Raw genomic sequence first — 58,524 nt, 5'->3', positions numbered from 1 at the left:
TCAAGACTTTAACTATCTCGCTGAAGGTGGGTGAAGTCAGATGGTCTCCCTGCAGGAGAAGAGGATGCTGCTGGCAAATGGGTCAATGTCAGAGGCATCCCATCAGCAGCCATTTCCTACAGTAAATGTGCACAAGCAACACTCCTGTGGTGGAGCACCCAGCTTCTTACTGCTTTGGTTATGGCTCTTGACCTGGCTGGGACACAACATCCTCCTACATGGAAAGAGTGGAGGAATGAAGGATGTGGGTGCAGAGTATGCCTCATGGATTGCTACTGCCTGCATACACCCAGGGCAGCCCCAGCTGGGTGCAAGGGGCGAGCAGAGGGCAGACCTGCTTCAGTGCAGGCAGCCTGCAGAGAAAAGATCTTAAATAGCTCCTCGTTCACCTTTCTGTGGGTGGCCTGGTCCTTCCTGCTTAAGTTCTTGCTGCAGGTCATGTCTAGTGAGAGAGAAAGGAATCTTTCTTTGCAGAAAGCCCTGGTTTCAACCCGGGGCAGAGCAGGGGCCACCCAAAGATGAGTTTTTCCTTGTCTGTACCAGCTTTTCACCTTGCTTTTCCATTGACTGGGGCGAGGTCCTGCACTAGGGCACTTTGATCAGGACCTCAGTGCTGGGAGCTGCTTTCTACATCAAAGGCAAAGCTTCCCTTTGAAAGCTTGGGTGCTGAAATATGGGAGTGCAGGAGCTGCAGCACCTCAGAGCAAGGGGTGGGACAGTGACCCTCCCTGGGTTGGGCCAGGCAGCAGCAGGCTCAGAGTGAGCTGGAGCAGCTGGCAGTCACTGTGGTGTGAGCCAAGGCCAGGACATCCCACAGCTCCAGTGGCTCTGCCTGGGCAGGTGGCAGCCACTGGCAGAGGAAGCAGGCAAAGGGGTTTTCCTGGAAAGCTTTCTGTCCGTTTGCTCAGCTGCTGGGGCAGAAGCATCCTGGGTGAGTCTGGCCCAGCAGAATGGCAGGACACTGGTACAGGCTTCTGTCCCTGCCTGTGCTTGTCCCCTTATGCTTTGTCTCCTTCCCACCAAGTGGGTCCTGACACAAGCACTGAGCTGTAATCAGGGAGGTGATATGCAGGAATCAAAAAATTATTTGAGTCAAACTGTGCTCCTTGTCCATTCTGCAACTCCCTGGATATCTTGGGCCAAATGTTGTCATCTTTATAGAGGGATTACACCTCCAGGGCAACATTAATCCTCTGCAGCTGCTGTCTAGCATGGGATGGGCACTGCTGGAGGCAAGGGAAATATTTATTTTGAGTTTTACCACTGGCCACCACCCAGGAAAACTGAGTGACGGGGCTGGGGACTTTGGCCACTTCTGCATGCAGGGCAAGCTGATCATCCTGCCCTGCTGGCACCTGTGAGAGAGGGTAAGAGCTTCCCCTGGCAAACTGCAAAATGGGACCACCCAAGCAAGATTTCGTTTGTATGAGGGAGCGGTTGTGCGCCCCAATGAATACTCTGGGATGCAGTGGGGAAAGTCTCAGAGCCACTGGAGGTGAGAAGATGATGGACACCAAGTTGTGCTGACGCAGACCTGCAGCCTGTCTGCTTCACACCTGATGTGTTGCCCCTGCAGCGCCAGAAATGCCTTTCTTTGAGATGAAGGGTCCAGCTCCCCGGGAAGCTGGGCTGGGGGCTGCCCGGTGGGTGTGAGGGGAGGTGATGGACACAAGCAGTGCACATGTGCCAAGCTCAGTGTGGCTGGTGGGCACATTCCACCCGGAGCAGGGCTGTGCCTCCCCGTACAGCACCAGCAGCCTCAGTGCTGCCTGGAGTGAGCACAGACAGCAGGTTCAGCCCCTCCCAGGGCCCCGAGGCTCTTCCCTCCATCCCAAGCATTGTTTCCTCTGACCTTGAGCCAGCCGGTCACTCCTCACCGTATCCCAGCCCCAGTTCTTCCTCTGCACTGAGCCCGGTTTCCTCTCTGCTTTCCGGGTCCTCTCCTCAGCAGCGCAGAGGGGATCCTGCCCTGACTTGCAGAGGAAGAGGAGGATTCTCCTGAGATGGTGCCAATCAGGCAGAGAGAGCCCCTGCTACCCTGGTCACCCCCTCACCCACACCCCAGCAGCCACCCCGGCATGGCAGGGCCTGGAGGACACTGAGCTCCCAGGGTGGTTTCCAGGTCAGGCTTCTCCAACCTATTTCCAGGAAGCTGGGAGCTGCCTGGTAGGAGTGGATCCTGGCAGGGCTGTCCAGTGCCTGCCAGGGCCAAGCTCAGCCAGACTCACAGTCCTCCCTGCTACCAAAAGCCCTGTCCCTTATAGCAGGTGCCAGCCTGCCCTCCCTGGGGTCTTTTGTCCACAGGCAGCCAGAGGCGAGCTGACCCCGCTGTGGGTGTGCAGGGCAGTGTGGGAGCGTCCAGCACAGAGCCTGGGCGCTGCTGAAATGCTGGGCTTTGTCTCCAGCAGGGTCCCTTACTGCTGTCCATGAGTGTTTCCAGATGGCCCTGGGCTCCTGGCACCAGCTCCGCTGCAGCATCCGGGGAAAAGCAGGAGGGGGGTGGGAAGTGATGTCCCAGCTCACCAACCGTGGCAGCCTGGGCCTCTCTGCTCCCAGCATCCCTAATTCCCACTGGGGAATTGCTCCCAGCTCCTGTCCCACCCCAAATCAGCAAGGAGCCCCCTCCCCTGCCATGGCAGGGAAGGTATGCCTTGAGCATCTGGCCCTGGGCATCCTTGGCTGGCTCTGGCTTTCCCTGTGAGCCAGGCATCTTTCCAGGAGCCAGGCTTTGGGGTCCCCAGCCCTGCACCCCGCCAAGCCCTCAGCACCCCCAGGAGAGAGGGGAAACACAGCTGCCGTGGGAAATACATCTGTTATTGGAAATGCATCTGCCGTAGGAAGTGCATCCAGTGTGGGAAATGCAGCTGCCGTGGGAAATGCATCCGCGCCTGCCTCTGGAGCAGTGTTTGCGGGGGTGGGGAGCCGCAAATCCCTCCTGCCTCGCCTTTTGGCCAGGTTCACGGCTTTTGGCAGCTCCTGGTACCAGTCTGGCCCTGGTTCAGGGCAGGCTGGAGTGTCGGGCTGCCCCATGGCTCCTGGCCCAGCAGAGCTGTGGGTCCTCCCCCAGCTCTGGGGAAGACCCACACAAGATCTGGGCGAAACGGTCAAAACCGAACTGAAAGAAGTTAAAAGCCAAGGAATGTGACCCAGCACGGCCTGGCTGATGGAATACAACAGCCCAAAGCCACTTGGAGACCTTTTTCCACCCACCCCCTGATTCCTCAGGGTTTTTCTGTCCCTGATTTTGACTTCTCGCTTGGCTGCAGCGATGCGCTGAGTCTGAGCCAAGCGTGTTTTCCAGGGAATCGGCTAATGGCTGGGAATCACTGCCCAGGAGGCCAGGGCAGGGGATGAGTGACCCAGACCACAGGGTTCCCCCACCAGCACCAGGAAAGCAGGGCGAGAGCCAGTATCAGTCCTTCCCTTTTACAGTAATTAGAGTGGCCGGGCGGATCAGGGTAATTCACTGCCGGGAAGTGGCTGTAGCAGTCTTGGGCACTGAGCCAGCAGCTCTGGGCCCTGGGGAAGCATGAGGGAAGCACAAAGGCTCCATCACCCTCCATGAAGTGGGGGCTGGCAGGATGGGGATGGGGGCAGAGGAGCAGCTGAAGCACCAGGGCCAGGGGAGCAGGTCAGGGGTGGGGTTATTGCTCTCTGCACCAAGACAGAGGTGCCAGCCTCTGAGGAAAGATCCAGGGCACAGGTGCTGGCACATTGCTGGCCCTGTCCTGCTGCAGGGGAGGCTGGAAGAAGCAAGGATGCTGGATGCAGTCAAGTCCCACATTGATAGTCTCCCCAACTCTGTAGGGTCATCCTCACAGGGATGGGTCAGATTCACACCAGCCCCTTGCCCAGTGTGGCACAGCTGCCTCCCCCCCAGCGTAGCAACTGCACCAGGCCTCTGCTGCCCACCCAAAGGCTGCACCTGCAGCTCCAGAGCAAACCCAGCTCCAGCTCCCACCCCAGGGAGCATCACCTCACCCACCAGCAGAGGCAGGGACACCACTATCTCCATCCTGGCTTTTGCAGTTTGGCTTTTCTTCCCATCAAAGGCTGAGCAATATTTTTCCCCAGATAAAGCCAGTTTCCTACCCCTCAGGTCTAATCTTTCCCACTCCCATGATTATTTCCCCGATCTCTGCAGCAGTCCCGACTCCTCCTGCTTTCCTCTGCCGCAACAGCAGCAGTGAGACAGGATATGGCCACCCCTTCCCCCCAGGAAACTTGCTGGGGACACGTGGGGACAGGGAGTTGAAGGACCCGCTAAAGTGGCTCCAGGAGGGTCCCCCAGCTGCTGCCGGCCCTGCCCGGGGAAGGAGGCGGCCGCCCGGGGCCGAAGCACGGTGCTGGCTGGGGGAGAACAAGGCGCCCTGTGTTCCCAGCAAGGCCGTTGTCACTGTGGTGGGAGCTGCTGAAAGGCCGCTCTGTCCACTGGTGGGGGTGGGGGGCTGCTTTAGCTGACCCCCCCAGAATGCAGCCCCAGGGCAGGGGCTGCTGCAGGGACATCACTGGCCATGCTGGCCCCTTCCTCACATCCCCTGGCCCGGCACTCAGTTCCCTGGGGGTGCCAGGCAGGGTGGCTCCCAAAGAAGCCTCCCCTGTTACCATAAAATCTGCCAAATCTTGCACAGGATGCCCCCCCGACGCCCCCCACGGCAGGAAGGACGGCACCACAGCTCTCCACACACCCGACCTGTTTAATAGACATACAAGGCGGCCGTGCCCACTGCCCTTTGCCCCAGGGCTTTGCCCCATGGCAGCAGCAGGGCCCGGGCTAAGCTGAGCCCCAGAGGGGTTGCAAAGGTAGTGTATCCCAGCTCACACTGTCTTTAGGCACCACATCCCTGTATCCCCGCAGTTCAACAGGAAACACAGCCATGAGCTCAGCCCCCCCCTTCCCCACCACTGCAGGTGCCAGCGGCTGAGACCTGCCAGCTCGCAGCACTTGTGAGCAGCCCCAGCCCGCTCACCACCCCAGCCCCAGCGGGCTCACATGGAAGGAAGGGACCCTGCAGGGACCCCGAGGCAGAGGCAGGCACGTGATGGGTGGCAGCCTGAGGGTCACGGCTGGGGGGAGGTGCAGGCACTGGGGAGCAGGCAGGACCTGGATGCCCTCCAGCCCCCCCATGACTATCCCCGGTCCCAGCCCGGCTGCTCTGGAGGGGCTGGGGGGGGGTTGGGCATCCCCCCTTTTCTGAGGCTGGAGCCATCAAGCAACAATGGGGTAGAGGAGCCGAGGCCGTGGTGGGGGACAAGGGGAGGGGGGTGTCAGGTCCATCTTAGCACCATGGTGGCAGGGGCGGTTTGGGGAGGGAGCCAGGGTCAGACCCACTCCTGCAAGGAGCGCTTGCAGTACAAGAGCATTCGGGGCGCGCCCTTCCTCTGCATCTGCACGATGACGTAGATGAGGCCGAGGATGCAGAGCAGCAGCACCAGCAGCACCAGCACCATGACCACGCTCATGGTGCGCGTGTACTCGTCGATCTGCACCACCACGTCCACATCCCTGCCTGGCTGGCCATCCTCCTCCTCGTAATCCTCATCTTCCTCCTCCTCGTCCTCCTCCTCCTCACCTTCAGTCCGCCCGTCCCCATCGGGGTTGAAGGGGGGTCGGTCCACATCGGGCCAGCGGGGATTGGGATCTGGGACCAGCTCCGTGTGACAGCCCATGAAGTCCCGTAGGATGGATTTGGGATAACCTGGCTCTGTCTTGAGCCGCTCATTGTCGAATTTCCAGTACTTTGTGCCTCTGTAGAAGTAGGTGGAGGCTGGGGGAGAGACAGAGTCAAGGGGTAAGTGGGCAGGCACAGGGCACCCCTGCAGATGCCCAAGAGAGCAGGGTTTGCTCCGGGACAGGTGAAACCCTTCAGAAAGGGCTTCACCACTGACCCCCGGACACCCGCCCGAACTCCATCCCACATGGCCAGGCCATCAGAGGGGTGACCCCATACCCCAGTCCCCCCTGCCACCCACCCCTCTTCTCATCCTCTACTTACAGGCATCTGGGCTGAGGAAAGCCCCCTTGGGCGAGGGAGGGATCCCCACCCAGACAGAGATTGGCTTCGGGTACCCGGGGTCCACCGAGCGCGTGTCCTCGTTAAAGCGCCAGTATCTGGGGGAGGGAGGAGGGGAGCAGGTGAGGAGCAAGGGGGTCCCTGCTGCCCAACATTCCCTCCCCTGCCAGGGACCAGGAGGGAGCAGGGCAGGGATCCACACTCACCTATCCCCCTGGAAGAAGAAGGTGTGTCCTGTGGGTTCCCACCAGACGGCCGTGTCGATGCTGTCGTAGGGGATGCCCTGCCCATAGGTGACCAGGGGCTGTGGGTACCCGGGCTCCAGGTTGGCTTCTCGGAAGATCCAGTAGCGGTCACCTGGAGGGGGAGGAGATGGAGAAGGGGGATGAGATAGTACTGCCCAGCAGCTGTGGCAGGTGCACACGTGGACAGGGACAGGGGTAAACACCTGCAGCCACCATGGACCCTTGGGATCAGGCAGCAGCTCTGGCTGGGGAGGTGATCAGGATTGGGATGAAGCCAATCTGCACTCAGTAGCTTTGAGGGAGGAGGGCGCTGGGGCCTCCCCTCCATCTCAGCCCTCCCACCCAGCTTCCCTGCTCACCTTTAAAGAAGACGAATTTCCCGTCATGCCTCTCATAGGCGGCATCGATGTCCCCAGGGAGGCCCCGCCAGAAGTGTCCGATGGGCATGGGGTAGTTGTCCAGCACCCGGTTGTGCCGGACCCTCCAGAACCACCGGCCCTGGTGAGAAACAAGGTGTTGGCAGAGGATGGGGAGGACACAGAGACATGGTCCCAATGCCAGGCTCCGTGCTGGGGGGTCCTCCCACCCTCAGACCAACCAGTTCCCTAGGGCGAGGGCAGGAGGGGGTCCTGGCAGGCACCTTGAACACAAACATCTCCCCACGTAGCACCGCCACCGTGTCGAAGTCCCCGTCGCAAATGTCGGGGCCATACTGGTCAGGTCGGTCCGGGCTGCCAGGTTTGGGGGGTCGCTCTGGTTTCCCAGGAGGGGGAGGTTTAGGAGGTCTCTGGTCTGGCCTGCCAGGTCTCCGGGGTGTCACGGTGGGCAAAGGCTTGGTGGGCTGAGGGTGCCCATCCGCGGTACCTGGATCAGGCAGGCAAGAGAAAGGATGCGGTGATGCAAATCAGCATTACCTCAGTTTCCCCACACACATGCCCAGGATCCCACCTCTGGGCTGATCCCTCACCCATCTCCTCACCGTAGAGCTGCTGGATGCCCTTGAGGTCATCCTCGGGCAGCTGGAAGTTCTCTGTGTCCATCCACTGGTAGAAGGGGGCCATGATAGCGCTGGGGTTGCTGGAGTGCTCCAAACCCAACGAGTGCCCCAGCTCATGCACAGCCACCAGGAAAAGGTTGTTCCCTGCATGGAGAGGCACCATCAGCAGGAGGGAGTATGGGACATGATGCATGGGGTGAGTCCTTGGACCCAGCACCCTGCAAGAAGGGTGCTCCGGAGGGAGCTGCCTACATCACCCATGGTGGAGCCACTCTCCCTGACACTCCTGCCCACACCAGTGCAGCCCCCTTCCCTCAAGCCCAAGAGGCCACCAGTCTCCTCTGGTCACCCTCACCACCTCCTTGACCCTCAACTCACCAGACACATCCGCGTTCTCCAGCGTCCAAGGCTCATCCAAGTCGAAATGCGTGTCCCCCCCCATGCCAGGGCCGGGGAAATAGGCGTGAGCCAAAAATCCCCCGAGGCCATCAAAGGGGGAGCTGTCTCCATGGAAGCCAGAGGCAAAGAGCACCATGATGTCAGCCTCCTTCTTCCGCTTCTGCCGGATGTCCTCGTAGGCCACCTCCCGGAAAACCAGCGGCGTGGCTTGCTCCCACACCCGGAAAGCTCGTCGGACAGCCTCGTACGAGTTGTATCGACCCAGCTTCTCCGTGTAGTTTTGGATGCTGGGGATACAGAGCTCATGAGGGATGGCCCAGGGCAGTGCTCACTCCCCAGGGGGGTCCATGGCTCTCCATGGGCTGGGGAGTGGGAAGCCCTGGCAAGGTTGGGTACCTGAAGGTGAGGTGGCTCTGGCTCCAGCGCCGCCCCGTCAGCGCGTACCGCTTCCGCCGCATGTTGGACTTTGTCCGTGCCCCAAACTGGTCCGGGACCCCACAGCGGGGACGTTTCATCCACCTGCAGGGAGGACACCGAGCCAGGGCTCAGCCCATCGCAGACAAGGTCCCTGAGGGGTTACAGCAACCGCAGACAGCGAGGAAGGTGTCCTGGCTGCAGGGGTGCAGCCCCCAATAGGAGAGATGCAGATCCCACGGGAGACAGCACCCACGTTTCCAGGCACAGGCAGAGCTCCAGGGCTGGCAAGAAAAGCCAAAGAGCCCGGGAGCAGAGCTGCTGTGTGCGAGAGCAAGAGGACATGGACAAACTCACGCTATGGTCTCCTCGTCCAGGACGCCGGTGACGGTAATGCCGTAAAACTTCTGCATCTCGGCGAGGGCCGAGGAGAAGGTCTGAGCCGAGCGCATGGTGGACATCCGCCGGCTGGGCTGCGGCAGGTACCCATAGAGCCGCAGCCATGCCTGTGCCGGGAGAGCCGAGCGTGAGCCCGCGGCATGGAACAGCCCCACGGGACACCTGGAGCTCCGCGAGGCCCCAGCGGGGAAGGATCCATCCCCCTGCCCGATTCCACCCCAGCCCTGTGCCCCTTCACAGGGGTCTGTGCCAGCTGGCAGGGGCAAATGCCAGCCCCGGGCAGGCAGCCGCTGCCCTGCCCTGCACAGTGAGGGGAGCCGGTGCTCCCGGGGGGCTGCTGCCGGATGCCTTGACCCCAGGGAGAAAGCAGCTGGCAGGGAGCCAGTCGTCCTGCAGGCTGCTCGTCCCCCATGTCCCCTGGGAGCTGCAGACGGATGTGAGGTCAGGGCTCTCCCCGCAGCCCGGGACCCCCACCCCAGCCTGCACCCACAAAGGGGCTTCTGTCCTGCGGGGCCGCAGCCCCTGGGCGGGGGGCAGGGGGGTGCAGGGGCTGGGGCGCGCCGGGGCTCTTCCTTCCTGCCCCAGCCTCCGCCTCCTCTTGTCTGCCCTAATTGCATTTTATTTTTATCTTTATTATTAGTCTTTTGTAACTTCTTTTTTTCCTTTTCCCTTTTTTTATTTTCATTTTCTAAATTTTGGAGGGGGTTTCCTTTTAATTTTTGAAAGTTTTTTTTTCTAAATTCCTTCCAATTCTTATTCCCTTTCCGAGCCTTTTTCCTTTTCCAAGCCTTTTTCCTTTTCCAAGCCTTCTTTTCCAGGTTCTCCAATCCTTCTCCTATTCCAATTCTTTTCCTAACACTCCCCCTCCACTTTTTTTTTTCTTTCCAAAACCGGTTTAACGCTTTAACTTTCAAAAAAAAAAAAAAAAACCCACATTCAATCCATTAATCCCTTTTACCCCCGCAACCCACCTTCCCCCGGACAGGGTGGCGGAGAGCAGAGACTTTATCAAAAGCGCTTTCACACCCCCTCCCGCGCTGGGCACAAAGCGCTTCCTTCCCCCCTCATCCAAGCCTTGCGCCCGCTGGGGCAACCCGGACCCGCGCCCTTCCCCGCCCCGCCTGCACCTGCGCCCGCCGGCGCTGCCCCACCCGCCGCAGGTGCAGGAGCGCCGGGCAGCGCCGGGGGTCCCCCCGAGCCCCCCGCTCACCTCGGCGTTGATCTCCTCGCCCGCCGCCCCCACCAGCAGCACCAGCAGCACCACGAGCGCCGGGAGGCGCCCCCCCGCCCGCCAGGGGGCGCCGCCGCCTCCTGCCATTCCGCGCCGCCGCCGGTTCGCGGCTGCCCCCGGACGGGCCGGGCCGGGCCGGGCTGGGCCGCGCCGAGCGCGGCGGTGTCCGAGCTACGCCGCCCTCATGGCCCGCCGGGGCCGAGCCGCCGCGGGGGGCTGCGCGCGGTGCATGGGCGGCGCTGCCAGGCGCGGCCCGTCGCCTCCCGGCCCGCCTTTGTGCGTGAGGTCAGGACGGCGGCGCACGGCACATGGGCGGCCGGCGCGGCGGCGCTCGGCTCAACCGGGCTCGGCTCGGCTCGGCTCGGTTCTCCTGCCCTGCCCTGGCCGCCGCCGTGAGCACCGGAGCGGGTGGCGAAAGGCGGGCGCGGCGGCAGCGGCGCGGGAGCGGGCGGGGCGGGGCCGCGCCGGGGGCGGGGCCTGGGGAGGGGGCGGGGCCTTAGGGGCGGGGGCGGGGCCACGACGGCCTCACCCCCCCCTCCCGCGACCCCCGGTCCCGCGTGTGCGGGGGGAACCCCTTCCCGACCCCCCCAGCCCCACGGACGCTCCCACCCGGGTACGAGGCCCACGCAGGCGGCCAGCCCAGGCCCTGCCGCCCAGCCCCGCCCTTTCGGGCCCCACCGGCAGCCGCCCCATCCCCGGACTTTGCCCCCACTGCCCTTGTCCCCTGTCCCGAGGGTCCCTGACACCCACCGGTGTCACACAACTGGGTGCTGTGCCAGGCCGGGCCCTGCGGCAGGGGGGAGGGCGGGTTGAGCATTAACCCGGGAGAAACCGGTCATGCCAGAGCTGGTTTCACTGGAAGTCCCCAGGGGCTAAATTTATCTCTGTTTGTTTTTCCTTCCCCAAAAGAAAACTTGGGGTCTAATCACACGTCTTATCATGCAGATTCCCTATCCCGGAAACTAACTGGCTACAGACTTCACAGGTTTTTGTTAAGGATTTTGAAAGGCAGCTCTCCCAGGGGCACAAATTGTGGCTGTGCTGAGATGCTCCCACAGACACAAAGCCACTCTGAGTGCTGGGACGGGCTGCACTGAGTGCAGGCATTGCCTCAGCAGCCTGCAATAGGTGGGGATCTCTCGAAGGGAGATACACAGACAGACACAATTTTATGACACAAGGAGACAGATTTTTATTGCTCAGAAATCCTGGACAGACACTGGATAAAAGATTCAGGGCAGCACATCAACATCCTGCTGTGAACACCTGAGGTTGCAGTCGACCCCCCCCGCAGGAACAAAAGCATTAAAAAGGAGTTTCTCCCAAGGAACAATGTCCAGCCTGCAAGTTCCCTGGGTCATCGTGGCACCGGGGGTGCTGATCCCATGGGAAAAAACTTGGAGCCTGAGCAGGAGCCGCCACCCCCTTGAGTCACCTGTGGGCATTGCCCTCCCAGCTCAGGCAAACCCTGACACTGCCCGCTCTGGGGCTCACCCACACCTGGCTGCAAGCTCTTGTTGTTTGGCAAAAGGATCAGACAATGAAATGTCTCTACAGAGGCAGCAGCAGTGTGAGAGGGACACAGCATGACTCAGGAGCTTGTCCAAGCTGGCTTTCAGTAGGGAGATGCTCTGGTGAGGGAATCCAGCTCCGTGTCCTTGCCTCTTGTTACTAAAAGCTTGCTCAGAGCGTCCTGACAATCTGGTAGTGCTACTTCCCACCGTGTGAGACACTCTCCCTTTAGCAACAGCTTCCCACGCTACCTTCTTCCTCTTTCCCATAAGGCATCTATGGCTGTTACAGAGATTTTTTTTCTTTAAAAAAAAATAAATCAGCAAAATTAGCGACCGTGGGATGTCTGGAACCACCAGTGCTGACTGCAGCACATACAGCAGCAAGAATGAAATCTGCTACAGACACACATCTCTTCAGCCAGCAACTAGAACTTGGAAGTGGCCTGACTTGAGGCCACAAACAACCCAGAGACGCTGAGCAGGCAAGAAGAGCATGGGAGGTGCGTGACAACCCGTGCTACTCAGGGCTGTGTTGGAGAACAGTCCTTAGCTGAGCATCAGGCTCTTCGAGGCTCTGAAATGCACAGCCCCACCAGACCCTACCTCAAGGGGAAGGAGAAGTACTTGTTCCCCGATTTGCAGCGGATTTGCTCCCATTGGACACGCAGCAGGAGCGCCGAGTCCTCAAACTCATCCACAATGTCCTGGAAAACAGATGCAGGAGTCAGTACCAGGTCAGATCTGTCAGAGGATGGAGATAGCAGCTCCCTCTCTAAACCAAATCAGAGACAAGTCCATTTGCAGCTGGAAGCCTCTGACTTCCCTCTGAACAGTGATTTAACTCATGCTCCCCACAAAAGCTTTTCTTCTTTCAACCCACTGAAGTTTGTCTTGCTCTGTGAAGAGAATTTCCCACTTCCACCCTCAGCAGGGAGACGTGGCTGGACTCCAGTTCTGCCCTTCCCCTGCTCTCCACACCTGGGGTTTGGGGACACACCTGGAGCTCCCGCAGACACTGCCCCTCCAGCTTGCCAGACAGGTCTCCGACACACCAGGCCAAGCTGATGTGGAATGACGGATCCTGAAGATAAAACAAGGATCAGAATGTGAGGGATAAAGGAAGCTTTGACATATGGGGCCACAGTGGGAGATCTGGTGTGGTGCTGCCCAGTCTGGGATCGCAGAGGTTGGAGGATCCCAAAGCTGGGAGTCCTCTCGGACAACTCAACAGCTGCAGAGCTGATATGAACAGTGCTGGAGACGGGATGAGTCCTGGGCTCCCCACTCCAGCCTTTTTGGACAGCAGTGGGCAAGGCTGCCTGGTTCTCAGCCTCCCTGTGCTCAACTTTGCAGCAGCTTTTCCAGCTGCACAGAGAACCTCTCAGGCTTGTCCCAGGGCAGGTACATGGATCACTTCTACATAACCCACACGAGCTCCCTGCTCAGGTCTGGAGACAGACAAATCATGGTTTGGTCCTTCAAAATCCCAAACCTGTCCCCAAAGCTAGCACCAAACAAAAAGGCTGGACTGACACTCAAGAAAGCTGCCCAAGGCAAAGGCACAAACACCATCCTCAGTCCCCCACTGCCCATTCTATCCTAGGACAACCCTGCTTCCAAGCACAGTGGGGCAGCTACTGTGACTTACGCTCCGGCTCCTGTTTATTTGAGTGAACATCTTGCAGGGAACCAGTTGGCATGTCCAGACTGGCAGGGAGGTAAGAAGGAAACGCCTTACCTTGTAGAATGTGGGAAGGTCAAATTCCTCTAAAACTCTGTCCACCTCTGAGACCAGCTCCAGCAGCTGGAAATGCCCAGCGGAGACCTCCAAGCCAATAAAGGTCCTAGAGAAAGACAAGGAAAGACAGCAAGCACCTTTTCATACTGCAGAAAGCACAGCCATAAGCGTGCTTAGCCCTGCATTCCTACCAGGCAAATTCCCTACTCCCTAGAAGAAAATTTGAGGAATGCCAGGTTTAAGCATCCAGGGATGCTGACTGCATTTTGTAGAGAAACAGAAATAAAGTTGTGGTAGCAAGGAAAAGCAGGACTGGATGATAAACCATGTAGATTTATGAGATTAACCCAGCACCTTTTGGGACAAGAACACTCATTTTTCCAGGCAAAGGATGTACTGGATGGGAATTTCAGCAGAGTGCCGTGCCCATGCAGGAGCTGCATTCAAAAAGTGGAAGTTGCTGGAGAGGTTTTACAGTGGAAGAGGAAGCAGGGAATGGGAAGTACCAAGCTGGAGAGATGTGACAAAGAGGCACTTCCTCAAGGACTGTTGAGATGACACTTTCTAGAGTCATCTAGAGTCATCATTTCTTCCCCTCCAGGAGGGAATTGGAAAATCCAAGTTTCACTCAGGTTTCTATATCCACTTTGTCCCACTCACAACTATCCTGGACTGCACTTCCCACTATATTCAGCAACATTTCATGATTTTAATCACCTTTGCTTCAGCATTTAAACTACTTAATTGCATTCGACTGGAATCAGGCTTCTGAGCTGACGCCCAGGAGAATTAGCACCATCTCAGCTATTTCTCTCCAGCTCTTGCAAGACCTGCACTACAATTTCAAGACTGGCACTGCTGCCAAAAGAGGTGGTCCCAGCCCCGCTCGCCCCAGGCTGCGCACGCCGGCACAAGGGCTTGCAAAGCTGCCGAACAAACCAGCTGGGAGATGGCAGCGAACGCAGCTGCCTCCCTCAGCTGCTGGGAAACCATGGCACGAGGCTAACCACGGCAGAATGGGCTGCCTCAGGTCACGGTGTGATCAACTGCTCCCTTCAGAAGGCTGAAATCCTGCAGCCTGAGGTTCACCCACCGCTAATGAGACCAGAAGCTTGCAGGGAGTCAGCGCCAGAGCCAGAAATTTGTGCGCGTGGCTGGGGAAAGGTGTGAAACCTCTGGAGATGAGGTGAGCACACCCTGCACTGTCACGTGGCTCAGCCTGGTCACCGTGGGACTGGCAGGGTGACACTTCCCATCCACCCAGCACCTTGCCCAGCCTCCTCCTGGGGAAGGCAGGCAGGCTGCCCCGCCGTGCCCTCACCTGGTTTTGTTCTGGTTGGTGTAAACCTTCACTTGGTCAGCCACGCAGAAGAACCTGAAATAAGAAAGACCCTAGCTCAGCTGGTGGGGGTTAAAAAAAAAAAAAGAAAAAAGCAGAAGATGAGGAGGCGGGAGGATTTCTAGTGAGCTGTGGAAACATACAGGGAAATGTACACTGCAGTTGGCCTGAATCGGTGCAACCAGAACCTTTCTGGGCTCAAATTAATTCATTCCCCTCCTGTTTCCAGCCTTCAGAAGCCTGGACAGCGACAGAAGCCCTGAAGCAGCTGATGCTCAGCAGGCACCTAAGCCACATGTAAGCAACAAAACCATCCATGATTTAGAGGATGGCACAGCTCTGGCCTAAGCCTGAGGGTGTGGATGCTGGCGAAACGCGGAGCCCGAGGGCAGGGGAGGGGTGTGAGGAGCGCTCTCCGCCAAACCCACCTGTGGAAGGCGGCCAGGCGCTCCCTGAGGGAGCGGACGAAGGGGTCTATCCAGTGGTAGCGCAGCACCACGCACTGCGAGAGGCTGAGGTGGAACTCCTCCATGGCAGCCACCGAGGGCACGTAGGTGCGGGCGCGGGACACCAGGAGCTCCAGCAGCTCCAGGAATTCCTCCTGGGCAACGTCTGCGGGGCAGCGCCGTCAGAGGATCCCCCGGGGGCTCCATCCCGCCATCCCCTCCGGTCCCGCTCCCGTCCCGGTACCTACACGGCAGGTACACGTGCGTGGCCCAGTTGCCCCGCTCGTGGGGGAACCCGCGGACGCGGCCGCCGTGCCGGGCGCTGTCGTCGCTCACGGCCTCCTCCGGGTCCGGGTCTCCGGGCAGGCCGGCGGGGACGGGCAGGCGGGGTCGGCCGGAGCTGCGGGATCGGAGCGGGACGGTGAGAACGAGGAGGAGGAAGAAGAGGAGCAGGAAGGCCGCGCGCTCCCGTCGCCTCCGCGCGCTCCCGCCGTCTTCCCCCCCGCACCCACCTGGCCACGGGGGACCCCTGCGCGCCGCCGCCACGGCTTCCCCCTTCGTCCTCCTCGTCCTCCTCGGAGCTGCTGTACCCCACCAGCCCCCCGCTCATGGCCGCCGGGACCCGCCGGGACCCCCCCGCTCCCGGTGGGGCGGGGGCGCAGTTGCCGGCGCGGCCCGGCAGGGGGCAGCACCCGCCACCGCCGCCCCGCCTCCTCCGCCGCCGCCGCGGCCGCCCCGGCCCGGCCCGCTCCGCTCCCGCCCGCCGCTCCCTTCCCTCCCTCCCTCCCTCCCGGCTCCCGCCCCCACGCCAGCGCGGGGCTCAGGGCGCAGCGCGCAGGCCGCGGCCCCGCCGCCGGCGAGGCCTCCCTCCCGCCGCAGGTGAGCGGCCCGGCCGCCGCCGCCCTTTGTGTGCGCGCCTCGCCCGGGCGGGGGGGCGGCCCCGGGCGGGCAGGGACCCCCCCTTACCCCGGACCCGACCGCGGGGCCTCCCGGCGCGGCGGCGGCGAAGGCCTCGGGGCGCTGTCCCCGCGCTGCCGGCGGGGACGCCCGATGGGGAGCGGCGGGCGGCGGGCCGGGCCTGGCCGCGGGCTGCGGCGGCGGCGGTGGCTGGTGGCCTGCGAGCTCCTCGGCCGCCCCCGCGCCCCGCGGCCCTGAGGCGGCCCGGGCCCGGCGGGAGCGGGCCGGGCCATGCCGAGCAAGGCCGCCTCGCCAGTTTGAAAGTACCTCTGCGCTCCCGACCGCGCTCCCTAAATGGTTGTCGCTTCCCACCTCCCACGGAGGGATGAGTTAGGCTGGAGCTGGCGCCGACGCGGGTCCCCGCGCAGAGCCCTCGGTAAGCCAAGGTTGGTATCGCTCTGCCCCGCGGGGAGAACGCGCTTCCCCCCCGGCGGGCCGGGATGCGGCGCCGGTGGGTTCCTCCTGCCGCGGTTCGCGGTGCCGGGGGAAGGTGGGGCCTGGACTGTGCTGAAGTTTGGTGCCCCGCCGAGCTCGGGACGCTGCGAGCCTCCCTTCGTGCCGGCGGTCAAGGTGAGCTCTCTAGGAGAAGGAGGGGGTCCTGCGCGCCAGCAGGGCTGCGATGGGGCCTTTGAGCATTTTACTGGCGTAACTGTGCTGGAGGACAAAGTAGCGCAGTGTCCCCTTAGGCAGAGGCGGGTCCAGCACTGCCCAAGCTGTGGGGCGCGATCCAGCCTCAGCTGAGCGCCGGAGGAGGTGGGGATGCTGGGAATTGAGGTTCTCTGGTGCTCTTTATTGCTTAGTTTTAAACATAACCTGGAAGACCAAGGATTTCCTTACCCTGAGGGCACGTGGTTTGACACACACCTGGGTGTGCTCTTGTGGGGTTGGGGGCTCGAGGCCCAGGCGTGTTACCTGCTTGCCAGGGCCTGCACCTTCCTTCTCTCTTGAGCTGTGTTGACACTGCTGCTGTCTGCTGCTCGCTGGTGGGTTTTACTCTTCTCTAAGTTGATGCCAAGTTTTACTGGACATCTCTAGAAAGACTGGAACTTTTTAGTGTGCACAGTCCTGGTGATGCTGTGTAGCAAGGCCAGGCAGCAGCTCTGGCGTAGGTTGTTTGGCTTTAGGGTACTTTTATTCCGTGGTTTGGTAGGAGGTTCAGCCGAGCCATTGTTTTAACTCTTCTTTTATCTTCACAGAGTGATCCCTGTGGGTTCTGTGTTCTGTCTGTGGCTAAGATAACATTGAGGGCAAACCGTCTCTTGAGCTCTCCGGCTCTTCCCAGTCTACAAGCGCTGCCCAGAGAGGGGGAAATGTCTTGCGTACATCCCTTGGGTGATGAGCCTGATATCCAAGCTGCAGGAGGAGCAGAACTGCTTCACAAGGCAGTTTCAGCTGGGGTGGGATCAGGTTGGGATTTGCCTTGACACCTGTAAAATCTAACTCAGTAGCTTCTTAATTGCACAGCATTTGGTGCACAGCCTGTGCAGAGAGTTCTCAGGCAGTGCCCCAGCAGCACTGGGAGATTCAATGACCCACAGCCTACGGGGTAAGGCTGAGCTGACCAGGCCCTGGGCAGTTTTGCTGCCTCTCCTGAGGGCACAATACCCTGGCTGCAGCGAAGCAGAGGCCAGCCCTTTCCAGGCTGAGCACACCTTGTACCAGGCCCTTCGCAGAGCAGCGAAGGGGGCTCTGGTTCTGGTTAGCTCACTCACACTGCCTTCCTGGTAACTTTGCAGGGACACAGGAGAGTTTTCAAAGAGAGCCATGGGGAGAGGTTGATAGAGAAGTGCCCCTCTTTCCTCCAAGACCTGACATGAGCTGTCTTTTTTCTTACAGAGAAAGCTGCTCCCTGGGCTGCTTCCTGTGCCCTTCCCAAATGTGAGCACATCGCAGCCAGCACGGAGAAGGGCCTTCTCTTGTTTTCAAGGCACTTACCTCTGCCTCCCGTTCTTTTGTCCAAAAAAAGAAAAAGCCAAACCAAATCAGTCCACAAAGAACTTGTGCTGATCTAAGGAGGAGGCTCTGGAGTCACTTCTTTTCTTCCCAAGATCCTTGCTGTGTGCTGGAGTTTCTGCCCTCAACTTCAGGGGATCAGCTACGGGGAATCAGGATCTTGGAATCTTTTGATTTTGGTTTTACTTGAACCCTTTCAACCGGGAAGCTGAAGCTATCACTGCTAAAATCCCGTTTTTTTTTCCCAAGCATGTCAGAAAGCTGGCAGCAGCAGCAGCAGCAACCACAGCAGCCGCCGCCACCGCAGCAGCACCACGCTGGGGCAGCCGCCCTCCCAGAGCACTCCATCCCACCCAGCACTGCTGACAACCCCTTGGGCTGCGCCGTCTACGGCATCCTGCTCCAGCCAGACCCCGGACTGCAGCACCACCAGCACGCCCCCATCCAGGCTGGAGACCCATCCCACAAATGTGGTGTGTGTGGCCATGACCTCACTCACCTCTCCAACCCCCATGAGCACCAGTGCTTGCCAGGCCATGACCGCTCTTTCCAGTGTACCCAGTGCCTGAAGATCTTCCACCAGGCCACCGACCTCCTCGAACATCAGTGCATCCAGGTGGAGCAGAAGCCTTTTGTGTGTGGGGTCTGCAAGATGGGCTTCTCCCTCCTCACCTCGCTGGCGCAGCACCACAACGTCCACAACGGCAATGCCATGAAGTGCTCTATCTGTGAGAAGACCTACAAGCCTCCTGAGGTAGAGCATTCACAGCCTCTCGACCCCTCGGAGAAGCCCTACAGCTGCTCCATCTGCCAGAAAACCTTCAAGCACCTCTCGGAGCTGTCCCGGCACGAGCGCATCCACACGGGCGAGAAGCCGTACAAGTGCACGCTGTGCGACAAGAGCTTCAGCCAGTCGTCCCACCTGGTGCACCACAAACGGACGCACAGCTCGGAGCGGCCCTACAAGTGCACGGTGTGCGAGAAGAGCTTCAAGCACCGCTCCCACCTGGTGCGCCACATGTACGCTCACTCGGGGGAGCACCTCTTCAAGTGCAACGTCTGCGAGCTGCACTTCAAGGAGTCCTCGGAGCTGCTGCAGCACCCCTGCACGCCCAGCGGCGAGCGGCCCTTCCGCTGCGGGGAGTGCCAGAAGGCCTTCAAGCGCCCCTCGGACCTGCGGCAGCACGAGCGCACGCACAGCGAGGAGAGGCCCTTCAAGTGCGACCTCTGCCAGATGAGCTTCAAGCAGCAGTACGCGCTCATGCGCCACCGCCGCACGCACAAGGCCGAGGAGCCCTTCAAGTGCAACCTGTGCGAGAAGGGCTTTGTGCAGCCCTCGCACTTAGTGTACCACCAGCACGTGCACGGCATAGAAAACCTCTTCAAGTGCAACGTGTGCCAGAAGGGCTTCAACCAGTCCTCGGAACTGCTGCGGCACAAGTGCGTGCAGAACGCGGAGCGGCCCTTCAAGTGCGCGGTGTGCAACAAGTCCTACAAGCGGGCCTCGGCTCTGCAGAAGCACCAGCTGGCCCACTGCGCCGAGAAGCCCCTCAAGTGCACGCTCTGCGAGAGACGTTTCTTCTCCTCCTCGGAGTTCGTGCAGCACCGCTGCGACCCGGCCCGTGAGAAGCCCCTCAAGTGCCCCGACTGTGAAAAGCGGTTCAAGTACGCCTCGGACCTGCAGCGCCACCGGCGCGTGCACACGGGCGAGAAGCCCTACAAGTGCTCCTCCTGCGAGAAGGCCTTCAAGCAGCGCGAGCACCTCAACAAGCACCACAGCGTGCACGCCCGGGAGCAGCAGTACAAGTGCATGTGGTGCGGGGAACGGTTCCTGGACTTGGGCCTGCTGCAGGAGCACAGCGTGCAGCACACGGCCGAGGGCGCCTACCAGGTGGCTGCTTGCTTGCCATGAGCCTCCCGCCCCACAGCAGCTTTCAGCTTGCATGGGACGCTCCCGGGCCTCGGCCTCCCCTTCCCTCTCCTCGGTTGTGGACAACCTCCAGGGAGCGTGGGGGAAAGGGGAGGTACGGGGTGTGGGCAGGTAAACTTTCCTCTGTGGTTGATATGCCACCTGTATTGAATTGGCAACAGACGACGTGAACATCGTGAAGGGGTGGAAAGGAAAGGAGGGAGGTGGAGAGAGGAAACTGCCTATAGGTGCCTGGTGTTCCCTGGACTGTAGTTCATGCTGTACCTGCAGTTCCAATGCTGGGAACTCAGCTGCCTGCTACAGGCACCAGCCCCTTGTGTGCAGCCTTTTTCCCCTGCCCTGCCTGGCGAGGTTGGTGGGGAGGGCTGGGTGACTCTCCTCCTGGAGAGGGCTTAGGAGCAAGGCAGAGCCAGCCCTCCCTTCTCCTGAGGTATGCTGCTCGGCATGGAAATAGCAGGTTTCATCTGCTGGGATCTCCCACCTTCCTTGGTCCAAGCTCAGCTGAGGGCACCATTTCAGAGCGTTAGTGTTGATTGACTGCCCCAACCTCCCCTGCTCTCCCTCCTTCTAGAGTGTTGAAAGGGAAAAGCCATGGGGCTGCACAGCTCCAAAAAGCACTTTGGCATTGCTGCTTTTGCAGTCGCTGGCTGTCACACTCTGCAAGGGTTCTGAGGGAGCCTGTGGGTCCCCCCAGTCCCTGTCAGCTGCATGGGAAACCGTAGCAAGTGCTGCACTGCTACCAGAGAGCATGGCAAGGAGCACCGGAACAGGCTGCCCAGGGAGGTCGTGGATTCTCCCTCTCTGGAGGCATTCCTGTGTAACCTGGTTTAGGCGACCCTACCTTGGCAGGTGGGTTGGACTAGATGATCTCCAGAGGTCCCTTCCAACCCTAAAAATTTTATAATTCTGTGAGAGCATCCATGCCCTCCTCCTAACCAAGAGCCTGGCATTTAAGAGCTGCTTCCTGAGGGATCTAGCTCTCCTGCCCAGACTTGCCCCCAGGGCCCCTGAGCACCCCTTGGGCTGGTAGTGGTACCTCCAGGAGGGTCAGGCAAAGGGCTGTCCCAGCAGCTCCAACACTAATGGGTGAGATGAACACTACTAATAACCTACAGCTGCAGAGGTGTTACCATCACCGACAATAACCCACGGCATGTGCTGGGGCCTTGGTGTCTGATTTGCTGGGGGAACCAGAGCAAGGTAGGAGAATCCTTCCTGACCTGCAGGCCTGGCTCCACAGGGAGGGCAAGGTTACCAGTGGGTAAAAGAGGAGTGTATTTTTTCCCATCTCCCAGGAGTCCTGTTTTACCCCTTTACTCTTTCTTTACCTCTTCTGTATTTTTCAGGTTTTGCACACTTCTTGTAAACATCACTTAAAAATAAATCTCCCCTAGCAAGGTTGATGCAGCCTCAGGTGTTTTCCTCTGCAGGAATTTTCTGGCTTCTTGTGACTGAGGGATCCATTACATGCCAGTTAGATGCCTTGAAGGCTGAAGATGTGCTTACTAGGTTGCCCACCAGCCTTCCCCTCTCCATCTTTGGAGATACTAAGATGTTAAGTATCCATCTGTGGAGATACTCAAGCCCTGACTGGATGTGGTCCTGAACAACCTGCTGTAGCTGACCCTGTGCAAGCAGGGAGTTGGACCTGATGATCTTCAGAAGTCCCTGCCAGCCTCAGCTCTTCTGTGATCTTGGCTGGTGCTTGTGTAAGGTTGTGATGAGCTGCAAGTGAACAGCAGCCAGTAAGTTGCCCATGTGCTGCACGAGTGAGTAGGATGAGTTTAATAAATGCCCATGGCAAGTGTGGACAGGTTAACCTTGCAGAGGGTTGGACTGGACCTGCATCAGTGGTGGGGGACGCTCATATGAAAGGTGGAGAAAGGCTTTAGTTTCCATTTCCAGCGTGGTGAGGGGAAGGGGGTGCGTTTTCAGGGACTGGGACAGTGCAGTGACAGGTCAGACCCTGGGGCTGAGTCTTCTTCGTGTGCAGCTTTAAGGAGGTTAAAGCAGACTTTGCTCTCTGCTGCCCAAGGAAGAAAGACTGATGGTGGTTATTTTACTTCATGCTGCCTCAAAGATGTAGAACTTCTATCAAGTTTTCCATCTGTTTCTTTTTCCTCTTTTTTTTTTGTTTTGCCTTTTTTTTTTAAAGCAGTTTGTTAAAATTCATTAAAAATACTATGTAGTTTAACTTGACATCATACTGGATCTTTTTTTTTTTTTTAAAAAAAGATGTGATAACTTGGATTTTTAAAGAGCTCTTTGGTTTTAGGTAGCTGTTTTTTGCTGTTTAATATGTAGTAAGTTCAGTGTATGCTTTACTGTAGGAGTAAAAGGAAGTCCAAACCAAGGAAGGCTAGTCCTGTCTTTGCAGAAGGGTTTGGTGGTCAGGGAGGTTGTGAGTGTGGGACCAGATGGGGAGTGTGGCACCCACCTGAACCTGCTTCTTGGACAGAGGAGGATGGTGGTGGGCCCCAGACACAGCTCCACACCATGTGCTGGCCACAGAGCTGCCAGATCCTGTCCCCTTGGTATCAGCTGGGCATAGGGACTGTTGGGGAATGTTTCCCTTTGTAGTGAGCAACTGGGAAAGCCCTGGATGTCCCAGTGAGGAGCTCTGGCTCTGCTTAGGACATGGCAACAGTCAAGCAGTGTCCTGGCCAGAGAGACTGATCAGGACTGTGTGCCTAGGGCCCTGTGCCTCAGAAAAAGGGGATGCTGTGGAGAGCTTGGCAGAGACGAGCCCGGGTCCAGGTCTTCAGCCAGTACCTTTGAGTAGGTGCCTCCCGGTTCAAAAACATCTTAGTGTGGCATTAGAACATTATTAGGTCTGGCTGTGAGCCCATGGTGACTCAGTCTCTCTATCCTGTTTGCTGCCCTGCAACAACCCAAATCCAGTAGAAGCCCATGGAGGCTTCAGCTGCCAGACCTTAGTGCTGGGGGCTGGAGGATCTCTGTGGAGCAGGCGGCTGAGCGGCCAACCAGGAGCACTCGGGTGTATTTTTATAGGAGCATTTTCTAGTTGGAAGCAGCAGTGTTGTGTACAGGTGGGCTGGGGGAGCAGGTTGATCTCTGTTGCTGTGCCTTTAGGTCATGTTTTGTACCATGAGGTGAGAGGCGATGGAAGTAGCAGGAGGCACATGAGTGTCAGGAGCACAGTGCTTTGTGGGGAGGCAGGGGCTGGCCTGGGAGCCGATGTCCCTGGGGCATTACACTGCAAAGGACTCTCTGCTAACTGCTGGTGTTTCCTTTTCAAACCAAAGAGCAGTTGTGGCCAGAGCCTCTCGGGAGTAAAACATGTTTCTACTCTGTACCTGTGCTGCACTTCCTTTCTGACATTTATTTCAGGCGACTTTCAGGCTTCTTCGCACTGCCTCCGCTTGGCCTCTCACATCCCTCACACCCAGGAGGGCTGCTGTGCTGGAGCTGATGTTGCATCAGCCCTGTGGCAAGTGCTCGTGCTTGGCTTCAAGACCTGGTTGCCAGACCCCCTGAGGATGCTCTGTAGGGCTGGACAGTGGGTGGTCCCTCCTGAAGGGTGGTTCTCCTAGTAGGCAGCCTGAGCATAGGGTGCTGCTGAGGAGGCAGCAGGGAGGGTTAGGCTGGGCAGAGGTGATGTGGATGTTGTCCAGGACATAAATCCTTCTCTCTAGGGCTGCTGGCTTCCTGAGTCCAGGAAGAAGGTAGTCTGTGACCTGGGCTTTTTTTCTGATCTTCACTTCCCCTTACCCTACCTACAGTTTTTAGCCGTGTCTCAGCCCCATCTGCTCCACATCTATTTTGCTTATACTTTTAAAAGACCTTCTCAGCTCCTTTTCCCTTTGTTCAGTTCTTTAATTGTAAACAGTGTTTTGTTTTTCATCCCTTTTTACATTTTGCTTGTGAAGTCTCTTCCTTCATTCCCACCCCCCCTCAGCCCCAAATTCCTCTCTAAGGCTGAGGCTGGATCCAGGTGATACCAAACCACTGATGGTGAGGTCAGGTGTTTGGGACCTGAATCTTGATGGAATCCAGTGGGTGCCTCTGGTCCTCCTGCACACGAGGTCATCCATCTGGCTGGGCATGGGCAGTGCCTGTGGCCTGGCAGTTTGGCTCAGCCGGATCTTGTCCGTGGTACAGCTGGCTCTGGTGAGCAAGTCTAAGCCAGGACCAGGAGCCAGAACAGAGCTGTAGGAAATGGGCACTGGGAGTGAGAGCAGCCATTTCCCTGGTGGGTCCCTTTGCCAGCTCTTCAAGGCTGGTGATTCAGTCAGTGAAGGACTGTCAGACGTTCCAGGGCAGAAGTCATGGCAGTAGGGTGGGCTTGGACTCCTCAGTTCCCCTGGGAGTGCCTGTGGAGCATCTGTGTGCATCAAGCAGGTGGCTGAGCTGAGTTCACTGTGGCATGGACACCCCCGGGACCATGGGTATGCCCAGGTGGCCCTGCCAGTGCTCCATCAAGCAGACACCATCCCTGTGATCTGGATGGGGAGATCTGCACACTCTGGTCTTGGGGCCCACCTGCTGGAGTGGGGGACGAAGGGGAAGGTGTCCTCTGACAGAGTTTTGGGACCAGCTCTGGGTGCTCAAGCCAGCCCTTGCAGGGGGGAGAGCAGGGTGGAGAGCACTTTCTACACTTCCCTTGGGTATTTGCCATTAAGTCCAGGCTGCAGCTGAAGCCTGGCTATTAATAACAGGCAAAACCCCTTGTTATTCTTCAGAGTCTGACTCTCTCTGTTGGGTGGTGAGTTCACCTGCGGGAAGGTTCCTGCACACACAGGTGAGATGCCAAGATGCAATAAGGGCAGGCCAAGGTTTGGGGCTGGCAGCTCCCCCCGGGCCAGGAGAGCTTCTCCCCAGCTGCCAGGCCTCCTCCACTGCCCTGCTGCTTTCTGGACGTGAAGATGCTGCTCTCACAGCATGCCTGGGATGCTCAGTGAGGAGAGCAGGACCACAGGTGGGAGCTGGACCGTGGGCTTGTCTCTGAATGCCTCCGAGCCGTGGATCTGAGGGACGTCATGGCCAGTGAGGTTCTCAGGCTCCTCCTAATCTTCACTCATGACTCCGGCAGAGTTCCCGGGGCTGTGGGAAGTTGCAGCCAAGGTTGATGAGGTTTGTGTGGCTTGCAGTGCCTTTAACACTGCTCTCCGTGTGTTTCTAAGATGATACTCCATGTATGTGTGTGTATATATATTGTATTAACACATCCCGCTCTTCTGTGTGAGTGTCAAATGGTTTTGCTTTACTAATAAATTTATAGTTATTTATACCTTCCTGTGGGTGTGTAAGATTTCTGGAGTGGAGGCCATGTGCCAAGTACCACCTCCCCGTCTGTCTTTGTGCTCTCTCTGGCTCTGCTTGATTTTTTTTTTTCTTTTTTCACATTTTCTCTCTTTTCCCTGAACTTTTTTGAGGGAGAAATGACGGTTCATCTTCCTGGTAACCAAAAGTCAAGATGCAGGATATGGGTAGGCTCCCAGGCAAGCAAAGTGTGCAGTTGCCCCTTGATAGAGGTGGAGTGCTCCCTCCCCAGGGTAAAACTCCTCCCTGGGAGCCTCTGGACAGAAGCAGGAGTCTCGGTCTGCCAGAGAGGAGCAACTGTTCCAAGAGGCAGAAGCTGATGCCTGTTGTGCTCTGAGCACCCCAGCCCCACACACAACTGTTTGAGCTTTCCCAGAGGTTTGTTTTGCACCCCCAATCCTGTGATAGCAAGAGAAGAATCTGCTACCTGCAGACAACATAACTTGCTCCAAGCCACACCCAGGCCAGGTGAGATGTATGAGATGTGTCTCTGAGTCACTGAAAAAATGCTTCTATGCCACAGTTTCCTTGACTGTGAATCAAAGCTGGAGAAGTGCTGGGACCAGGCAGGATGGGTACTTGTTGCCCACCAGGCTGGAGACACCCATGGAGCCAGGGAAGGAGGAATTTGGTCAAGGGGCTCCAGCACTGCTCCAGGCAGCTCTACCCAAAGACAGGAGCTGGGGCTGGATGTCGAGCAGAGAAGCCTTGCTGGTACCTGCCTTCCAGGGTGTGACTGAGATTAGGGGCAGTGGGAAAGGCTGGCAGTTGAACAGGACTGGAGGTAAACGGATCAAGCAGCAATTGGCAGGCTCAGCAAGGGGAGGCTTAGCTCAACTCAGCACAGATTTGCTGCCTGCTGCCTTGGATCCTCTGGGGCTGGGGCAGAGCTGTGGGTGGAGCACCCTCAGCACATCATCCTCATCACACCACCTTGTGTCACCCCGCGGGGTTTCAGCAGCTCCACTGCTGCTCTTCTGCACGTTCCTGCACTCCCCTGCGCCTGGGCGAGACGACTCCCTGCCCTGCAGCACTGCCGGTGAGCACCTGGGATAGCTTTGGTGGCTCCAGGGATTTTGAGGATGCTCAAACCCGCTTCGTTTGGGGGTTTTCTTTGCATTATCCTGCACCGAAACCAGGCTGGCTGCTGGGAGCCGGGGCGCTCGGGACAGCTGGGTGCCTGTAATCCCATTTGCAGGCAGCGCAGGGCTAATCCCCGCAGAGCCCTGAGCGGATTGAGGCGGGTTTGGGGGGGTCAGTGGCGAGCTGAGGTGGCCAAGGGAGCCCACGCATCCCGGGGTGGCTTCCCAGGGAGGTGGTGGTGAGTCTGCGGGGGTAAGTGGCAGCGATGGAGGTGAGGGATGTGGCTGGGGCTTTTGCAGGACCACCTCTGCACATCACAGGGGGGGTTGGTGCTCTGAGACAGAGCTGGAGGATAAGCTGTGTCGGGGGAGCGAGCAGGTCCATGGGGAGTGCTGTTGCAAAGGCAGTGGAGCTGGGTAATATGGAGGGTTTGATGGGCTGCTGGAGGGGCGGGAAAGGCCACGGTGGTCCCTGCTCCAAATGGGAGCAGTGGGTCTGCACCCCACTTGCTTTTGGAGATAAGACTAAGGCCCTTAGCTCGCTGGCACAAGCCCCATGGAGCTGCCACAACAGGTGGTGGCACTGGTAAGTACCTGCAGCGCAGGGGGATGCATGAAACTGCCAGCTCTTCTGTGCCATTGCGGGCAAATCCTGGCTACTTATTCCTATTTCCTCCAGCAGCTAGTTTTTTGGGGACCCACAGATGTTTCTGCCCCTTTCTTGTTCAGATGTGTCAGAGGAATGGCCTCTGCCTTCCACTTTCCTTCCCAGACCAAGGACAGGCTTATGCTCTAGGCTTTTACAGCTTCACAAGCTTACCTCAAGGGAGGAGGGGATCCTGACTGTCAGGGGGGCTCGCTGAAGCCCTGGGGGGCTTTCTCTGGATTGTTTGGGCTCAGTGCTGTACACTGACCCTGTGCTTCCTTGGGACCTGTGCCAAAGCATGGGTGGAAATGCCTCTGCTGTGTGGGGCTGCCGGGTTTTCCTTCCTGCTCCTGGGGCATTCGCGTCTCCTTAATCCTTTATAACCAGTGGCTGGTAAAAGGCAATTTAATTGGTTTCTGGTTGTCTGGTTTTACAGCCACACTATCTAGTTTTGGGGATGTGGGGTTCTCTGGGAGAGCTGACCCTGTCTATGGTGTGCTGGGGGCTGGAGGTGCTGCTTCAGCTGCATCCAAACCCAGCTCCTTGACTTCCCAAGGTGTGGGCGAGCAAAGGGCTGAGGACACCCATCACCCTTCCTGGGAACCTTGGCCTGTTTAGATTTAAGGAGCCAGGCTTTGGACAGCCCCCTACGAGCCACGTTGAGGGAACTGAAGGTGTCCTGCACGCCTAAAGGCTGCATTAATGCAAAGAGCCCAGCGCTGAGCCGCTTCCAGCCTGTACCTGCTGCGTGTGGGACTGGGGTCATGTGTGTACCTGGGATTGAAAGTCCCATGCTGTGTCCCAGCTGGGCTGGAAGGAGCTCAGGGATCTGCTTTCCTTTGCCCTTTGCAGGCATCATCTGTGAGCAGCAGCACAGGGACTGCCCGAGGTGCTCCCGGGCCCCTCATTGGGCAGTGTGGGGTGTCCTTGAAGGGGCATTTTGGGCAGAGCACGGCTCTTTGGAAGGGCAGCAGCAGAAGACACTCCCAGGTTGAGCAGTGCCACATTTCCCAAGCAGAACACTGAAACGAAGGACACCAAGGACCTCTGAGCTGCTCTGGAGACAGCGTGAGCAGCTGGTGCACCCGGTATTCCTTGGGGGGCTGCACCCCTGCTGCTGGCCTCTTGTAGGCTGGAGACCCCTCCTCACTGCCCGCAGGCAGCGGGATGATGGGCTGGATCAACCGGGTGGTTCCCCAGCCCCCGGTGCCCCCGGTGACGGAGGAGAGCCCACGAGCCCCAGCACAGGAGCCGGAGCCAGTTAAGGTGAGCAGGGAGCCAATTTGGGGGGGTAATGGGGATGCTGTGAGCTATATGGAGAAATGCCTGTGCCTCTGCATCCATCCCCAGCTCTTTGGCACCCAGGGATGCTCTGCAGTATCCCCAAGAGGGATGGGGGCCGGGACACTTCCCTGCTCTGAGCTGCTGGGAAGCAGCAGGAAGGATGGGGAGTCCCTGGGGTTTGCAGCCACCTTTGAGCAGGGACAGTGTCCACGTGCCTCAGCCTCTGACTCTCTGACACCTTCTGCCTTTTACCCTGAAGGCACCAGCAGGAAAAGCCAGTGGCCCCACGGATGTTGCTGACCAGGCACGCACTGAGGGTAAGCCCCACACTGGCTCAGGCCACAGGTCATGTTCCTTTACCAACTGGTCCCCCTCCTGCTGGGGGCTGCCAGAGTGGTGACAGGAGCTTGCCTTTGTTTTTTTTCCCTGCTGCCATTGAAGAACTAGTAAAGAAAGTAGAATTTGTGATCCCTGAGGACACAGGTTCTATGTTTGAGAGGTATGGCTCTTGCACCCTTCAGTGTGCAACATGGTTTGCTTGGGATTTTGCTTTCTGTTGGGGGCTGGATGCCTGGGATGGCATTCCCAGCCTGACTCACTCCCTTCTCTGGCAGCATGGGGAGCAGTGTGCGCTTCTGGCTCTCCTATGGGATAAGGAGGGTGATTCCCCAGCCAGTTCCACCCCCAGGGACACTGCAGGTGCTCGGAAAGAGCTTTGAGACAAGCATTGATGTTCCTGATGAGGTAGGAGACAGATCTTAGCAGCGGTCTGGTGTATTTGGGCTTCTACATCTTTTTTTCCTTCCTATCACTCTCCCAGTGCTAACTGGGAGCACTAAATGTGCCCTGCATTGTTTTCTACCTTCATCTGTCCCTGGGGAAAGGGCAGAGTTCCCTCTCCACCCTATAGGATGAGCCCCACCTTGGCTGTTGGGTGGGTGACAGTCTGTTTGGCTTTTCAGACAGAGGTCCAGGTCCTTCCAGAGGAGGACGACGGTCTTGGTAAGGAGAGCTGGGAGCTTGTAGTTTGCAACATCCCAGGGGCCTCTCTGGGACTCCCACACCCCACCTCCCTGACTGGTGGTGCTGGCACCATTGTCCCCTTGAGCTGGCTGATGGGGGGACCTGAAGGTCCCAGCAGTGCAGGTCCCCCATGCCCACAGCAACGCTCTCCTTGCAGACATAATCCCCTTCGATCCAGAGGAGGACGGCTTCGAGGATGACTTGGATGCCCCCAGAGAGGAGTGGTGGGTCCCCAGCGAGGCTGGCAGGGGGCTGGGGGAGGACAGGAGGGCATGGGATGAGCTCCCTGAGCACGGCACTCTCCCCACAGGGTAGGAAAGCGGGTGCTCAGCTGGCTGTCACAGGGCTTTGAGAGGATTGTGCCGCAGCCGGAGGGGATGAAAAAGCTGGAGGTGAGCACTGCCCAGCTCGGGGAGACTGGGGGGCCACCAGGCAGAGGTTGACAGCAGGGTGGGCTCCTTGCCTTCATCCTCCTGCACACCCCAGCTGGGACCTTGGGGAGGAAAACCCCAAAGGAATTCAGTAGAGCAAAAGAGAGACCTTGGGGTGCTGTCCCGTTGTTCCCAACCTGGCTGCATGCAGGGGGGACCTTCCAGCTGGGACCCGCTGGTGGCAACAACACTGGGTTCAATGGTTGTTGTCAGGGAAATGGGGCCAAAACTGCAGCAGAGGATGTGTGGGGTTGAGAGTGTGGGTCTCCTTGGGGGGGGCACAGGCCCACACGGGGTGGTGTGAGGCTGCAGGCAGTGCTGTGCCACATCCATCCGTCCCTCTGTCTATCTGCAGACAGAGCAGAAGGATCAGAAGTGTGAAGCCACAGTGGAAGGTGAGCGATCCAATCCCCCTTCCCTGGGTGGCCCTTTCAGAGGAGACACTGTGCCTCTGAGAGCCCAGCTGCGGGTGCCCTTCATCTCCATGCCCAGGATTCCCACTGTGCTGAGAGGGGTGGGCACACAGGTCCTGGCATCACAGCACCGCCCTTACATCACTTCTGTCCCCAAACTGCCCATGTCCTCAACCCAGGCTGGGCCCCCAGGGGAGAGGCTGCCAGGGAGGTACCCCAGGCCTGTCCCTCTGTGGGAGGTGACCCTTCCTTGCTTGCTCTGCTTCCCAACAATTTATGACTGCTGCATTGCCTCATCCCCTTTCTTCTTCCGAATAAACCTGAGCAGGCACAAAAAGGACTGAAACGACGGCAAAGCCAAAACCCCACCTTTCAGCTGCCATGAGCACCTCAGTGGCAGAGACACCAGCAGCTGCCACGGGGCAGCCAGAGCCAGTGACCACCCTCACCACTCAGTCCGTGGCTCTGGATGGCCTCAGGTAACCACAGGGCAATTTCTGCCTGGGTCTGGTGGCCAGAAGGTTGGCTGATGTGGGAGCAAAGGTTCTGGCTGCCAGTTCTAACACTGGTTTCTTGTCACCAGGATGTTCATCTGGTTTGTCCAGAAGCTGGAGACGGTGCTGCCACAACCAGTGACCAGGGGGAAGCAGGACACACAGGTATGCTGTCTGCTGGATAGGCAAAGAGCATAGAAACACCATGTCCCTGGTGGGGAGGGTGTCCCTTGCAATGCAGAAGCTACTAGATCAGTGCTGGGGGCTGGTGTGGTTTGGGCTGTCACCCAGCTCCTTCAAGAAAACAAATGCCCATGACCTGCTTAGCTGATGAAAACCAGGATTTGGCTTCTAAGCAGCACGAGAGCCTGCAGCATGTTTTCTTTATCATTTCCTTGCCTTTCTGTGCAGCACTGGGTGGTGTCCAGGCCCTGGCACCTCACCCAAGTGCAGTCTCAGTTCTAAGGATAAACAGCAGCAGCAGGTTTACATGCTCTCCTTTCCTGCTCTTGCCCCCAGGCGAGCTCACCAATGTGCTCTGCCCCATATTATCCCGTGTGTCCACAGCCAAGCCATCCAACTTGACATGAGAAATCACGTGGGGTATTTAGGGAAATAGGGCCACTTTTACTGCAAATGAGTATTTAGATTAGAAATTACTGAAAATGGACAATGAGTCATGTTTCCCTTTTCCTCCTGGCAGGGAGTGGCCTCAGCAACCTTGAGTCCTGTGGAACAAAGTAAGTGGTGGCTCCATCTCACTGTGAGTTTGATTGTTGAGCTTATCAGAAAGGTTATTGGGAAGAGGGGTCACTGTCATCTTTTATCCCCTGATCTGCCCTGGGTGCCAGCTTGGGAGCCCTGGAATCCCCTGGGAAAACCATGGGAGGCTGTTGATACTTGAGAAATGGGAGCGGCTGTGGAGTTGTGACAGGGATTTGGTAAAACTCAGGGTTTATGGGAATCTCTAAGTGCAGCATCCCACCATCCTCAGGTCCCAGGTTTTGAAGTCAGTGCTGATCTCAAGATCTGTCCTCGAGCTGTGCTGGAGGATGTTTGCTGAGCTGGTGGGATTTGATCAAAGGGAATTCAAACCCGCCGCCTTCTTTCCCCCCTCTGGCACGCTCGCTGCTAAAGCTGGAATGTGTTTGCCAAGCCTGGTGGGAGTTGTCTAAGAAGGTACCTCAGGAAAACAAAATCCTGGGATTAGGTGTGTTAGATATGAGTCTGCATGGTTGTGGGAAAACTTGTGGGGTTCACACTGCTTCTTGCCTGCCTGTGGAGGGGATCAAGCACCGGCTCTGCAGGCAGTCGGGCTTGGCTCCCCCCACCAGCCACGTTGGGGGATGCTGGACAAAATGGCAGAGCCACTCTGGATGCCTCTCTGGATGGACTGGGCAGGGTTGCACAGCCCCATGCAAGTGCTGTCCCTGGCAAGGAGTGACTGGTTGGGCTGGGGGAGCTGCTGACAGGAGCGGGGACCTGCTGAGGCACACGGAAGCTGCACATCCCCCAGGAACATCCCCCAGGAACATCCCCCAGGAACATGCCAGGAGGTCGCTCCTGCTGAGCCACCAACAGCTTGGCAGAACCTCAGAGAGTGAAGTCCTGGGAAGGGGCATTTCTCCTGTGTTCATACAAACTGGAGACCTGTGCATTGCCATGGAGCTCTGAAAGAGGCAAAGCCAGGGATGTGCTGGGCAGGCACAGCCTTGGTGCACAGCCGGCTTTGGTGCCTTGAGGCATCTCCAGGTCACTTAATTGGGTTGAGCAAGAGATCTGCCCTGGCCCCAGACTGCCAGCACGCTCATTAATGTTTTCCTTCTCCTTTTGTTTCAGGGGGCAAAGGGGCTTAGCGCCTCTGAAACAAACGGAAAACGAAGACCATGGCAAACCAGCCCTTCCCACACCCAAATGAGACCAACCTGAGGAGAAAGCGCAGCTGGGGAGGAAAAGCAATGGGGAATCTGCAAAATAGTCTCTAGCTCCTTCCCAGTTGGGGCAGTGGGGACCCAAGCCTGGCACAGAGATGCCAGCTGCATGTCCCCAGTCCCAGGGCTGTCCCACTTGGCTCCCTCTTTTCTCTGGGAATTGGAGCTATTAGTTTTGCAGGACAATGTCTGTGAGATGAGAGCTACAATTTATAGAATGGTAGAAAAGCATCACTCAGGACACCTCAGTGGCAGAAAGCCTCTTGCTACAGTCTCCTAGCACTCCTAAAATGCTCCCCTAAAATCTGAATATTCAGTCTGAGACCTCCAGCTGAAACCCACAGGTTTCTTTGAGTCAACTTCTGCCTCTGAGGTGTAATGTTATAAAGCTCTTGAAGCTCTAGTCATCTCCTTATTGCTTTTCTTCCACTGAGTGTTTTCTCCCAGCAAGTGGAAAGGGTTCTGGTTTGCAGCAGCAAATCAGATGGGTGAGGTTAATCTCTAGGTGAATAGGTAGGACTTAATGGTTAAAAACCTTTGCCCAGACTCTCCTTCTAAGAGAACTTACCCCAAACTCTCCTTACCCCCAACAACAGCTGCTCCCTCCTGAAGCTCACAGCTCCTTGGATGCAGCATTAACCACAGTGGCAGGAGTGTCTTGGCAGGGAAGGGATCCCAGGAGCTGTCTCCAGCCTGGAGGAGTGCAGGCAGGCACAGCCAGTGCAGGCACACTGGGCTCGATGGGCTGAGAACCCCTACACCCCCAGTGCTGGGTACAGACCTTGGAATCTCAGACTAGGGACCTTTGTGAGGGACCTTTGAATATGATCTGGTCCAACTCCCCTGACTCCCCAACACCTTCCACTGACTTTGGAAAAAGTCTTTCTCCATCTCTTGTATAAGCCCCTGATGTATTGACAGGCTGGGCTAAGATCTCCCACCATCTCACTGCAAGTCTTTAGGCCCATCTAGGCAACCAATAATGATGAGTCGTGAGCCAAGAGACCACCCTGAGATCCATCCCCTGCTTGTACCAAGCCACAGTTTTAGTATTTGCCCCATTTTCATAAAATGTATACAAAAGCCATGGTGTGTTTTAAAAGCCACCTCCCTACTTGCTGTCCCATGTTTTAATTAACAGAGATCTAGAGGGAATATCATGGACACCTTGAGGTGGGTGAATACAGCACTGGTACAAGCGTGCCTGGGTTTCCTGCCTTTCTGTAGTTGAATTTGCATGTTTCCTTTCAGCTTCACTGTGGACATGTAAGTTTTGTTGTCAGGCAGACATCAAAATAAACTGATTTTACAGTAAGTGGATGTGCTTCCTCCTCCTGTTTCTCTGGTGTGTGCCTGACGTGGTAGGATGGGTACCCCTGGGACACAGAGAGGGCTCAGCATGGGTCAGACCTGCACTCCTCACCCTGCAGCTGCTGCACAGCTCCCCAGAAACCTGCCATGAATTTGGGCTGGCATCACCCCACTAACCCACCGTGGGTTTTTCCCCACTGATGCTGGGCAGTGGCAGTGTGCATGGGATGCTCCCTACACCGTGGCCAGGGGAGTGTTTGGAGCAGGCACGGTGTGGTGCTTGGGTGTTGCAATGTGGGCTCTGGGTTGGGTTTTGCTCTGCAGATCCAGGGCCCTTGGGCTGTGCCAGGGCAGCACTTTGCTGGGAGTTCACAAAGGGAGGGCTTTGGGCTCTTCCCTTGGCTGCTCCTGACTGCAAGGAGAGACAAAATGTGGCCTGGAAACAGGCCAGATCGCTGCTGGTGGAGGTGGCTACACATGCAGGGAAGCCAGCAGTCATCTGTGTGCAGAGGGTTATAGCTTACATAGAATCACAGAATGGTTGGGGTTGGAAGGGACCTTAAATTCATCCAGTGTTAACCCCCCTGCTGTGGGCAGAGTCACTTTGCACGAGACCAGGTTGCTCAAGGGCTTCACAGGGCTTTGGCTGTGCTTGGCACAAAATGGTGAATTTTCTTTTTCCTTCTGGCAAAGGGCCCAAGGCATCTGCCCAGCACAGCTTGGGGTCACCAGGGCTGCCTAAATCTGTGCAGGCTGAGAGCTGCTTCAGCACTGCAGCATCAAGCAGATGAAACACAGGATCTGTCCTGGCCCTATATCTGACCCCTTGAGAACATGCTCTCACACTCTCACTTCATCACCTCCCTTTCCCCATTCCAATTTCAGTTCATATACCCCCTGGGGAACCCGAGGAGACCCACCTCATCCTGGAAGAGGTCACTGATGACCAGGTTAATGAAGACACATGTGAGATGATGGCCTGGAGTCACAAGGCTGAGCCAGAGGCAGATGCTCGTTCCCTTCCCCCCATACAGGAGGAACCTCTGGAAGAAGAAGAAAACAGGTAGGAGAAGGAAGATGCTGTTGATGGGTGGGTCTACATGTTCTCCAGTCACCAGTGTGGTGGCCATGGGAGGGGACAAGCATGTCCCTAGGCATCCCTCCTTGCCAGCACTGGTGGTGGAGCTGGCAACTGAGGTGCCTGTTTTGGAAGAGGGGGGCATCCACCAGAAGAACCCAAAAGGTGTTTCAGCAAATGTCCTTTGCTTCTGGTGTTGAGGTTTGGGTTGGGCAGGTGGTGGCAGAGCCATCAGTGCAATGCTCACAGTGCCCTGCAAAGGACAGCTGAGGGAGGCTCTGCTTAGGCTCCTGTAAGGTTTTGGCCCTAAAAGCAAGAGGGCTTGGACCTTGTTCCCAGCAGTTGCACATTCAGCTGTAATGGCATTCAGAAATAGGAGTTGTCTCTGTAGAATTCACTCTACTTCTCCCAAAAGAAACGCCTGCTGAGGTTCTCCCAGGGGCTGGGCAGTGTGTTCAGAGCCAGAAGCAGGCTGTGCTGCAGCAGGGGGATGAGAGGTGCCCATGCACACTCACAAAGGGTTTCTGAGACCCCCAAAATGCTCCCTGAGCCCAGCATGGGCTAACACAGTGGTCCCCACCTCCCAACACTGTCAGTGCTCAACTGCACTAAGCACAAGCAATGCCCTGAGCTGCACTGGCTCAGCAGAGGTCTCTCCTGCTCAACCAGAAAACACTGGGCATGCTATAAAAACATTTTTCAGATTTTTTTGCCCCTTACTACAGAAGCTGTGAGAAGCTTGGGCAGCAAGCACAGCCTGTCCTGGGGGCTGGATTTCATTAACAGGAGGTTTTGGTCAAAATCAGCAACCAGTGACCCCTAAGCACACCCTCTTCCCATGCAGCAAGGGGAATCTGAAGGCTCAAGGACTCTGGTTTTGGGTTCCCAAACTCTTTCCCACTCTCCTTCCCACCTGCTTGGAGCTGTAGACACTAATGGGGTATGAAACAGTGTATGCCCAGTATGTCCCAGGATATCCAACCCCTCTGGGAGGTTGGCTGGGGGATGGAGGGAGAGCATCTCTGGCCAAAGGGGTTGGGGAGACTGGCAGGGCTCCTCATGTGAGGTTCAGACATACTTTGTGGATTTTACTTAATGAGTTTCTCCTTCCCAGACTGTGGTTGAGCTCCCCAAGCACTACCAAGGAGGAAAAGGAGGAGGAAAAGAAGGAGGAGGAAGAGAAAGAAAAATGGGAGGAGGAAGAGAAGGAGCAGGAGGAAGAGAAGAAAAAATGGGAGGAGGAAGAGAAAGAGCAGGAGGAAGAGAAGAAGGAGGAGGAGAAGGAGGAGGAGGAGGAAGAGAATAAGAAGGCAGAGGAGAAGAAGGTGGAGGAAGAGAAGGAGGAGGAAGAGAAGAAGGTGGAAGAAGAGAAGAAGGAGGAGGAAGAGAAGAAGAAAGAGGAGGAGGAAGAGAAGGAGCAGGAGGAAGGGAAGAAGGAGGAGGAGGAAGAGAAGAGGGAGGAGGAGAAGAAGGAGGAGGAAGAGAAGGTGGTGGAGGAGGAGAAGGAGAAGAAGGTGGAGGAGGAAAAGAAGCAGGAGAAGGAGGAGGAAGAGAAGAAGGAGGAGGAGGAGAAGAAGGTGGAGGAAGAGAAGAAGGAGGAGGAGGAGAAGAAGGTGGAGGAAGAGAAGGAGGAGGAGGAGAAGAAGAAGGAGGAGAAGAAGGTGGAGGAAGAGAAGAAGAAGGAGGAAGAGAAGAAGAAGGAGGAAGAGAAGAAGAAGGAGGAAAAGAAGAAGGAGGAGAAGAAGAAGAAGGAGAAGAAGAAGGAGAAGAAGAGAAAGAAAGAGGGGGAGAACAGGAAAGAGGAGAAGAGGAAAGAGGAAAAGAGGAAAGAGGAGGAGGAGGAGAGTGCAGAGTGAGTGTCTCCTGTTGCTTTAATGGCTTTGTTGGAAAGGAGCGTGAACGCAGCTGTTGTTTCAACTGCGTTCACAAGCCAGAGAGGCTGAAACACCCATGGACGAGCGAGCTCCTCCTGGCAGAGCGGAGCTCCCAGCCTGGCTGGCAGCTGTGCTGTGCTGCGCTGGGGAGGGATGCGTGCGGGAGGGATGCATTCGGGAGGGATGGGTGAGAAGGGAGCGATGCTTTTGCAAACCGGCTCATCCCAGGGCTCGCTGCTGACGCGGCACCTGGCGACAGGCGAGAGTCTCCTGGTGACACGGGCTCCATCTCCACCGAGGCCGCCCGTGGCAACCGCGGCCCCCGGCCATCCCCCCGCGGGTCCGGCGGCTCGGCTTGAGCCTTCATCGGGGGGTGGGAGCGCCCAGCTCCGGGAGAGGGTCTATGCTGTTTAAACCCACATCCATCAATTCAGGGCAGTCGGAATTGTTATGGGTGCCACAGAGCTGAATGTAAAGAGAGGATTATGTGTTCTGCCTGGAAATACTGCTTAATGCAAGTAGGTACAATTTTACATTTTTTTCCTATTGTAGAAAATGCACGAGTTCTTGTCAGGCAGGTAGTGACTTTGGTCTAGGTGGTGTTGAGAGACATCTTTCTGCTTAGTTAGGTAGTTTGCTTGGATTTCGCATGAGATAAACATTTAGGGATTTATTACCTGGTGCTACAATATTATTCTCTGTTAATTCCTCTAAAGTAGCCAGATTTTCAGGAAGAAGCTGAAAACGCTCGATTATTCACTATCAAACCCATATGTTTGTATTTCATCAAAATCTGTTCCTGGAGCTTCACTATAGAAACTTGAGCTTCAGCTGTGGGGTGAATGAGATGATGCTTCATCTTTCAATGTGTTTGTTTATTGGGAAACAAGAGGGAAACCAACAGGTTTTCTAGATAAGGATGAAAGGACTTATAATTGTGTTTAAAGGGAGCATAATTAAAATAAAAAAGGGGGGGAATTATTAAAAATACTTTTAAAAATACCTTGGAAAACAATAGGTTTTGAAGACATGGAGGTAAAAGAGAAAGAGCAACCACTGCTTGTGACATACCTCTTCTGACTTTGCACCTGCCAAGGATACAGAAAGATGGTTTCTTGATTTTCATGCATTTAGCTGTCTTAAAATTTTTCTCATTGTCACCTATCCCTGCTTTGCATTTCTTTCCAGGAAAGAACAAATCAGGAGATAAGTGCACAGAGCCACATGTGAAGTGCTTATTTTCAGTTATAGGCTCTATTAAAGCAATAAATTTGATCTTGTGAGCCCCTTTGTCAGAATGGTGGAGCTGAGGTCTGCACTTGCTGCTGAAAGAAAATGAGAATTATGTGTCCTGGTAGACCCTTGCACAGGCAAACGTGGGATTTGGATGGTGCTTTTGGGAAAGCCCTGCCTGGAAATTAGGTTCTGGGCTTTTTATTTGGCAAATTTTAATTATATGAGAAATGATTATGCACAGGAGGAGAAACATGCTGCTTGCATCTTTCTGCCTCTGCAATTTTAGCCTGTGCACGTGCAATGCCCTGCTTTGTCTATGCACCTCTCACCTGATCTCCTACACAGTATTTTTTCTCTCCCTCCTAGGTCCCTGCTCTCTTCTCTCCCAACTACCAATGGTGTGGATGAATCCTACATTGCCGAGGAGGTCCTCAAGTTTGAGCAGCAGGCAGTAGCTGAGATAAGTAACCTCGAAGGTGCTCTTGTACAGGTATGGCATCGCTCCCTGCCTGGGCTCGGGTCTGCAATGAGCTCTTGCTGTCCAGTGAGTACCAGGGGCTCAGAGCTTGTCCAGGGGGATGCAGTGCCCTGGGAGGAGCAGGGACTGGGCTGGGCACTGGACATGTTTCCCACCGAGATGTCCCCATCCCTGAAGCTGAGCCAGCAGCATCAGCTGTGGATGGAGGGGGGGCTGTTTCACCCTACAAAGTTGGCGCTGAACAAGGAGCTGAGAGTCTGGCAAATAGGGGCGATATGGGGAATCCAGTCAAGCTGCAAAATCTGCTCTTTTACTGACAGAGTAGGGCTTTTTCTCCTTAAAATGGCTTTTTTCATTTTGAAGGTGGAAGAGAAGACAGCTGAAGCTGCTGAAACCAATGCTGAAGGTATAACATGTAGCAGTACAACACCAAATGGGGATGAATCAAAGCAGGCAATGTGGTGCCTGATGGGAGGAGAATCCAGCTTCTCCTTCCCTGCTGTTGGGGAGCAGGCAGCTGAGTTCTCTGCAGCATGGCCCTGCATGGGCAGTTGGGGCTTTTCACTGGGGTAAAGCATCCCCTGGGCACAGCATCCCAAGGGTGCAGCATGGTGGCAACACTGGCATGGGCTGGAGCCAGCTCTGAATGGCTGGTGCTTGTGCAGTGCTGAGTCCTGCTGACGTGAAATTAGGGTTTCTCCTTCAGCTGGAGAAAGTACAGGGATAAAAAGGATTTTCTCTGCCACTTTGATTTGGGGAATAACAGGTGGCATAAAGCACATTTTAATGTAGCCTTTTAGGAAGCAATGGGTTGGCAATGAAAATTAGATGGTGAACTCCCATCACAGCCTGAGTGAGCAAAGGCAGGTTCTGGCATAACTGCACTGATGTCAGGGAGTTGCACAAGGAAGGGCTTGCCTTGAGTCTTGGTGCGGGCTGATGCACACCATGCAGGGCACCCCCATTTTGCAGCAATGCTAGAAAATGCTGGTTCATCAGGAACTACAGTGATAGAACAAGGAGTAATGGGTAAAAACTGTAGGAGGGGAAATTTAGGTTAGATAAAAGGAAGAAATTCTTTATTGTGAGGGTGATGAGATACCAGAACAGGGAGATTGTGGATGGCAGTGTTCAAGGCCAGGTTGGATAAGGCTTCGGGCAACCTGGTCTAGTGGGAGGTGTCCCTGCCCATGGCAGGGCAGGATGGGACTAGATGACCTCCAAGGTCATTCCAACCCTTAACATTGTGTGATTCTACGAAAAGGGCACAGTAGGACGGCCACCACTGCAGCCCTGTGCTGCCAACACCTGTGAGCAGCGGGGCAGCCCCAGCGCCTGCCGCAGCCCCACGTTTTTTTAACCGCGACGTAAAACCACTCAAAACCACTCTGTGTTTTGTTGCAGCTTCAGATGCCTTGTACTTTGCTTGAAGCACCTAGGCTCCTAGCAGCATGGCCAGGCGGGCCCGGGACGTCGAGCTAGACCGGCTGGTGCATGACAAGCCGCTCGATGGCGGGGAGCCCTCCCCTGCCAGCCGCGGGGCCCTAGAGCTGCTCCCCAATGTCCCCAGCTACCGAGCCGCCGCCTCCCGCGCCCCCGTCCCTGCCGCCAGCAGGCCAAAGGCCGGAGTTGTCAACCCCAATTTTTGCCATGAGGAGCAATCCCCTCTAGGTATTAGAGATGAGTTGGCTTTGGCGACGGGCTTTGTGTAGAGACGGGCAGGGGGTGACTCCCGGAGTAGTCGCTTTTTGTTGCTTTCGGAGGGAGAAAAAAAAAATAAAAATAAAAGCATGCTTCATGTTGCAGCACAGAGGCTGGGGGAAAAAAAAATCCATGTGTTTTCTGCTTCTGCTTCATCACTATGTGCCTTTTTAGCTAACTCTACAGAGCGTTTGCAAATGCTGTGTGTTTTGACCTTCTCTGTCAAAAGCTCTCCCGAAGGACTTGCAGGCAGAGGGTGCAATATCACCACACACACTGTTTTCTCTCTAGCATTCATGCAACCTGCTCATACTACGAGGACAGGAAGGTGGAGGCTTGCTGTTCATGGCTTTCTGCCTTTTCTGCAGCTTTGCTTTGCTTTGTTTTTCACCAGCAAGCCAAATTCTGCTGCTTTTCCTTACATGCAACAGGATTTTAACTTTGCAACCTGAACAGGCAGATTTCTCGGGGATTTAATCAAGCCACGCTCTGATCCACTAGTTCCACATCAGCATGAAACAGGAGGGGGTGCACAGGGTCTTTCAGATGTGTGAAAACCTCCCACAGAAGAAATCCTGCAGGAACTCATTGTATTTTGTTAAATGGCTAAGAAAAGAGATGACACTTCACAGCCAAGCCGACTGTGGGGCCTGGCCAAGGCAACTCGCAGCACCATTTCTTCTTTGGACCACTGGCATCTTTCTTTACCCACTAAAAACATCCAACCCTCCTGCTTCTAACCCTACCTGTGGTAGGAAGCAGTTATTACCTCTGCAAAAGAGAGAAGCCATAAATATTTATTTAAATAGTGCCTTATTCTGCATGAAAAGCAAGTGCTGTGCAATTTGGAGCTGTCATGATCCACATGTTTATGTTCAGAAGACCCAAGAGGATTTCTAGACCCTGGGAGGCAAGTTTGCACTTGGAAATCCTGTGTCCCTGCATAACACCTATAGCTGGGAATCCTAATCTCCATTGTTCTCCAAACCATGGGAACCCAACACCCAGATGGAGTAGATGAAATCACTGCAATCTGGGCATGCAGAAGGGAAGCAGGTGGCTGTTCTTAAAGTGTTAAAAACTGGGGGGAAAAAAAAAAAAAAAGAGAAAGAAATGCTCCAAACAGTTAGGAGAAAGGAGTGCCAGGCGAGAAGGGAACGGAGGGAGAAGGAGAGCCCTCCCAGCACACTGCAAGGTCTGGGGGCAGCACTGCGGCAGCGATGGGGTTTGGGGAGCCATCCCGGCTGCAAGAGGGGCTCTGCACCCCCCTCACCTGCAACTATTGTCCTTCCCCACGGAGCAGGTAATTACCCCACCGTGGAGATCAAGGATGTGGACAGCCGAGGCGATGCTGCAGAGAACGATGGTACCCACTTGCCGGTGCCCGCTGCCAGCGCTCCCAACAGGCTGGCGGTGCCCGGCGCAGCATCCCCCAGGTATGGCTCTGCCCAGACGCGGTCCCGGCCCCGGGGGTCTCACCCCCTGGTGGTGCCAGTACAGGAAAATGTCTGTAACCATATGGAGCAGCCCACTTCCAGCAGGTTTGGACAGTGAGCCAGGGTGATGTGCGTGGGGCGGGAGTCGCCCCTGTGCATGGCAGAGGAGATGGTAAAAGCCTCACCTGCTGTTTGCGTTTTTTTAATTAAGTGGTTAAATTTTGTTTAAGGCTTTTGAGGACCAGGGACAGCCCTGTCTGTGTGTCCTCCTGGAGATGGGCTTGATCCCCAGGCCATGATTGGATCCCGTTTGTCTGTTGTCTCAAGTGTCTGTGCTCCTAAATTCAGAGCGTGGGGAGTCTGTGTGCTGGATCTGGGCCTTCATCACAAACCCTCTAATTTTCTTGTATTTTTGCTGAAAGGGTTTGCAGCATCTCCCCCTGGGTTTGTGCTTTCAGATAGATGGCAGATGCCCCGTTCCTTGAAGTGTTCAAGGCCAGGTTGGATGGGGCTTTGAGCAACCTGATCTAGTGGAAGGTGTCCCTGCCTGTCGCAGGGGGGTGGACTTTTAAGATCCCTTCCAAAACATTCAGTGATTCTATTCTCAGAAGGATTAAAACTGAGCTTTAAAATTTAGGCTGGAGGAAGCTGATGCTTTTTTGTCTGTTGTTGGGGTGGGTTTTTTCGAAGTTCGTTCTTGCAGAGGATTAAAATTCAAAACCAAAGTGTTTTTTCCATGCTGAAAACCAGGTGCTATAGTCATTCTCACTTAATAGTTTAGATCTTTTAATAAACAAGCTCCCGGAGGACCAAATGAAATGGCAAAAATGTCCATAATCCAGCCTGTTGAACAGCTTTTCAAACTGGGAAAGAAGAGCCCCAAGGCTTCATGTACAATCCCTGCAGTGCAAATACTGACAGCATTGAGTATATTTGCAGTTACACATGTGAGCATATAAACCTTTCTGCTGTGTCTCCAGGGACTGTCTCAAAACAACACTGGAGGAGGTCCCTTGGTAGAGCTGGAGATTTTTAAAGGCAAGAAACTGCCATTCTCCTACACAAAAAAATAAAATTTAATCATTCTGAACCAGAAGAAGAATGCTCCTCTCCTGCTGGTTTTTCCAGAGTAAGAGGACATCAGTTCTTCATTGAGCAGTCACCCAGTTATCCCTAAGTCACTTCTATTGGCCACAGTCTTGAGTTCTTTCCTACATGGGTCTGTGAAGGATTAGAGCGAACAGTGGTTTGGACAGAGTCATAAAAGACTCACCGTTAATGAGCCACACGTTGTGTAACTGGAGCCTCAAAACAGGCTGTTGCAGACAGTAAATACCAGGATATTCCAGCTGATCCCATATGGGCAGGGACCCTCCGCGTCCCAGACGTCCAGGCAGGCGCAGGACAGCAGGATGCCGATGGCCTCTGGCTGCACCATTCCAAGGGCCACAAAAACAGAGCAATGTTTGGGCTGTGACAGGGCCTTCTGTCCCAGCTGGCTGTGCAGTGGATGGTTGTGTGTGGGCCAGGTGCTGCAGAGTCTCCCTGACAGAGCAAGAGCCTATCAGTGTGGGCATCCTGGGCTTGATCAGGGATGAGGACGGGCCAGTGGGGCAGCATGGTACCCTGAGGGCACAGAGGCAGGGGAAGGGCAGCTGGAGGCTGGTGAGAGGTGATGGATGTTGTCCTAACAACGATACAGACCCTGGCAGGACTATTTCTCCAAGCAGGGTTTTGGAAACCTCTCCACTGACATATGAGAATACTTTAACAGTGGGGCTGATGGTTTTGTTCCACCCCCCGTGCTGTGCACCTGGGGAATGAAAGTTTATGAGTCTTGTTTACCTGCTCTCCCTCCCAGCAGGACACACCTGAGAGCCTGTGAGGCTGGAGGTGGTGGGCTCACAGCATTTGGCATTCTTCAGGAGACTTGTGATGGCAGGACAACCTCCCTGCACGTGTCCTGCTTGCTCCTGCTCCACAAGCAGCACTGGGCCATTTTGTACCAGGGCCAGTGGGATCAGCAGCTGTGGGGGCAGGAGACCATTTCTTTGTTGCAGTTGAAATGCTGGGCTTGGTGAAGGTTTGCAAACCAGTCCAGGTTTTGTTGTGATAGCTATTTCCATATTCAGCTCTCCTTCTGCCACTTTGCTTGCCCACATGTAAGGAAGTTGTCTCAGAAAACCATCTGTGCCAAGGGGAGCCACCAGCTGTGTTAGGACACATCTTATAGGTATTCCTGCTATTGCACTTTCCTTGCCTGCCCCTTGAAGTGCAGTGACGTGACAGTGCAGCACTGGGGACAAGCACAGAGTAGTGCCTGCCCTCTATACATTTTGTCAGGTGTCCCAAACGGGTTCCAAAGTGGGCTGGGTGGCTGTATGCCTATGGAGCCAAGGGCTCAGTGGTGCCCGGGAAGAAACACAGCTTTAGCAGCAAAGGAACAGGGGAAAACTGACCCTAGCAGGAGAAGGGGAAGGGGAAAACAGATGACCCCTGGGAGGAGGAGGAGGAGGGAGAAGAGCTGGCTGAGGATGGGAGACAAGCTGATCCTCGGTCGCTGTGTTTGTGTCTGCAGGAGGAGGCGACTGGTCCCAGAGGATGGTCTGGACGAGGGACTGGTGAGCTGGGACGAGGAGCAGAGGGAAAGGTGCGTGGTGGGACCTGGGGGCTCCAGATCAGCTGAGTTCCAGGGGTTTGGATCCTGGGACTTGGGTGAAAATAACAAAGATCCTACAAGTGCTGGGATACCAAAGGGAGAGGGAACCATGCCCGCAGTTGTTCTAGTGCTGCTTAATGAGAAAAGCACCCCCTCTCCAAAAATGATGATCATGGTGCTCACTGGAGCAGAAACTCTTCTCTTGTTTTTCCTGTATACATGTAGAAATATTCTCTTTAAGACTAGGTGTAACTGCAGAGAAAATGCACCTTTGATCTACATATGCTATAGCGCTGTGGGGGCACCTTGATTTTACTGACTGTGGGGAAATGACCCTTTTCTTCCATGCAGAAAGTGAGCAAAAGCTGTGCATCACACACCCCAGGGCTGGCTTCCCCACAGCCCCAGGGACAGCCTTGGAGGGAGCTGCCCTCCCTGGGAGGCACAGTCCACAGGGAGCATGGTTTTGCCTTTTTCCAGTCATCACAACAAACCAGCCAGGGCTACAGCAAATGAGATTGTTTCTGTCCTCCCCCCTGCTGATGCTTCTCAGCCATGCTAAGCTAAGCATCCTGGTCTGAATCCAAACTGGTTCTAATGAAGAGGCTGAAAAGAGAAGATATAGTTTATAAATTCAGGGGCTTGATGCACATTTTCACCCCATAGTTCTTCCAAAATCGTATTCTCCCAAGCACATGCAATCCAACCTGGGATCTTGGTGCTTCCCAAGCCTTCTGACAGCATCTCGCATCCCAGGGAACAGATGAGGCTCAGGGTGGTGCTGCTTGATGATCTTTTACTGAAACCACCTTAGCTTGTGTTCTTCTCATTAGACAGTACCCAAATAAATATGGGTAAATCCTAATTCAGGTCCTGTGAGTTAAAGGATGGGTCATGGCCGTGGTTTGAGGCCAGGATGGATGGGGCTTGGAGAAACCTGGACTACTGGAAGGTGTCCTTGCCCATGGCAGAGGGGTTGGAACAAGATGAGCTTTAAGGTCACTTCCAAGCCAAACCATTCCAGGATTCTGTGATTCTGTGAACCTGCCCTGATGTTTTCCTGCCTGCATGAAACGCCCGATGGTTTGCCCGCAGCCTGCCCGAGCGCATCGGCTCGGCCACGAGCCTGAGCAGTGCCATCATCAACACCCGGCTCCAGGAACTGGTGAAGCTCTTCAAAGAGAGGACCGAGAAGGTGAAAGAGAAGCTGATTGACCCCGATGTCACCTCGGATGACGAGAGCCCTGTGGCATGTGAGTTCCAGCGGGGCTGGGAGCGTTTCGCTGGTGGGTCCCCAAGCACGCTGTGTTTTCTGGGAGACAGATGTTTTGTTTACAGTTTAAAGACCTTAAAACAAATTGCAGTAACAAGATTTTTTTTCTCCACTTTAACCTCTCCCAGCACCTGCTAAGCCAGCGCCTGCAGCAGCACCGGTGCCTCCCCCGGGAGGGGAGGTGGAGGAGGACAAGCCATCAGGGGATGACCACTACTGTGAGATGCTGTGCTGCACCTTCAAGTACCGGCCCTGGATGGACCGCCTGAAAAGCTACCAGTTCCCCAGCAGCATCGACCCACTCACCAGTGAGTGATGGAGCACAGCCTCATGCCTGGGCTGGGGGCAAGCTGGTGGGACCAGGGGAGAGGGGTTGAGCAGGGGAGGAGCTGCAGGAGAGGAGATCTTATAGATCTTACAGAACTAAGCAAGAAGCAACTTAACTTTCACTAAAGCCTAGAGTTTTAAATATCTCTGCAAGGCATAGGCTTTCCTAAATATTTCCCGATAGCTGTGCGTGTCAGGAGCACAGCCAGGCAGGGAAGGGACAGCCACCTTCTGCTTTCAGGCTTTGTAGTGGGAAAACCCTGTCCCTGTGGTGTGGATACCCCAAATAAAAATAAAAGTCACAAAAGAAATATCAGCTGCCTGGTGGCCACTCCACAGGAGCCCAGCTCTTTCCTTAGCCTCTGCTATTCCCCATCCCTTTGGAAGCCCCTGGGCTCAGGCCATCAGTTCAGCATGGCTGCAGGGGGAAAAGCAAAACAGGGAAGTCTGTGTTGTGGCAGCAAAGGAAAAGCAAACCTAGTTGAATGAGCAAAGCTGGAAGCTTCCCAACAAAACATGGTGTGCTCTGTGACTGGTGCTGTTCACTCTGCACCAGAGCCCAGCTCACCTGTGGCTAAATGCTGTCACCAAGAGACCTCCTGCAGGGTTCCAAGCTGTGCTCAGGGCAGGTCAGGGCATGAAAACCCTGGGATGTCTGCCCAGCTGATCGTGGTGCTGTTCCCTGTGTGCAGATCTGATGTATGTACTGTGGCTGTTCTTCGTTGTCATGGCCTGGAACTGGAACTGCTGGTTGATCCCCGTCCGCTGGGCTTTCCCCTACCAGACCCCAGCAAACATCCACTGCTGGCTGCTGGTGGACTACCTGTGTGACCTCATCTACCTGCTGGACATCCTCATTTTCCAGACCCGGCTGCAGTTCGTCCAGGGGGGAGACATCATCGTGAGTGGCATACGCTGCATCCACCACTGCAGGGACCGGCTGGGGGGGCCTCCCATCCCCATCCCCATCCTCAGACCTCTGAGTTGAGCTCTCCAAGCTCTCCCACCACGACTGCAAGCATCTCTCCTGACACGTGGTGGATAAGCCAGCTGTCTTTTTGTCTGCCAAATACATTATTTGTTCCCTAAAGGCAATACCAGCCCATCTAGAAAACGCATGGTCCGTGGCAGCCCCGTTCCTGGGAAGGGATGCCAGGAGGGTGCTGCTCTGTGGGGTTGTTCTGCCCATGGTGTGAGGTGCTCACTGACCAGCCCTGGTGTAGTTGTGCCCTGCTAACCATGGGCATGGGCATAAAAAACTCTTGAGTTTGATTTTCAGGAGCAGGCTGGGCAGAATGCATTAGCAATTGAAATCTGAACACATAGATCACGTGCCTGAGAAGAGGGAAAGCCCTTGATTTTGTTTCCAAATTCAGTTAAATAAGCTGTGAAAAATCAAACCTTGAGAGTACAGCCTTCCCATGGCCATGCAGATGCTCAGGCAGGCAGGTTCCTCCTGTAAACTCTGTTTTTTGTGAGATTGCCACTGTGATGTGCTTTCTCTGGGATGCAAAACAAGCACAGGATGTCCCAAGATAGGATGGGAAGATGGCATATGGCCAGGTCTTCTGCTTGTCTTGTTCTGCTCCCATTCCTGGAAATGAAGGGAAAATCTTCCCTGTTATGGTGCAGAAAGGGAAAACCAGGCATGAGCATGTTGGCCATGACTTTGCTTTCTGTAAGCAATGATCAATCTTCCTCTCTCTCTCTCTCTCCCCTTCCTGTTCCCAACCAGACTGATAAAAAGGCCATGAAAGAGAACTACCTGAGATCACAACGTTTTAAGGTTCGCCATAATTTTATTTATTAATCTGAATATTTAATCTGCCCCGTGGTTTGCAGCCCCATCCCAGTGCACCTGCAGGTCCCCTCAGAGGCTTCTCTCTTTGTGTGGATTTCAGATGGATGTGCTGTGCCTCCTGCCCCTGGATTTCTTCTACTTCAAAATTGGTGTCAACCCACTCCTGCGCTTCCCTCGATGCCTGAAGGTGAGTTGGAGTTTACAAAATCAGGCAGAAGAGCACCTACAGTGGATTTGGAGGAGTTCTGTGCTGCTGGGGTGAACTATGGCTTGCTAAACTCGTTAATGATGACAAGAGGATTGTAAAATGTAAGGGAAGTCTTATCCCAAAGGCTTTGCAGTGCTGTTTGTTAAATCTTCATTTCAATACTAAGCCATGCTCACATTTGAATAGAAGGGCACTTAGAGATGGACCCAAATCTGTCCGTGGCAGCCTGTGCTGCAGGGGGGCTGCAAGAGGGAAGCAGAGGGGCAGTGGGGCTTTATGGGGAGGTGACTGTCCCAGTGGGGGCTGCAGGAAGCTGGAGCATGCTGCTTTCCTTCTCCTCCCAGTACATGGCCTTCTTCGAGTTCAACAACCGCCTGGAGGCCATCCTGACCAAGGCATACATCTACAGGTGAGGGGGGCCAAGGGAAGGAGGGAGTGTGGAGTTGCTGTTTGCCACTGGGGAGGAAGGTTTACTTTGGTGTGCACCAGTTCCGGGCTCCTGGTTTATTTTCCTGCCACCCCTGGGCTGGCTGATGTGGATGTTGGCTGATGAAGCAGCACGTGGGGCTCCCCGAGCCCATGTGGGTAGGATCATCTCTCTCACGTTTTTTTCTGGCTCTTCTAGAGCTGCAGGGCTGCAGGAGGGAGCAGCAGGGTGCATGTTTGGGTGCTCTGTGATTCCTGCAACAGCAGGACCTCTCGGTCATCGTTTTGAGGCTCCTTGTGATGCTGGGGGTGGTAGTGGGGACATATTTCTCCCAGAAGACACTATATCATCTCCTTTTCTGCTCTCTCCTGGTTCTTTTTGCAGAGTGATTCGAACAACTGCCTACTTACTGTACAGCTTGCATGTGAACTCCTGCCTCTACTACTGGGCCTCAGCCTATGAAGGACTGGGCTCTACCACCTGGGTCTATGATGGGGAAGGAAACAGGTACAAGCCAGGGCTTGGATCTTACACAGCACAGCCTGTGCTGAGCTGAAGTAATAATGGAGGTGTTGGGGTGCAACTGGATTCATAAAAACCCTGGAAGGAAAGGGTTGGGAATGCCAGGAGAAGATGTGGAGCGTCCTTTGCTAACAATTTGTTCACAAACCCTTATTCTCCCCTGATGATTTCTGAAAGTGTAAATGTTGCTGAAAACACATTGCTGGTTTATGGCAGTGGCGCTGTAAGGAGCAGCCAGAGCAGCTGAGCCTCCTACATGGAGGTTTCTGGAGAATCTATAGGTCCCCCTGCTCCTGTAGCACCTCCAGAAACACCTGCAGGTGTGGTGGGGAGTCTGAAGCCCTTCAGTTTTTCCCTCTGTCACCCATAATTACTCTCAGCAGGCTCTGGCTTGCCATGGCCAGAGGATGTGAGCTCAGTGCAGAGGGGTGAAACAGGCCTTCATGCCAGAAATGCCTTCAGAGCTGCCTCCTCTTTCCCTCCCAGCTACATCCGCTGCTACTACTGGGCAGTCAAAACCCTCATCACCATCGGGGGCCTGCCAGACCCCAAGACACTGTTTGAGATTGTCTTCCAGCTGCTGAACTACTTCACAGGCGTCTTTGCTTTCTCTGTCATGATAGGGCAGGTGAGTGGGAGTCGTGGAGGGTTCCCAGCCTCAGGTGGGGATGGTTGCAGTGTGGTTGATCTGCAGGTTTGCATCTTCAGGTTTGTTTTTCCCATTTGAGGACCTGCTTGGCACTGGTGCAAGACAAAAAGTACTTGCTGGGTGCTGTTAGGGCTCGGTTTACACACTCTAGGCTGCTCAAGTGATGGATAAGTGACAGCAACTAAAACTTTTCTTCCACCTCTTCCGTTCAGATGAGAGACGTGGTTGGCGCCGCTACTGCAGGGCAAACTTACTACAGGAGCTGCATGGACAGTACCATTAAATACATGAACTTCTACAAAATCCCCAGAACTGTTCAGAACCGGGTGAAAACGTGGTATGAGTACACGTGGCACTCTCAAGGCATGCTAGGTGAGACCCAGCCACTCCAAGGGCTGTGTTTTACTGTGGCTGTTTTGCAGGGCTGAAATGTTACTGTCAAATAGCACTGCAGTTTTGGGGTGTAGGGTGACTTATTTTGCTCTTCACTACTGGCTCACAGCACTTTGGTGACCCGGCATCACTCATAGCACACTGAGTCCAGTGTCCCACATGCTGGTCCCTGGGGAGAGGGCAGTGACTGGCAATCACTGGCCAGAATGTGTCCAGCAGCAAAGACACCAGCTCACCGTACCAGGCAGGACCAGGACCTCTGTGCCCATCCTCCTGGGCAAGAAAGATAATGGTTTGGACTCAGTGATGTGTCTCTGAGAGCCATCAGGGCAGGGATAATGTGAAGGGTGGTTCTCCATCGCCCCTTGGATTTAGACCTGCAGGTTGCTGGGTGGGCAGAGGCTGGAGGGGACCCTTCTGGGAGAGCTGGCTCCTGCCCTCTGCCACCAGAATGTGAGTTGCTTCCCTACTGCCACGTCAAGGACATGCTCTCATATCAAGAGCTGGAAACAGCCAGTTTTCTGCTTTGTCTCACAGATGAGTCAGAGCTGCTGGTGCAACTGCCAGACAAGATGAGGCTGGACATCGCCATCGATGTGAACTACAACATCGTGAGCAAAGTGGCCCTTTTCCAGGTATCCCCTGCAGCACGGGTCCTGCCTGGCAGAGCCTGCCATGCTGACACAGACTTACACCATGTTGGCTCTATTTTGGCTCAGGGTTGTGACAGACAGATGATCTTTGACATGCTGAAGCGGCTCAGATCGGTGGTCTACCTGCCTAATGACTACGTGTGCAAGAAGGTAATGTGACATATGATGCTTGGGTGCCCTCCCATGCCCGGCGTTACAGCCAGGCTGTGCAGGGCACTAGGGGAAAGCCAGGCCTGGCCCATCACCCTGGTGTTGAGCCACTTCACAGGGAGGGAATTTGGAGCAAAATCATCCTTGGTTGCAGCCATTAACAGCAGGAGACCAGGGAAGAGCCTGTCGAGCTGCAGGAGACCTTGGGGTGCATAGATGGTTCTCGGGAGTAAACACCATCAAGACAAAGAATTTTGGGAGCTTAGAGAGGGCAGTATGGTCATGGGAGTTTCCAGCAAGATGCTGGTTAGGGCATCCATGAGGCCTCCCTGTTTCTGGGCATCCCCCCCAGCACCCCTCTTCCCTGCAGGGAGAAATAGGCCGTGAGATGTACATTATCCAGGCGGGACAAGTGCAGGTGCTGGGGGGACCCGACGGCAAATCCGTGCTGGTGACTCTGAAAGCTGGATCCGTGTTTGGAGAAATAAGGTGAGAGAAGCATTTTCAGGGAAATACACTCGTGGGCTCTGGGAGAGGAAGGTGGGAAGTGGAAGGATCAGCAGCATCCCAATTATCTTTGTGATTGAGAGCCATAAACACTGGGCAGCAGCTGAGACACAGATTACAGGGTTTTTCCTTGGAGCTTTTCTGCTGTTTTTGTCATCATGTTGTTTTCAGCCTGGGGAGCTGATGATGTTAAGCGGAGGTACATGGATGGAGGGGTGAGAAAATGAATAAGAAAAGATGCTTCACAAAAACAGTCTCACAACCATTTAATCCACCCATTTCATGGGTATGCAATGTCCTGTACCAGTCTGTAACACAGGGATGCTGCTGCCTCCCTACAGCCCAGCAGCCACTGGACAGGTGTAAAATGCAACATTCAACCCTCCAAACCCCCAAATCATTTTTTATATAGTGCAGTATGCAAATTTCCTTCAAAAATTAGATATGGGAAATTCCATCGGGAGTGAAAATTACGCTCTGAGTCCTCTGAAAGAGAGAAATGGAGGCATGCAAAAGGAGACCTGAAGTTGTGCTGAGCCTGTGAACAGAAGCACTGACGTCTTGCCGTGTCTCTCTCAGCTTGCTGGCGGCAGGAGGGGGAAATCGCCGAACGGCAAACGTCATAGCTCACGGCTTCGCGAACCTTTTCATTCTGGAGAAGAAGGACTTGAACGAGATTTTGGTGCACTATCCGGAGTCTCAGAAGCTGCTGCGTAAGAAGGCCAAGTGCGTGGGGTTTTTAAAAATAGCAGAGCCCGGATATCAGAATCTCAGAGGAGATTTCCCTCTGTGCGAAGCCCCGGGAAAGCTCCTGCTGCAGGTGCTGGGTTCTCTCTCGCAGAGGCGGCTCCCGCTCCGGGCTGGATCCGCTGTGCCTCGGCAGAGGGCACCCGTCCCTCGTCGCTGGGCTGGGGAGGCTGGGGCTGCCCCAGCCCTGCTCTGAACCTTCGCCACTAAAAGCGGGTGGAGCTGGGGAACGAACGTGGCCAGGGTGCCTTCGTTTAAAAATCTATTAAAGTATTTAATTTTTAGCATTACTTATTATTCTATCCTTCCTAAGGCATAACAAATCCCTGCCCTTTTAACACCTGTTTTTTCCTCGCTATAAAATCCAGCTAATAGAACACGTTCCCGGGCTGACATCATCTCTCCTTTTCCTTGCTGTAGGAAAATGCTGAAAAGCAACAACAAACCCAAAGATGAGAAGGGAGGCCCTGGAGACGCGCTGATCATTCCCCCAAAAGCTGAGACCCCGAAGCTCTTCAAGGCTGCCCTGGCTGCCACGGGGAGGATGGGGGGCAAAGGGCCGCTGGGGCGGCTCCGCTGGAGGCTGAGGGAGCTGAAGGAGATGCAGGCGGCGCAGGTCAGCATGGGAAGGATGGAAGTTTAGCTTTGCTTCATTAGATGCCGAGTCTCTGTTCCCCCTCCCCACTGGCTTCAGACTCGTTAAGGTGCCTTAAGGAAGTGAGCTCAGGTCATCGGGCACTGACACAGCGTGGGCAGATGGATAGGGGTGACCCAACATCTCCAACAGGGCCTTGGGAGAATGCCAGTGTCCCACAGGGGTTTGTTTTGCAACACAGAAGGGTAGTACACTGACTTTTTGCCTAGCTCTGCTAAGCCTGAGTGTAATTTCTAGCTGGGCTGTAGCCACAGATGGAATGGATGCCTCTTGCATCCTGCAGAGACAGAGCCTCTCATTATTAATCGATGTGCTGGCAGGACAGAGGGCAGTGCTGGCACCGAGCACCCACAGCCCAGTCAATATATCAAAGCTTTCCTGGCACAGCTGGGGCAGAGCCCCCACAGCAGGCACTGCTCTCCCACTAGCTCTGCATGAAACCCCCTGCTTTTTTTTTCTTTCTTTTTTCTTCCAACTGTCTCAGCTAAACTTGAAAACAAAGTTTTGTCCTGTTGTTGCTCTTCCCAGCATGGAACCACGCAGGCTATCACATCTGGACACGTAGAGGGAGGTGGAAGAGTAGCTGATAGGGAGGGGCGGCCTTGAGGCTGGGTAAACAGCCAGGGAGATGCCAGGCATAGCTGCATTTCTGCAGGCCTTCACAGAGGCACAACAGAGGCTTCACAAATGTGGTGTTCAGTACTAATTCATGACCAGTTCATGGCAGTGGTGAACAGAGGCACTTCAGGCTCCATAGGGTAGTGGCAACAAGACCTGTCACTGAAGGGTGCACATTTTGAGAACCAACCCCACTAGTGGGTTAGCAGGACCCCACTGCTGGAAAGACATCCCTCTCCATAGCACATCCTTAGGACAGCTTTCCAAGTCTCCTCTCTGAAGGAGGAGCAGTCTGGGGCTGCTCCCTCACAACACCACTTCTGCCACGTTTAGCCCAGATCAGCCCCTCCAGATGCTTCAGGAGCAAAGCAAGAGCTAGTGCAGGAGGTGTGAGAAGGCTCTGTTGCACTCCTCTCTATGTGTTTCTCAAGACATACAGGATATAATCCAGCTGCCCCTCTTGCAGGGGGCAACTCTGGCAACAAAATGACATCCCAATGTATGTGGTGGAACCATAGAAGAGCTGCCTGCCTTTGCACAGTGCAGACACTCTGTTGGGGGTACTGGGCAAGCGTCTGCTAAGGTTGATTTCACCTTTTTGGTTTGTTTTTATTGCAGGGTTCCAGTTTCAGTCCAACCCCACCAAAGTCACCAGTGCACCAGAGATCGCCTGTCACCTCCCACAGAGACCAAACCCGCCCAGGAGAAATATCCTCAGAATCTTCTGATCATTTAGTCACCGTTCGTGTGATTCCCACGGCACAAGAAGATGAGGAAATCCTCGCTGCTGAGATTTCAGAGAAAGAAGACAAAGAAAAAGGAGAGAAATGAAACAGCAGCACGTCCTGGGGCAGGCGTAGGAGTCAGGCAAATGCCTGGGGTAGCAGATTTTTGTTATTAATGATTTCCATGCGGTGGCTGTAGGCTTTGCAATGTGCTGCGGGTAGGATCTGCCTCTCTTTTCTGTCCAGACCCTCATTCCCTGCTGATAAAACCCTCTGCCATTTGACCCAGAACCATACAAGCCTTCCATGGTCTGCAGATCAATATTTATTGAGCATCTTTATGAATTTCCCACTAAATCTCAGGCCAGCCCTCTTGCTTTGAAATCCAGCTTTATGGAGGGAGAGCTCTGGAAGAAATTGCTTTTTATGGCTCTGGATGGTTAATGAGTGTTCAGATAAAGCGTGAAGAGTTATTCACCTCTGACAGCTGAGTCACTGCTTGGCCAGAAACAATCAGGGGGAAAAAAATAACAAGGTTTCTCTGTTGGGCTCAAGGTTGACAGCGGCAGTGGAGAGTGATTCATCCGGAAAGGATGCGGACTATGCTCACAAGCCGAGCGTGGAGCAAATCACACTGTCACAAGAATGCCAAGGTCTGTCCCCGAGTGCACAGTCTGCAAGGTACTTGAGGGTCTCTGCGTGGTGCCAAGGCCACCTTGAGTTTGCCACTGGGAAGAGTTCCTGCCAGCAATCCACCCTGGGAAGGTGGTGGGGCCTCCATCACTGCAGGGTCTTGTGGAGAGATTTGATGAGCATCTTTCAGGGATGGAGAAGCACAATCCTGGATGTTCCTGGAGTTCCTTTCTAGCCCTGGGTTTCCATGGGTGCACCAACCTGGCGCTGCTGGGAGAGATAAACAGAGGGCAGGAAGGGAGAAGCTGAGTTGGTTCCCAGCTGGGAGGGGAAAGAGAAGTGCAGTAAGTGCTCTCCTCTCCCAGACAGTGTTTCAGAGTCAGCTCAGAGTCTGTGCCACACAAGCAACTCTGCACAACCGTGCAGGTGCTCCCCTGCAGTCACTGCTGGACCTCAGTGACATCCACTTTTCCAGCAGCTGATTTCCAGCCCTTCAGTCACTTGACTGGCTCTTGGCCACATTTCCCATGCAGGAGCCACGCTGGTATTGCTCATTGCTGCGACAGGGCACTTGTGAAGACACTCTCCCAGTGCTGGGACTGGGCACTGGAAGGGAAGTGAACATCTGATTAGCAGCCAGCACACCCAGCTGATGGCTCAAGGTGTCTGATCTTCGCCCAGCACCAACCAGAGCAGCTGCTGGTGAGCTGAGAGGTGGTGAGAAGTGGGATGGCACCAAATGAGGCACTGCAGATCCTCCCCAAGGTTTTTGCTCACCACATCCCCACAGCACTGCTGGCTCCATTGAGAGGAGACAGTTTCCATCCTCTGGAGGAAAAGCTGGGGCAGGTTTTGCCACAGGGAGCAGCCCCATCTCCGCAGCCAAGGGGCTTCTCAGGTGTTCAGCAAATCCTGTGAGCAGTGCTGCAGGTTCCACAGGTCTGGCTGTGAGACAGCCAGGGCTGTTCATGCAGAGTGTCAGCTCTGGCATCACTCCCCGGGTGATCCCTCTTCCCATCAGCAGCCTGGGGCTGACCTTCACCTCCTTTGGGATCCTCTTCTTTTGTTGCTTCCCCCCCCCCCTTGCAAAATAGATGGGTTTCTGTGGCAGAAAAAGCCAGAATAGATGTTAGCATTAATTAACAATGGCTTGCTTTCTTTTAAACAAATTTAACGAGCTCCACTGTACTGCAGGAGGGTCTGAAGCCACCACTGCCCTTCACATTGCAGGGGAGAGGCTGCACTCACCCAAACCTCCCTGAATATTTCTCGTCCTCAGTCATTTGCAAGTGGTTTCCTGCTGGGTGGAAGGTTTCCGTGCAGAGTGCAAAGTATTTTCTTTTCACTCTATAAACATTTATATAATCAAACCAGGAAATGTGCAAGAGTCAAACTGGGGCTCTGATTTGCTGCTATGGTTTGATACAGTTTAGAAAAAGCATTTAAATAAATAGTGAGGTGTAATGGCTTTCATAATTCACTGTATCTACAATAAACACCACGTAGATTACCGTTCTTTTGCTGTGGATTTATTTCAACATTCCAGTTGTTTTCCCACTCTTTGCTCACTGATGCACCAACAGAGCCAGAAAGCCCTGAACATGCAGTTCACAGCTTTTTCCAATAAATAATTTAGAGGTCACATAATACTGGCAGAATGATTGTAATTTTTATTTTAATCACCAGCAGGAGGGAAAAACTCCTCCTTAAATGGCAAATATTGCTTGAAGATCTTAGTTTTCAACATGCAGCGTGAGATGGTGATGGATACACGACTGGTAATTCTGGAAGCACGGGGACATCTGAAATTATCCTTCCCTGTGTTCTGTTTACGGCTTTAGTTCTTTGGAGGGATTACTCTCCAGGTAATAATTAAGGTCAAGGTAGGGCTGGGCTTATGAGCTGGGCTGGGGAGTTGAGCTCAGGTCTATTTGCTGTGCAGGACTATTTAGAGGTGACAGGGAGGCTGAGGTGACTTCAGTGCCTCTTGGTTTGGGGGTTGCCATGAGCTGGCTTTCTGCTGAATTTTGTAATTCCACTCATTTACCAGTTTTGCTGTATTTGCAATGGGCTTCTTTGCATTTGTTCCAGCAAGTATCTCACAGTGGGCACTTGTCACTCCGTGTCCCCTACAACTGCCCTTGGAACTTTCCTGATGGATTTGGTAATGCTCCATGTACCTTTACTGCATTTCTTATCAGCTTTTGCTCCCTCCACTTGGTGTCCTCAAGTCTTGGGTCTATCTGATATGATATCCTCTAATAATATGAATGCAGTACTTGAGGGATCTTGCCAGGCAGCTGCTTATTGCCATAGAAACCAGGTTTTCTTGCAGTGATATTTTAGCTGTTGCTACTTTTTAGTGAAATACGTGGAATAGAGGACTGCTGGAGGAGGAAGCAGAGCTTGCTGTTGGAGCTGTAGGAATGTGACGGGTTTTGCCTCACTATCACAAGCAGCATCTTTACTGGAGGCTTTATATATACTGTTTACATATATAAAAGTATTAATATAAATACATATATATACTTTTTATAGTCATATTCCCTGTGACCTGTGCTGTTATGTCTTTCAGAGAACTGATACTGATTCAATGCTCTGTATGAAGTTAAAGAAGACAAATGTCTCCCTTTAAAAAAATCAGGCATCTGATGGCGAAGGAAGTTGGTTTCCCCTGGATAGAAACAGGGCAGGTAGCTTCTCTGTATTTATAGCCAGAGCAATCTTTTAAAAAGATTAAGTGCAATTGCAGGTTAATCACTGATAAGGTTGTAACGAAAGTAAAAGCAAATAAGCAGGTTTGAGGATTAGACTCAGGTCCAGAAAGAAATTTCGGGATAAATGGAAAGCCCAGTTAAATGGTGTTCAATTAGAAAGCCTGAAATAAAATTAAGCACTTTAACCTTGAAGCCTGCAGACCTTAACCAGCAGGACACAGCCCTAGTTCAGAGAACAGTCTGTAACCCACTTTTTCTGCCTATATATAATTTTTTTCCCATGTGTAGCTCTGCTTTGAGTCATGGTTGCATATAAACCCCTCCGAATCCCTTTTATCTTCCTCTTAAATGGAGCTAACAAAACTCTGGTTTTCTCTGTCCTGAGCAAGCAGCTCCTTTTAAGTGCAGAAATGGTCCCACTGGAGTTAGCACCCTGAAAAACAGCCAGACCACCATTTGGGAAGGGGTCACACAGAGGTTCACAAGCCCACAGGTGCCCATGCTAGTGTTTATTAACAGCTCAGCTTAGGCTGAGCTCAGGCTTGATGACCTTTTTCCTTTTCTCATTCTTTCCTCATTTACCCATTCTTATTTTGGGATGAAACTCGCCCACCTTGGTTCATGTCATAGTGTGAATATCTTAGGGAGACCTGCACAATATCAGTGAGTTGGGTGTGAGTTCATCTGAAGAAGAGAAGCCTAGAAACCCACATTATTTCATGTAGCTTTTCCTGCTTTTAGAAGTCAGTTGATACATGAGAAGAGCTGGAAGTCAAACAGTTAAAGTCTCAAAACTTCTTTCTTGGACAAATTGGAAGGGATTTGAGAAGAAACGTAAACAACTGGAAAAGTGAGATAAATCAGGTTGTGGGGATTGATGATATGGGGTGGCCAGGGAACACCTCTGCCAGCTCTGGGCTGTCACACCCCTAAAGTGCTCCACACGGTTTTGCAGGTGCTCACTTTGAAAACTTGAGCTTGCCAGGACAGCCACTGCTCCCTTCCCAGCTCTGTCTGTCAGAAGAGGTGGGGAGGAGGGCTCTGCATCCACACAGCAGGACTGCTGCCCTGGCCCCCAGCGCGAACATTGGGGCCTTCTGGAGCCTCCCATGTGTCTCCTCGTGGATGGTCCGGATTCACCCCAGGATGAGCATCACGTGGATGGTCCGAATTGGCCCCAGGGTGGGCATCACATGAGCCGCCCCGTGCAGCTCTGTCTTAGCAGTAACCGAAGGAATGAAGACCAGCCAGACTAGTTACTCATTCTAGATAAGAGGCTCTTTTGTGCTGCAGAAATACCAACATCACGTGAAAATCCCTCCGCTGCCATGGTTACTGGCCACCGTCAGAGCCGCCAGCGAGACGGGACTAGAAGCATTGACAGGGCTTCTGGTCTCCCTTTCACAGGGGGGGAACTCCAGCCATAAAACCCGCACTCTGCCCCAAAAAGGAGGGGAGATGGCTGCAGGGACTTCCGAGCCCTACCCACACCCGGCATCGCGATGCTGAGAGCTTGTTGCGTACAGGCTCTGCCCCACCACTGGGCATTTGGCTCTGGGTTTTATGAATTCCTCACTAATAAC

The 58,524-nt window shown here is 54.9% G+C and overlaps 4 protein-coding genes across 8 annotated transcripts; 2 read left to right on the top strand and 2 right to left on the bottom strand.

Annotated features, from left to right (window-relative positions):
- Nucleotides 1-4,679: 4,679 nt before the first annotated feature.
- MMP15 (matrix metallopeptidase 15) lies at nt 4,680-10,136 on the bottom strand. The gene is made up of 10 exons (XM_064670907.1): nt 9,679-10,136; nt 8,427-8,575; nt 8,052-8,174; nt 7,635-7,942; nt 7,239-7,400; nt 6,900-7,123; nt 6,619-6,757; nt 6,221-6,371; nt 5,997-6,112; nt 4,680-5,768 (listed from the first exon to the last, which is right to left on the bottom strand). The coding sequence occupies exons 1-10, from the start codon at nt 9,784-9,786 to the stop codon at nt 5,323-5,325; spliced, it is 1,926 nt and encodes a 641-aa protein (XP_064526977.1). The 5' UTR covers nt 9,787-10,136; the 3' UTR covers nt 4,680-5,322.
- Nucleotides 10,137-10,866: 730 nt separating this feature from the next.
- On the bottom strand, nt 10,867-15,422 carry USB1 (U6 snRNA biogenesis phosphodiesterase 1). Its single transcript, XM_064670911.1, has 7 exons — nt 15,249-15,422; nt 14,985-15,136; nt 14,719-14,902; nt 14,273-14,326; nt 12,952-13,057; nt 12,211-12,294; nt 10,867-11,917 (listed from the first exon to the last, which is right to left on the bottom strand). Exons 1-7 carry the CDS (start codon nt 15,344-15,346, stop codon nt 11,813-11,815), a joined length of 783 nt encoding a protein of 260 aa, XP_064526981.1. The 5' UTR covers nt 15,347-15,422; the 3' UTR covers nt 10,867-11,812.
- A 115-nt stretch (nt 15,423-15,537) lies between these two features.
- Nucleotides 15,538-24,827, top strand: ZNF319 (zinc finger protein 319). 3 transcript variants are annotated; one of them, XM_064670909.1, is made up of 3 exons: nt 15,538-16,079; nt 16,890-17,100; nt 17,530-24,827. In XM_064670909.1, the coding sequence occupies exon 3, from the start codon at nt 17,897-17,899 to the stop codon at nt 19,556-19,558; it is 1,662 nt and encodes a 553-aa protein (XP_064526979.1). In that variant the 5' UTR covers nt 15,538-16,079; nt 16,890-17,100; nt 17,530-17,896; the 3' UTR covers nt 19,559-24,827. The 3 variants fall into 3 exon arrangements, with proteins under 3 accessions (XP_064526979.1, XP_064526980.1, XP_064526978.1); XM_064670910.1 differs by lacking the exon at nt 16,890-17,100 and having other exon boundaries at nt 15,538-16,069; XM_064670908.1 differs by lacking the exon at nt 16,890-17,100.
- Nucleotides 24,828-27,426: 2,599 nt separating this feature from the next.
- Nucleotides 27,427-55,739, top strand: CNGB1 (cyclic nucleotide gated channel subunit beta 1). Of its 3 annotated transcripts, XM_064670891.1 has the most exons (32): nt 27,431-27,853; nt 28,131-28,188; nt 28,313-28,370; nt 28,486-28,615; nt 28,834-28,873; nt 29,052-29,118; nt 29,205-29,286; nt 29,681-29,720; nt 30,067-30,217; nt 30,322-30,397; nt 30,936-30,972; nt 34,360-34,537; nt 35,667-36,404; nt 38,029-38,152; nt 38,504-38,546; nt 41,145-41,277; nt 43,856-43,927; nt 45,032-45,189; nt 45,338-45,517; nt 46,229-46,437; nt 47,272-47,322; nt 47,438-47,524; nt 47,890-47,954; nt 48,357-48,479; nt 48,981-49,122; nt 49,356-49,515; nt 50,074-50,171; nt 50,256-50,339; nt 50,710-50,828; nt 51,426-51,572; nt 52,014-52,209; nt 53,485-55,739. In XM_064670891.1, the coding sequence occupies exons 1-32, from the start codon at nt 27,755-27,757 to the stop codon at nt 53,695-53,697; spliced, it is 4,158 nt and encodes a 1,385-aa protein (XP_064526961.1). In that variant the 5' UTR covers nt 27,431-27,754; the 3' UTR covers nt 53,698-55,739. The 3 variants fall into 3 exon arrangements, with proteins under 3 accessions (XP_064526962.1, XP_064526961.1, XP_064526963.1); XM_064670892.1 differs by lacking the exon at nt 53,485-55,739 and having other exon boundaries at nt 27,427-27,853; nt 51,426-51,559; nt 52,014-52,101; XM_064670893.1 differs by lacking the exons at nt 27,431-27,853; nt 28,131-28,188; nt 28,313-28,370; nt 28,834-28,873; nt 29,052-29,118 and having other exon boundaries at nt 28,531-28,615.
- The last annotated feature ends 2,785 nt before the right edge of the window (nt 55,740-58,524 follow it).

This window comes from Pseudopipra pipra, chromosome 14 (assembly GCF_036250125.1).
Source record: "Pseudopipra pipra isolate bDixPip1 chromosome 14, bDixPip1.hap1, whole genome shotgun sequence".
In the NCBI taxonomy this organism is placed as follows: Eukaryota; Metazoa; Chordata; class Aves; order Passeriformes; family Pipridae; genus Pseudopipra; species Pseudopipra pipra.
This window is presented reverse-complemented; position numbering and strand designations above follow the sequence as displayed.

Coding starts and splice junctions, on each gene's coding strand:
- CNGB1 (XM_064670891.1), top strand. CDS start 27,755: ATGATGGGCTGGATCAACCGGGTGGTTCCCCAGCCCCCGGTGCCCCCG. Junction 50,829..51,425: donor TCCGTGTTTGGAGAAATAAG/GTGAGAGAAGCA, acceptor TGTCTCTCTCAG/CTTGCTGGCGGCAGGAGGGG. Junction 51,573..52,013: donor CTGCTGCGTAAGAAGGCCAA/GTGCGTGGGGTT, acceptor TCCTTGCTGTAG/GAAAATGCTGAAAAGCAACA.
- USB1 (XM_064670911.1), bottom strand. CDS start 15,346: ATGAGCGGGGGGCTGGTGGGGTACAGCAGCTCCGAGGAGGACGAGGAG. Junction 14,903..14,984: donor CACGCACGTGTACCTGCCGT/GTAGGTACCGGG, acceptor GCTGCCCCGCAG/ACGTTGCCCAGGAGGAATTC. Junction 14,327..14,718: donor CGCCTGGCCGCCTTCCACAG/GTGGGTTTGGCG, acceptor TTCTTATTTCAG/GTTCTTCTGCGTGGCTGACC.
- MMP15 (XM_064670907.1), bottom strand. CDS start 9,786: ATGGCAGGAGGCGGCGGCGCCCCCTGGCGGGCGGGGGGGCGCCTCCCG. Junction 7,943..8,051: donor CAGAGCCACCTCACCTTCAG/GTACCCAACCTT, acceptor CTGTATCCCCAG/CATCCAAAACTACACGGAGA. Junction 7,124..7,238: donor GGGCATCCAGCAGCTCTACG/GTGAGGAGATGG, acceptor TGCCTGATCCAG/GTACCGCGGATGGGCACCCT.
- ZNF319 (XM_064670910.1), top strand. CDS start 17,897: ATGTCAGAAAGCTGGCAGCAGCAGCAGCAGCAACCACAGCAGCCGCCG.